Source organism: Cryptomeria japonica, chromosome 10 (assembly GCF_030272615.1).
Source record: "Cryptomeria japonica chromosome 10, Sugi_1.0, whole genome shotgun sequence".
In the NCBI taxonomy this organism is placed as follows: domain Eukaryota; kingdom Viridiplantae; phylum Streptophyta; class Pinopsida; order Cupressales; family Cupressaceae; genus Cryptomeria; species Cryptomeria japonica.
In genome coordinates, this window is record NC_081414.1 from 585,652,459 (window position 1) to 585,724,547 (window position 72,089).

The 72,089-nt window shown below is 36.5% G+C and overlaps 1 protein-coding gene across 1 annotated transcript; it reads left to right on the plus strand.

Annotated features, from left to right (window-relative positions):
- Positions 1 to 1,672: 1,672 nt before the first annotated feature.
- LOC131071892 (aspartate aminotransferase) lies at positions 1,673 to 39,061 on the plus strand. Its single transcript, XM_058007860.2, has 10 exons — positions 1,673 to 2,077; positions 4,304 to 4,541; positions 4,660 to 4,753; positions 4,889 to 4,992; positions 36,649 to 36,897; positions 37,078 to 37,191; positions 37,625 to 37,708; positions 37,937 to 38,107; positions 38,257 to 38,370; positions 38,700 to 39,061. The coding sequence occupies exons 1-10, from the start codon at positions 1,908 to 1,910 to the stop codon at positions 38,847 to 38,849; spliced, it is 1,488 nt and encodes a 495-aa protein (XP_057863843.1). The 5' UTR covers positions 1,673 to 1,907; the 3' UTR covers positions 38,850 to 39,061.
- The last annotated feature ends 33,028 nt before the right edge of the window (positions 39,062 to 72,089 follow it).

Consider the following 72,089-nt stretch of genomic DNA (forward strand, 5'->3'; position numbering starts at 1 on the left):
ATACTTCCTTTGGAATATCCTGCACCATAGCTTCTGGGGCTCAGTGTACATTTTCCATGCCAGTTTTGTGCCCAAGGCTTTATTCTACAGGTCCATTTTCCTTAGTCCAGCACCTCCTTCTTCTTTTACTAAGCACATTGTATCCCAATTTATGAGAGGTGTCTTTTTGGTCTCCTTAGCTCCTTCCCATACAAATTTCCTCAGAATATTGTCTAAGTTTTTTCCAGCAGCATATGGAAGCTTGAAGCAAGACATACTGTAAATTGGGATAGCTGAAAGTACTGATTTTACCATGGTGAGTCTCCCTACCTATGATAGCCATCTATTCTTCCATTGATATGATTTTGCTAAACAAGAATTCTTCACATCATCCCATATTTGTGATTGTCTGCAACCTTTGTCTATTCGAACTCCAAGATATTTGAGGACGAGGTCTGCAATTTCTATCCCCATGAGATTTGCAATTCTTTGCTGAGATTTCTTATTGGTGTTCAAAAATATTACTTGTGATTTCTGCTTTTTCATAATCTGCCCGGACTATTTTGAGTAGTTGTCCAATGTATTCATAATGCATTTTGCTTCCTCAATTGTCGCTTCTCCAAAGATAATGGTGTCGTCGGCAAACTGAGAATGGGTGACAACTCTCATCTGTTCATGCACTTTGATTACTTTCCATGTGTTTTCTGCTTGTTTTTTGAATCAGTTTTCCTAACACTTCAGCCATGAGCACAAAAAGGGCTAGGGACAGAGGGTCACCTTGTCGCAGACCATTGGTGGCACCAAAGAATCCGCATACATTTCCATTTACCAACAGTGAAAAGTTTATCATAGATATGTAAAATTTGATACACTCAATCCATTTTCCAGGGAATCCAAATTTGTTAAGGACACATATTAAGAAATTCCAAACAACACGATCATATGCTTTAGCTACATCAAGTTTGATGATCATACCTTTTTGCTTTTCTTTATGGATAGAGTGAATGATTTCAGAAACCAAGATGATGCTGTCCGCTATTTCCCTTCCTGGAGTGAATTCATTTTGATTTTCCAAGATGAGTTTAGGAAGCAGTTTCTTTAGTCTTTCAGCCAAGGCTTTGGAGTTATTTAAAACCTATAATTATTTTATTAAAATTATTTATTTATCATAATTATATAAAAATTCACACATTTTATTCATTTTGTATTTTTTTATTTTTATATATCACTAACAATTTTTGTCAACATGAAAAAAATAAATATAAAAAATTCACACATTTTATTCGTTTTGTATTTTTTTATTTTTATATATCACTAACAATTTTTGTCAACATGAAAAAAATAAATATAAAAATTTAAATAATTTTCTAATAAATCCTTTGAAAGTAAGAATACTTTTCCCATTTTTTCTCCAAGGATCAGTATTCTTATTCATAAGAATTTGAATAGCATTTCCATAAGCACAAAATTTACATCAAGTATATTTTTAAATTTTTTTTAATCTTTTATTGCATTTTTTCAATATATATAATAAAAAAAAGCATTTTTTAAGTTGTAGAAGGTTGGATCTGTCATGTGTTCTGACTAAACCCCCAAAACAAGTTGATTCCAAGCTACCTAACCTCACCTCCAAATTCATGACGCCCAAAGCGTCGCAACAGCTCTCACCAACTCCCACTCCCGTCACAAGAGCACCATTCAAACCCAAAAACCGTCGGCCCATCACACTCCCACCAAACTCAAGGCAGCTACTATCCAGTCTAAAACAGCGCCCACCCCCTCAAAATGCAAACATATTCCACCAGTTATAAAGATCCACCTAATTGGGGAGGTCAAATCGGGCTTCCACTTATGTGCCATTCTACGTCGGTACTTGTTTGGTAGCTTCTGAGTCTGAAAATCAGTGGCCTCGTAAAAAAATTTAAGCAATGGCATCATTCAAATGCCCAGTTGGGAAAAGCTCTGCATTTGATTCTTTGCACAATAGTATCGATCAGCGCAAGACAACATGTGGGCATTTGGGATCCATTTCGAAGGTTGATATCACACGAAGCTCCTCAAGACATTGGCATCCTAGTGCTCACAGGATATCTTTCAGGTTTCAAACACCCAAATTTATATGAGTCCATTCTGTTTCACAATTTAAGGGAATAAAGTTATAATCGTGCTCTATTTTGGGTGTGTGTTTTATTAGTCTGGATAAGCAACTGTGATCATTTCATCAGATCTCAATCACAATTGCTAGAATTATATATAATGAAATATGAAATAAGTCAGTTTATGCTTGAATCAAAGAAGGCGTTTTCATAAGGTTGTTGGATGTGTGTGACTGGATTGCGCTGTTTAGGTGTTTTGACTTGTGGTAGTTGTTGTAAGGCAAAATAATTTCTTGAGTCCCATTATCTGTGCTTTTTATGGTTGCTTATTCCGAGACACATATTGAAAGCCTTATGATTCATTGGTCAATACTCTTCATTTTCTTTGTTTTCTTTGGTTAAATGCCCATTTCATTGCTTATTTCGTTTGATCAATTAATGACCTTTTTGATGAAAAACAAAATTGGAGGGTGGCCTCTTTAATTTTTTTATTGGTTGATACTTATTCTAGTTTTAATTGTTTAAAACCCATTTCAAATATGTATTGTTTGATTGTTATTGCTTATAAAAAAGTATACTTACATATTTTAGAGTTGTTAGCGCCTTGAAAATGATTAGAACAGTGTAGCTTATGTGATTAGTTGGAAAAAATTGACCACAACTAAATTATTTAAATGAAGCCATCTAGAATTATGAATTTTTTTTATTGAGTAGGAGCTTTCATGGGTAATGCCAATAAATAATTCTTTGCAGCTATTTCAGTATTAGTAAGAGCAGAGCTGATGTCTGATCTGAATGTATGTGCGGTTCAGATTTGGTTAGAGTCCAGTTAGAATAAAAAATCTAATTCCTAGATTTGAATTTGTTAAATCTAATTGTGTTTCATATGGCTTCGTTTGTACATGTCTTTCTTTCTCTAGTTAGTAATAATTTAATAAATGGTTACAACCTACACATTTCTATACCAATTCCTTCATATGATATGCTTGTGAAGTTTGGTCTATACCGCATTTAATTGGCTTGTTAGAATGGAATATTGTTTTGATTCCAGCAATCTGAGTTCAACATGGAATAAATGTAAACGGATATGTATTATTCTACAAAAGCATTTCTTGGGAATGTATAGGATGAACTAGATATTTGTTTTCCTTCTGAAGATTCTCTAGTCGTGGTACTGGACTCTTCTAATACATGTCTGAAGAGATTTTGACAGTAGGAATTTTGAATTCCAAGAGAGGTTTTTTGAAACCTGAAAGACTTTCTTTCATTTGTACATTATTTATATCTGCAAAGCATGTATTGTGGTGTTTACAAATACCTATAAAAAAATGTCAGTCGTGAATACCAAGCTGCTAAAAGCTCAAGTTCTTTTCACCAAGTATATCCACCCATTATAAAAAATGCAGGAAAGCTTTTGGAAGTTAATAATATTCTGAACAGCTTCCTCAAGTTCAGAGGAGTATGAAAGGAACTTCACTGTTTGAAAATTAAAACCAATTTAGTGGACGTGTCTAGCCTTCCCTGTATTGTAGTATGCATTAAAATCACAGGAGAACCATAACAAGGTTAGCCTGTGAGTCAAAAAGATCAATTTGAGATAATGTTGAAAGTTTGCATTTCCAAGTCACTACAAATTACTAAATTTATGATAATTCTTCGGAACAGGGTCAAGATGTACAGCAACCACAAATAATTACGTTCAGTTTTGATTATGGGAGAGATGCTACTGAATGGAAATGAATTAATGGCAACAGATTGACATTTGCTGATTGCCAATTGTTATGCTAATCTTGCTTGATTGCTAATTTGATCTTAGTTTTTAGTTAACTGGGAAAGTGATCAGTATAGTGGGAATGAATATATGGTTACCAATCAGTCTTTGTTTCCCATCACAGTCTTTGTTTCCCATCAATAGCTATTCTAGTCTCATAGGTAATAATGCCAACGTTAATCACAAGAAAAATGTATGACTTACTATGTTCTCTACCTGAGCAGATCTATATTCTAGCATGCTACAACCTTTGACTTTTTACAGCATATTGTCAAACCATGAATTAAATTGTTTAAGTGGGCATGGATTACCTGATTTGCGAGCTTGAATTTTCATAGTCATCAGGCAATCTTGTTTGTTCTTTTATATAGATCTTAGAGCTGAAGGTTTTAACTTTAAGTGTGATTGTAGAATTTTAAATATGTGAACTTATTGTGGATTCTGTGCACATGTCTAGGTCATCTGAAAAAAAAGGGACTCATCATTCGTTCAGCATTAGAGCCATGGCTGAATCAGATAGTGTAAATGGCGTACCACAAATTGATATCTCAATAAATCCAAGGGTGGCATCTCTTAAACCATCAAAAACAATGGCAATATCAGATCATGCAACTGCACTTGTGCAAGCCGGAGTTCCTATTATCAGACTAGCAGCTGGTGAACCTGATTTTAATACACCAGACATAATATCTGAGGTGAAAATGGACAGATAACAAGAAGCTAATGAGTTTATCTAACTTGGAACATGATATAATATAAATAACATGAAAAAGTAGATTGCCTATTTTGATGTTGGTTTGCCCTTCTGTACAGGCAGGTATTAAGGCAATTCAGGAAGGCTATACTCGATATACTCCTAATGCAGGAACCATGGAGATTCGAACTGCTATTTGTAACAAGTTAAAAGGTTAATTTCTCATTCTACTCAATTTTCTCCACCAACATTGTCTCCTTGGACCTTAAACGGAAGCATGCATGCTTTCTAACTTATATACTACCTCTAAAGGGAAAATTAACAAGATGTGACTTGCCTGATATATAGAGGAAAATGGCCTCTCATACACCCCTGACCAGATTGTTGTCAGTAATGGAGCAAAACAATGTATCATGCAAGCTGTTTTAGCAGTTTGTTCTCCGGGTGATGAGGTAAGCATACATCAATTTATGAGTTCTTTCTTTTGTTTTTTAATTGACAAAAAGCAAGTTATATTTAGGTAAGGTACATTGTTTTTTCTATGTTGGAGCCATTAGTGTCTTTATAAGTATCTTTTCTTAATATATGTTGACCTGCAGGAAAATGTTTCAAAGTTAACTATATAGTATATTAAATGATAAATTAATCCTTTTTAGAAAGAAGAAGTAAAGTAAAATGGAAATGTAAAGCCAGCATTCTGATTTACTCGCTACTGGATAGAAATCTGGGGCCTAGGTAGTGGAATTCCAAGGCTGAGAAGCTACAACTTGTAAACCTCTAGCTGAAATAAACACTTCTGAGCATATAATATTATACACACTATATAAATCAATATTCATTACTCATACATAATACAAGTAAAATTCTACTGATAAAAAGAGACTTAGACATGATTCCACTGTAATGCTTCTCCTTGAGAAACAATCCTAAGAGCTCGCTTTGTCACTTCACAGATTTCCCATGGCATACACGCAATTGTCAATGTAAGAACCTCAACTAAATGCACAAATAATAGACACAGAAATACTCCAGCAATAAATATTATTTGAATTTTTATATTTTCTTCAAACAACATGTGCAAATTAAAATTTATCAGTCTGATACAAATTACTATGCACACTCTACATGCAAATCTGATAACACCTCTGATGACTCGTCGAAACACAACTTGTTCCTTGGGAGTTTCCATACCCAAGATAGTCAGATTGTCACTTTTGAAGGTTTCCATCTCCGAATGCCATGAGCAGTACACAGCTGTCACGCTCCTGAGAATAAAATTGTTTCTTTGTTTTTTTGTTTTAAATCTGAGAAATGCCTTATCTTTTCCCCTGGTGCTTCTTATATTATATTCTTTCCTTTTTCCCATTCCTCAATCATAGGCAATCTCAATCAGTTAATGAAAAGTCCAAGACAACTAAATCTGATCCACTCCTCAATTGTAGGTAATCCAGTTAACTGACAAGTCTGAGATAACTAAATCTGACCCAGATAACTGGCAATTCCAGCAAGGAATTCCCAGTCCAGCTCAGCCGCCATATTTCATTAAGAAACTATAACTTATCTATATGTTATTCCTATGCTACCAGCCACTCATGCAATGCTACGGATTAGAGGAGTGGAATCCATGTTCTAATAATATCGGTGTTGATGTGTTTTTAAGGCACAATCAAACACAGAATAGGATACAAAAAGTATCTTATCGTCTCTTGAACAAAATCTTCCTAAATGCTAAACTATGTGATCAATTGGAAGACTCTAAGGTTTCTATTGTCGGGTCACGACTTGTGGATAAGCTCAATTGGTCGTTGTGATTGCTGTTAATCCAAGGGGCCTTACGTACTTCTTAAGGAATGAATGCCTAGGCTTCAAGAAATGCTTTTTGGATGATGTGCAATAAAGCTCTCCTACTTACTACTACTTCTAATTGTTTGATAAAGAAAATGCAAAAGTTGGGAGTTGAGAGATGCTAAACTATGCCTAAGAATGCGAGAATGAAGGATGACTTTTAGTGAAACTCTATTAGTCTTTGTTTTGACATGCAAGAACAACTACGCAAAGGCTAATGCAATCTTCTAGGGGAATTAGATTATTTTCAAATTGTTACCAAACATAGATACTATTAATTAAATCCCAATCAATGATTGGATAACAATTGAACGTAAGCCCATTTAAGGGTTCCAGTTGACCACACAAGGCGAATTTGCAATCAACAAACTGCTAGTGGTATGGATTATGAGTTTCACATAAATCATACATAACATTCCATCATTCAATTTGAATACTTAAACAAAATTCTAAAGCTTAGATTGAGAAGATGAATAACCATGCAAATGCTCCAAAGATAGAATAGAAAACACCACACTTCAATGTCTTTATTAATCCAACAGCAAAATAGCAACAATTGTTCAAGTCTATCTCATATATTACAAAATGAAAATATGGTAGCTTATATAGAGCTCCAAAATGAAAATGGAGGGCCAAGATTGTCTTGAAATGAATGGCTAAGATCAAAACCCTAATTAGGGTTAGTTGTAGCCAACTTACTAATTCCATAATCAACCAATAGGAATAAGGCATGTTTTTGGCATGAACTTTGAGGAAATTTCCTCCAATGAGAAAATAAACATCACATGGGGGTCACAACAAACTCTCTTCTAGAAGTTCATTTCCTTGATCCTTCTCTTTGATAGCAAATGCAACAAATTTGGACATCACTGTGTTGAGCTCTTCCATGGACAAGCTAGGCAATTTATTAAGTTTGAACTCGATCACCTCCAATGTGTCAACACAAGTGGCAAAGACCTTTTGCCATTCCGTTTCTTGTTTTCGGAACATCCCCATGAAGACCATGTATGAACACACTCCATTCAAAACATCATTTGGAAAACTTGTGTTTGGAAAGAAGATAGACTTTATCTTATTATGCAATTTATCAACACTGAAACCATCCTCATCAAGCATGTCCTGGATAAACACTTCCTTGGTTGAGATGATGAATTGTTCTTGAATTCCTTAAGTGTCTCTTCCATCTTGATACAATCATCTCTTGTTTTATCAAGAGTTTCCTTCCTTGCCATCAAAATACAATACCATCTGTTGAAATCATAGGCTACTTTTGCTTCCATCACTCCACCGTCTATTAACACTTGTTTGGGAATTTCTTTCAATGCTTGCAAATGTGGTATGGTGTTATCCCGAATAAACTGAAACTCTTTTGGATCCTGCACAAGAATGTGGTGACTCTGTCACAGGTTTGCATGAATTCATGAGTGAATGTACTAGCTTGTTGAAAAGCATTCTCAATCCATGTTTTAGTGACTTGGGCTATCACTCTTGTTTCTTCTACTCCTTCAACTGCTTTTTTGGAGAGTATCTGAGGTGGGAATGGTGTATCTTCCTCCTGTCGGGATGACATGCGGTGGATGTAGTTTATCAATTGCTTGTTTTCCTCCTTCAGTTGCTTCCTTTTTCTTACCTCAATCCCCAGTTGTTCTTCCATGTTAGAGGCTGATCCTCTAAATTCTTCAACTACCTGAGTGCGAGTGATAGGACGGGGACCAATGTCTACCTCTCTTATATCATAATTTTCTGCCGTAATCTGATCTCTTGGTTTATCAAATTTGGGAATAACCACTTGTACTTTTTGAGAACCAGATGCATCATTCACAATCCTAGAATATTTCTTACACTTCTTTTCTTTATTCTGTTCTACTCTTGCAAGCAAAGTGTCCAAATCTCTTACCTCATCAACTACAGTTACTGTTTTCTTCTTCATTCTTTCTTTCAACCATTCCGACACTTGATCATCCACTTCTTCTAATTCAGATTGTTGCTGATTACCTTCGGGGGCCATGAATGTGTCTTCATAATGTTCTTGATTATGATCATCAACATTCATGCCTTGTTCTTCTCTAATTGTATTGGTTTGTTGATCATAAATAGGTTCTTGATCATGAGGTGGTGAATTAACTTCTTCATCATCATGCTGATTGGTGTCACTGGATTCATTAACACTTCTCCTATCTTGTGTGTTCTAAATGACTCCTTCATCTTCTTGTGAGATGTTCTTTCCTTTTGAAGCTGCATTCATGTCTACAAAAATATTTACTTCCCTGTTAGAAAGAATACTAGTTGTAGATGGAGTATCTGCTGTCTTTTGTTTCTTTTGCTGAGCTGAATTATCAATTACTCCTTTCCTCTTCTTCGCTTGGGCTTGTGAGCTTTCGGGAATGTCTTGTTGACTACTCTTTTCCTGTGTGTTTATTTCATTCCCCATGCTTTCATCCTCGGATTCTTCTGAATTCTCATACTGGTGAGATGATGACTCCTCATTATCCATTTGATCATATGTTGGAGTGATGCCTTCTGCTCTTAACTTATCTGCCTGATATGGTATCCACTTTTTTGTGTTCTCTAGCACTAACTGATTTATTGTTTCTGGTTGGGTGACTTTGGGAGCATATCAATCTATTGCAAAGAGGGGCTTGTCCTTTTCTTTTCTATAATGTGGCAATATCACATCTTCATCTCCTTTGATCTGGTCTGGCACTCGCAACACTCGTGTGTCTGATCAACCTAAGAGATAGTCTTGAGTATGCCCTTTCTCTAATCTCAAAATCATCAGTTGCATTTGACCAATGGTCTTCAACATGCATGAAGTGATGAAATTTCCCCTTATTTATTGTTCCAATGTTGTGATAGGGATCAAAGTTACTCCTTGAGGTATGAGTCTTGAAATTGTAGTGTTGTAGCTCTTCTTCTGATCCTTGTGCTGCTGAAAGAGTGGGACATGTTTCAAGTGATTTTCCTACCATGACTGGGAAGTTAGTTTTAGCTTTCTTCTTCCTCTTCTCAATTTTATCAAATTCTAACAGCTGTCTAGATACCTCCAATAACACCACTCTGTCCATAGAATATCTAGGAAGACAGTAGGCATAAGAAGAGCATCCTTGTATCCTCAAATAGGTGAATTTTGGAAACTGAGTGTACCAACAACCATATTTCTTTACCAACTTCATTGACTCCTTAGATAACCTGATATGAGTGCCTCCTTGCAATGTTCTTACAATGTGCATGGTGAAGGCATCATTCACCCTCCTGTAGTGAGCAATACTATTATTTAATTGTAATTGTGGATATGCATCATATGATAGCATCTGTCCCTCTGCTGGCCCAACAGGTGCTCTACAATTGAATCCCTTGTATTTACCATATCTAGCCAAAATGTATATCAAGTATGAACTCATATAAAAAGTTTTAGTTTGCTCCACATTCATCAATTGCTCATGTAAATTATCACTTACTAATTTTGCCCAATTGATTACGTTAGCTCCTTTAGTCACCTCTTCGATGTAGTACCACATCCAAGGTTCATATGATGCAGCTTGAGGCGATCCCATGACTCTGTTTAGCATCAGCACAAGTTCAGCCAACCCTTCTTTGAAATCTGATTTCAAGAAGTGACTTCTTAGGTACTCTCTTATGACTGCTTCTCGACTCAATGATCCAATTCTTGTTGAGGATGTCATCACATATTTCTGGTTTGCTTAGATATAGGGCTAATGCATCGTCTTTGCTTTTGTAGATCATTTTGTCACATGTAGGTACATTGCATACCTCTTCTATTGATATCTCTGTGAGATAGGCTATCTTGCTGCCATCTGCTGCTACTACAATTCTTCGCTCTGGGTCGTAATGTCTAGCACATTCTAGAACTACTTCGCTGCATTGAACTGCTGGTGGAAAGCTAGCAATATGAGCAATACTGTTTCTTGTCATCTTCTTTGCCATCTTTGAAGTGTTATATTTGCCTCTACCAAACACTCGATCTCGAAAATCTTCCATATCAGTGTGCCGAAAGTTGGTGTCGCTAATCTTTCGCTATTTGGAGGTGAGCTTGGTATCAAAGAGAGTGTCTTTGCTTCAGTCATTAGCCTACAAACAAGACAATTTTGTCACAAAGTAGATGTGGGTTTGTGGTCTTAACGATTAATTGAAAAAAAAAAGAGATTTCTTCTTTGGTGTCATATGGTAGATACGAATATTAGTGATGTTTGGCTCAATCAAGGACCTCTCATACCTTAGCTAGGATAAACAAAACCTTTCTTCAAAGAAAATTGAAAGCTACAGCTCTTTGATATAACAAAATCAGACCTGGAAATGAGAAAAGAAACTCAGATTTTCAAGTTTTTATAGCAAATTGTAAGACTTTTAGGGTTTCCAAAGTAGTTTGTATTTATATGTGGTCTTGCAAATAATAATTTGCCAAATATCAAGATCTGACTCGACTTTATTTCACCTTAGAATGCTGATGCAGGTCTGATGGCATACAGAATCTCACCAAATGTTGTCCAGGCTGTCTTCAATTTGGACTGAAAACCTCTCAAACTAGGATAAAGATTCTTCTAATCAACTTCGCCTCCCTTGAAAGTGTATTTTTGATCAATGAAATGATCAAAATCTATTGTCAAAATCGCTGATCTTGGTGAAATTCACCATTCCTTGTAATCAAAAGTGTTGCTTTGAATGTATTTCGCTGTGTCTTGAGGTAATGATCAGAATTATGTTTTGCTGGATTGCTTTGAAGTGTGCCAAAATGAATTACAAATACCTCCTTATATAGGCGCCAAAGGCTAAGGGTTGTGTCTTTTCGTTTCAACTCTCTTTAGGCCGACTTTGCTTTCTCAAATAAAACGTTTTATCTCCTCCTTTTGGGCACCAATATTACACTTGCCAACTTTGCCTTTTGAATTCACCCTTGGAGGTTTGTGAGGGTCGGCGATTTCATGTTCATTTGTAGTTATGGGCGGTAAAATATTATTCGTTTGCACTTACAACCTTGGAGGGATTTTAATGTTCGTTTGTACTTCACAACCTTGGCAGCATTTTACCTTCGTTTGCACTTGATAATTTTGGCAGAATTTTAACCTTCGTTTATAGTTGATGAACTTTGCGGAAATTTTACCTTCGTTTGTAGTTGATGAACTTGGTGGAAATTTCACCTTCGTTTGTAGTTGATGAACTTGGCAGAAATTTCACCTTCGTTTGTAGTTGATGACCTTGGCAGATTTTAGAGGCTCATTTGTACTTAGAGGCTTGAGCGGTTTTTGAGGCTTCATTTGTAGCAAACAACTTTAGCGGCTTTAAGATGTTCATTTGTAGTTCGACATTTCTTATTCCAATTGCATCTTTGATTTTGGTCTTTTCCCTTTCAATTGTAGTTCGACATCTTGACCTTCATTTGTAGTAAAGTTGTTTGGTGAAAGTTAATTCCTTTTACATGAACAAAAATCTTCTTTGCCAAATTAGCCATTGCACCTTCATTTGCACAAGCAAATCTGGTGTTTGCCTCTTCATTTGTACCTTTCTCTTTTTGCATTATGTTCGTACCTCTTTTCTTCATCAATCTCAAACATGGATGAGCAGAAATTTGACATTCATTCGTACCTTGTTCAAATAGGCATTCGAAGGTTCTTGCTAAGCAAACGTTCATCATGATCAATCTTTTTTAGCAAACTCATGCCTTAGTCTATTTCCATGTCAAAATCTCAATTCGACCTACGCTATGAGATTGCATTGCCTATTTATCCTTGAAAGTGATGTTAATGACTCCTTTTCTCATTCGGACCTAGACCACTTCAACTCTCAATTTCGTACCTTTACAATCCTAAGAAACCCCTAAATCATCATCAAAATTTGAGATATCCTAAGGTAAGGAGAACCTTCAAATTGGAGTCTAACTAAGATTGCTAGCTACTCAATCAATCGGCCTATGTTGCTGGTAGTGGAAAAAAGGGGGGGGGTACCTGTTGTGAGGTATTTACACATCGCCCCATTGCAAATGGGGACCCCCACTATTTCCTGCTTTCTAGGTAGTGTCGAGTCTTAGCTATTAGCCCTTGCATTAGAGAGGTATAAACACTTAAATAGCTAGGAGTCGGGTGGATAGTTTTGCATGTGTGAAGTAAGTAGGTTTGCAAAGTCTAGGTATGATGAGTTCAATCATGAGTGAGGAAGATTTGTTATTTAAGGGTCTATTCAAATGCTACTCTTGGGGAGCAAATTGCACTTCACGAACACTGCTTATGTAAGTAACTAAAATTCATGTCAAACTTCAGCAATTGCAACTTTGGAGCGAGCTTCATGTTGGAGAGATTTGGGGCGAACTTCCTACTCAAGCCTTCATAAGTGGATTTGAAGAGGTGAAGTGATAACATTTACCTTCAAGGGAACAATTCGAAGTGGACTTCACAAGCTCAATGAAGCAAGTCAACTTCATGATTTCATGTTTTGAAGCGAGCTTCATGAACTAACAAATCAGAGTGAACCTCATGCTTGAAGGATTTGGAGCGAACTTCTTCATGATGAAGATGGAAGAATTGATAAATTTGTGAGCACTCACTTCATGTTGGAGAAATTAAGAATCAGCTTCATGGGCTAGAATTTTGGAGCGAACCTCATATCAACTTCATGAATCAACGCAATGGAGCGAGTTTCACACAGAGATGAACTTCATGTCATGAGGCGAACTTCAGGACTTAAGCTTTTAGAGTGAACTTCATCAATGAACACACATGAGCAAGTCCACATGATCGAAGTTGGAATAGAGGGGAGAAGGATGATGAATAACATTTCACCTTGAATGGATTCAACTTGAAGATAAACTTCACGACTTAGCAATTCCAAGTGAACTTCATGAATTACTACCTTGGAGCGAACTTGAACTTCATGATTTCACCCCTTTGAGTGAAGTTGAACTTCATGAGTTGGGGCACTGGAGCGAATTTCACTTTCAAGATTTCATAGGCAAGATTAGCTATAAAGGAATGAAGTGAAGGAGTTGAGAGCACTTACTTCATGAGTTCACCTTCTGGAGCGGATTTCTAACTTCATGAGTTAGTGATCTCAAGCGAACTTCATGACTTGAGCAAGATGAGCGAAATTCTCTACTTCATGATTTGCTAAGTTGGAGCGAAATGTATACTTCATGACTTGAGTAATTGAAGCAAAATTCTAACTTCCTGAGTTGCACTTCTCAAGCAAACTTCACAAATTGCCTTATTGGAGCGAAGTTTGAACTTCATGACTTCATGTAGAGGAGCGAACTTGAACTTCATGACTTCATGTAGAGGAGCAAACTTGAACTTCATGATTTCATGTATTGGAGCGAAGTTGAACTTCATGATCTCACATTTTGGAGCAAACTTCAGGTTTGAAGGGTTTAGAGCGAATTTCACATTTGAAGCAACTTCATGAGTTGCTATTTTGGAGCAATTTTATAACTTCATGAGTTCACCTTTTCGAGTGAACTTCATGAGTTCACCTTTTGAGGCGAACTTCATGACCTTAAGATTTAAGGCAAATTTCATGAGTGACATATTTGAAGTGAATTCCATGATTTCATGAAGATGCAAGGTGATCAAAACAAATTTCATGATTGAAGCCTATGAGAGAATGTCAACTTCATGTTTGAGCAAATTGGATCAAACCACTAAGAATGAACTTCACGAGTTCAAGGAAGAGAGCGAATTATAACTTCATGATCAAGCCTACAAGAGCGAAAATCATCTTCATAAATTGAGGTAGGGGAGCGCTTTTCATGAAGTGAGGTAAAAGAGCGAATTTCATGAATTCACCTAGGACAACGGACTTCAAGATTCATGATATAACAACGAACTTCAAACTTCACCTTCAAGCATATAAGAGCGAATTTCATGTGCAAGAGATCAAGAGCGATTTTTGCTTCGAGCTGATTCAATGCTTGAGAAAAGTGATTTGAGAGTCAAAGTGATAATGAAAAATGAGATTTGGACCAGCTTCATGCACAAGGAAATGAAATGAATTTCATACAAGTGAACTTCATGAATTGAGAAAGACAAGCAAGGAAGGTGATTGAAAGAAGCTTCAAGTGCACGCCATTTAGAGTGATCTTCATGCTCAAGCCCAAATAAGCAAATCTCAACTTCATGAACTGTTAGTAAGTTGGAAGGGGACATTACAGTTGATGTTTAAATCTGGTCAGCTGTTAGTAAGTTTGCCTTATTAAACAATATCAAATTAGATTTCACCTTCCAAATGTGCAAGGTGGATCACCCCTCTGAAACCAAAGACATCATTTGCTAGGGGAACAGGGAATGACCATTACTGAAATAGGATAATACAATAGCTATTCCCTCAACCACAAGTCTGAGGTTATGATAACAAAGATAAATGATAGTTGCCAATTAAGAATTCTATGAATCTATATAGCTTATTACTAGCATTGCTATCAAGCTATCAAGAGGATATATGCTCTTTGAAGGTTTCTAGCTACACTAGAGACTTAGAGAGTATAGTTAATCAAATATTAAAAAGACCAAGTTAGTGGAGCTTCTATCACCAATAGTAAAAAGGCATGTCCTAGATCAATATTTGATTTTATAGTATTCTATCCCCAAAACTATTGGAGTATCCACGGTTTGAAAACAAAATTGCATGTTTGAAACACCTAGGATATATGAAGAGCTGCTGTTTTGTATATGAAGTGATCAAATTGTCGAGCAAACCATTCTATGTCTGTCACAAAACTGATCTAAGGAATGCTTCTGTTCAACATTTGAAAATTTAGTAGCAAAGACAGAAAAATATATTCACAAATTCACAAATATGACTGCTGTTATAACAGCTGATATCTTGCATTTGAATGACTGAAAGTCTGCTGAAACAGTGACAAAAGAACATTATAGTAATTTAAAATGATTTTGGGTTATTCTAAAAAACTTATGTGTTGTTAAGTGAGGATGGTTGGTCATCTCTAGGACAGCCAGGGGATGCCATTGACACCCCATCCATCTCAGGGATGTCCAATTGTCCCTGCAAAGTCCCTGCATTTCTGGGACATTTTCAGGATTGCTAGGACAATTATTTTGGTTTGGGAATGCCAGGGAGATGTTTTGAGTCATCCCATGCCCTAAGAATGAGGCAAAAAATCTCAGGGACATGCCCCCGGAGACTATATGGTAATTGTCAATTAAAAATAGACCTAGAAAGTCATCTAGAAGTAGTTAATATATAAGTAGCTATTTTATGCCAAGTTTCTGGGATAGGGATGGGAGGATGCATTTTTAGGATGGGTTTTAGGAGATGACAAGGGATGGCCATTAAAAAATAGATAAAATTTTAAATATAGGAAATTTCAAATATTCATATGATAACATTGATAAGGCATTCATCATATACATTGTAGAACCTTATTACATAACATTAAATCTAAATTGAGATTTTACATAGGAGTCAACACACAAATAAACCCGTGGCAAAATTTCATTGCTTTCATCATCAATGTATATGTATGCTATATAAGAATTACAACAAAATGCCCAAAAGATGTGGTCATTTTTGTATGTATAAAAACACATTGCTTTTCCATCTATGGCCCAAAATGATTTGTGTAAATTCAATTTTACTAGCATACTATAATAGTATAGTTGAACAAGCAAAATTCAAATTATTTATAAGTTAATGCTACAACCAAGAACAAGAGCTAACTAAACCCTTTGTTACAACCATAAACAAACTAACTATACCATATAGCATCACCAATGCATTTTTTTAATTCAAAGTATAAAAGATGTATTCAAATGAAATGCCTAAATCCATTTGCATGACATACCAATTACAAAGAGAAATCATGGAGTCTCCCAAACTTTGTGACATATTTGTTGATGTGTTTTTTACGCACATGCGAACACAGAATAAAATACCCAAGAGTATCTTATCCTCTCTTGAACAAAATCTCTCAAATGTTGAAGATTAGCTTAAGGATCACTTGAGAAGACTCCAAGGTTCATGAATGTAGGGTCACCACGTGTGGATAAGCTCATTGGTTTGATGTGATTATGCTGGAATCACAAGGGGACTTACGTTCGAATCCTTGAATGCTTGATTTGTTGGAACTCAATCATCTGATGTTGCAATATGGTGATGCTCTTTGTCCTAAACTAGCTTGAATTGAAAAAAAGGGCAAAAGGAAAGGGTTGAGAGAGTCCACTTTAAGACCTAGAATGTAAGAAGATAGTTGAATGATTAACTGGAATCCTACTGGGCGAGGTCTCACCATCAACTTGAACAATTTGACACAAGCTCAGTGCAATCTTCTAAGGACATTCCAAAGATGTTCGAATCAATACCATCAAACATTGATCACCATTCAAGTTAATGCATAAGCAATGAATGTAGAACGATTCGAAGTTAAGCTCATATCATTCCAGTTAACCACACTGGGCATGCTTACAATCAGTAAGAGGCTAGTGGTATGGACTAGGCGGATTCCACATGAATACATTCAACAACTTCTTCCATTCAATCTAATCAACATGAAAATAAATTGAGAAGTAGAAGCATGAGGCTTGTTGAAATAACAAATTTCACCATAACTTCAATGAAAAGAGTATCTCATTTACAAGTCATACCAACATTTCTTCCCTCTCCTAATCTACTTCTATTCTATCCTCTATTCTATTCTTATTCACTAATTATTAGCCACTCACTATTCTATTCAATATTAACCTTTTACAAATGAAGATCTTGAGCTTTATATAGGGAGCTCATTTACAATGAACGACCAGGATTGATTCTGAATCAATGGCTAAGATTTTACAATGAAACCCTAATAAGGTTTGTTACAACAAACTCCCTTAGCCAATGAGAAAATTACATTCAGAGAATGTGGACCAATAGATATTGAGGGTAGTTACATTGGAGTTTGTGCCTTCATATATGAGCTTGAGCTTGATTCATTGAACTTGGACATGTTGAAGTGGAACCTTTCTGATTGGTGGAGGTAGTGATTGGGATGATGACTCCACCTTTATCTTGCACTTTGTAGACTTGATTGGATTCATCGTCATATATCAAGAGATGTCTCTTGATACTCAACATTATCTAGCTTGCTCAAAGTAGTGGTGATGGAAATTATTGATGTAGCTGAGTCCTTCCACCTTTGCTTTCTTACCTTGGAGTGATTGTATGACTTCTCCTTAACACTCCTCTGATCTCTTCATGCCTCCAGGGTGTGGTGAGAATCTTAGAATATCTTGAGATCTTCTCCTTGATGTTTTTGTATTTGCTGATGAAGCTTCTTGAAGGCATCTTCCTCGTATCTTGTTCTTGATGCTGAAATTTTCTCCTTGAGATTATTGTTCCAATCTTCCTTCAACCTGGCCCATTTGATTTCTCTCCTTGCCTCCTGCAAAATAAACAATTAGGCATCAAACATACATGGTATTTAACCCTTACATACTATCATTTGACTTAATTCCTCATTCTGATCTTATGTGATTTTCTCTATATATGATCAAAAGAGTATTGATAATAATCAAGGAACTCATTGTAGCTGAAGGGATTTCGCCTTGTGTAAGATGAATTTGCTGCTCTTTAGATGAATTTGGATTGCTCAATAGTGAAATTCGCTTCCCTTTTGATAAATTCGCTCCTCCTAAACATCAGATCCACATCTTCAATGCTCGAATTTGTCTTTGTTGATCATCAGGTCCGCACCTTCAATGTCTAATTTCACCCTTGTGCTGTAGCAACTCACCTATATTCTGATAAAATTCGCTTATGTGCTGACAAAATTTGAGGTCTAGCTGGAGAAATTCGCTGTCTTTCTGATCAGATTCAGTAGGTCTGCTCTCAAATTCGCACTTAGAGAGAAGAAAATACTTGAATTATGAAAAATAAATTGAATGAATGATTCAATAATCGGATGATTACATTGAACGATATAGACACGTATATATAGAGGTTACAAGACGATGTTCTATAATTACAACATAACGTTAAAGTAAAAGATTAAAGAGCTAAATGCTAAATTAAGCGTGAAAGCTAAATTAAGCTTAAAAGCTAATTAACTAAAAAGAAAAAGCTAAATGCTAAATAAAGCTTAAAAGCTAATTAACTAAAAAGAAAAAGCTAAATGGTAAATAAAGCTTAAAAGCTAATTAACTAAAAAGCTAAATGACCATTAAACAAGGAACTAAATATAGGTGACTAAAATATAATTAAATATTCCAATACCCTCCTTTAATGGTCATGCTATCTATCACACCAAGCTGCCCTTTAAATTTGAGAAACTTTGCCGAGCTCAAGGACTTGGTGAGGATATCTGCAGTCTGATCTTCTGTAGGAATGTACTGCAGTATCATTGTTCATCTTCAACATATTGGCGGATGAAATGACAATGAAGCTCCACATGCTTTGTCCGCTCATGGAAGACTGGATTTTTGGCTAATTTTAGAACCCCTTGATTATCACAAAACAAGGGAGTAGGTCCTGGTTGAGACATTTGCATGTCTGCAAGCATCCTATGTAGCCAAATTGCCTCACATGCTGCCTTAACAGTTCCCCGATCTCTGCTTCGGTTGAGGAAAGAACTATTGCTTGTTGCTTCTTGCTGGTCCATGTGACTGCACCTGTACCCAAGCTGAAAACATACCCAGAAGTTGACTTTCTGTCATCAACACAACCTGCCCAATCTAAGTCTGTGAAACCAACCAGCCTAGGATCTTTGCTTCTGCTGTACAAAATGCCAAAATCAGGAGTGCCCTTTACATATCTAAGCACACGCTTCGCTGCTACCCAATGTTCAACTTTTGGGGCTGACATGAAGCGAGAAATATAGCTCACAGCATAACTGATGTCAGGTCTATTGGCGGTGAGATAGATGAAGCTGCCCATTGTTGCTTGAATGAAGACTCATCCACTACAGGTGAATCTGATTTGGCTGATAATTTGAGCCCTATCTCCATAGGTGTAGATGCAAGTTTACAATCTTGCATTCGAAACTTATCAAAATGGCCATCAGTCTGCCAAACCTCTACACCGAGACAATAATGAAGAAGTCCCAAATCTGTCATATCAAAATGCTGACACAAATTCTGTTTGACTTGCATGATCAGATGTGCTGCATTGCTAGTAACGATGAGATCATCAACATAGACTACTAGAAATAGAATATCATCACTAGTATGTTTGACATACAAATTGGGATCTGAAGGACTCCTCCGAAAGCCTTGATCAATCAAGTACTTATCAATTTTGATGTACCATGCACGTGCTTTGACTAGTTTACATACTTGGTGTTCCTTACTGGCAACCTTGAAACCTGGAGGCTGCGTCATGTAGACTTCTTCTTGCAAATCACCATTGAGAAAGGCACTCTTGACGTCCATTTGATGGACTTTCCATCCAAATTGAGCTGAGAGAGCGAGTACAAGCCTAATGGTACTCATCTTGGCTGTGAGAGCAAATGTCTCCTCATAGTCGATGCCCTCCTTCTATGAAAACCCTTTTGCCACCAATCGAGCCTTGTACTTATCAAAACTTCCATCAGCTTTATACTTGACTTTAAACACCCATTTGTAGCCAATGGGCTTCTTTCCTGGAGGAAGATCGGACAATACCTAAGTGTTGTTTTTCAGAAGACTATGTTGCTCCGCTGCCATAGCCTTTTCCCATTCAGGTACACCTTTAGCCTCTGTATATGTTTGAGGTTCATAAATACTATGAATGTTGGCCATAAGAGAAAAATTAACTGTGTGTTGCTGGCTCTTACCTCTAACGGATCTACCTTCAATGAGCTCATCATCATGAAGATCACCAATGGTCTTGGCCCACCACTTAAGCCAGAGAGTAGAAGTACCGACATCTGCTGCAGGATGAAGAGTGCCTGGAATATCTGGAGCAAGCTCTTTTGGATGTGGATCGAGAAGATCCCGAGGAAAGTCAGGGGGTGCAATGTCATGCCTGGGAGACCCCACAACTTCAGAGTCAACTAAATCCCTCCCATCAGGTGGAGCTAGGGGAAGACGAACACCCATACTTACAGCCTTTGGAGGGTGATCCTCAGTGCTCAAATCAGGAGAGGAAGGCTGAAAAGGCCCTCTTTCTTCGTCAAATACTACATCTCGACTGAATATGAGGTGATTAGTGTCTATATCAACCAACCGATATGCCTTGTGGTTGTCACTGTAGCCGATGAACATCAATTTCTGACTCTTTGGATCCAGTTTGGTGCGCGTGGCATCTGGAATCCAAACATAAATTGTAGAGCCAAAAACTTTCAAATGACTAATTTTGGGCTTCCTGCCAGACCAAGCTTCCTCTGGAGTCATCTTCTTAACGGCCTTTGTGGGAGACCGGTTCAGAAGGTAGATTGCAGTGAAGACTGCTTCCGCCCAAAAGTGTTTTGGAACATTTCTATGCTCCAACATAGACCGAGCCATCTTAGTGACTGTATGGTTCCTGCGCTCAACAACACCGTTCTGCTGTGGGGTGTAAGGTGTGGTAAGCTGATGCTTAATGCCATGTGATGCACAAAAGTTGGTCTACTCTGTAGAACAAAATTCCCCTCCATTGTCGGACCAAAGAGTGACTATCTGACAACTAGACTCTTTTTCCACTAAGGCCTTAAATGTTTGAAACATGGTGAACACCTCTGATTTCTGCTTAAGAAAATAAACCCACACGCGTCTGCTGAAATCATCAACAAATAATAGAAAATACCTGCATCCAGTGACAGATGGAGTGTTCTTGGGACCACAAATGTCTGCATGAACGAGCTACAAGACCCTGGATGCTCTCCAAGCGTCTCCATCTAAAAACGGAGTCCTATGCTGCTTTCCAGCTTGACACGCTCCATAAACTCCATGATTCTGAGTTTGAATCTCAGGTAATCCTACGACTAGATCCTCTCGAACCAACTGAGAGAGATAGTGGACATTGAGATGCCCATATCGTTGATGCCAAAGAGTGCTGATGGAAGTACTCCTAGCTGCCATGGCGAGCTCCTTAGAACCAGTAGAATCAACAAGTCTATAAAGACCACGATCCTCAATACCAACTGCAACTGTAGTGCGAGTCTCCTTGTCAACAATTCTGCACTTGTGCAACCCGAATACGACATCCAGTTGTGGTGAATGCTGCATAATTTGACTGACTGACAATAGATTGAGCTTCATACTAGGTACAAAGTATACATTGAGGAATATTAAATCCCTCCCACCAGTTGAAATCTGAATGTTGCCCTTGCCGTCAATAGTATACTCTTCGCCTCCACCAAAGATCACTGAATCAGTGAAAGGCATGTACTCTGTAAACCAATACTGACGATGTGTGAAATGCTGAGAGGCTCCAGAGTCAATGTACCAGGCTGATGATTGAACATCATCAGAGGAGGTTTGGGCCATGAATCCATAGAAGGCAGATTCCTTCTGATCAGGATGCGTGGCAAAATTGGCTTTCTGCTTGGACCCTCCCTGTTTAGATTGCTAGGATGCTATCAATTTACGACAATCTTTCACCAAATGGCCATATATATGACAGTAGGAACACTGTAAGCTCTTCTTTTTGGAAGACTGCTGAGGTTGATCTTGACCTTGTCCTTTTTGCTGGAAGGACAGAGCTTTACCCTTGTACTTATGCGAAGCTGAGGCTGTGAAAGCCTGTTCAGTGGATGAACTAGCGCTGCTTCCAAATTGCTGCTTCCATCGATCCTGTTGTAGCAGCTTGTTGCAAAGATCAGGAAACTTCAAATCAACACTAGTAGAGGAGATATTGAGCGTATCAATGAAATGCTCGTAGGCTCTTGGAAGGCTTTTTAGCATGATCACTACCATATCCTCTTCCACCATGGTTCAGCCTATACCTTCTAACTGATCATGGATGTCCTTGATCTTCGTAAGATGTGCTTGGATAGATGACTTCTCATCCATCATGATAGAAAACAACATATTCTTCAGAAAGAAAGCTCGGCTCTTGTCGAACGTTTCATGAAGATCCTTCAAAAGATCCTAGATCTCTTTTGCTGTTTTACTTGAAGGCACCTGTGGGAGTTGATCATCTGTGACGGAGAGTTTGATAAGCATAACCACCTCTCGATTCTTCACATCATGTTTGTCTTGATCATCACCTGCTGTTGTAGCACGAGGTTCCTTGCCCAAAACAAGTTGACCAAGGCAACGATACTCAAAGATGGTAAGCATACGTTGTTTCCAGGTGTTGTAGTTGCGGCCGTTGAACTTCTGACTGTGTTCCAACATGATGTTGGTTAATGATGCCATCATGGAAATCGAGGTTGATCGAGGTCAACTAAGTGAAAGCAAGAGACAAAAGAATCTGATTTTAAAAAAAAATCAGAATAGAAGCAGTTGCTGAAAAAACTGAAACTCTATAGGATAATTCTGGCATGAATTCCAACGCACAAATATCGAGGTTTAGAAGAAACCCAAAAATTAAAATTTTCTGCACACTTAAAACAGCATAAATGGTGCCCAAAAAACAACAAAAATCCCAACATCCACAAAAATAGCAGAAATTGTGAACTGTTTTTAAATTCCAAGGCAAATTTGCTGGCACAAAATTCAAGGTGCGAAAAACGAGGCACCTAGAAAGATTTGAGACCAACCCAAAAAAGCTCTCAAAAAACCCATCAAGAATCTGAAAACAAAATGCAAATCCGATGGCTCAAAAATTGAGGCATAGAAAACGATGCACCCAGAAAAATCTGATGATGACCCAGTTGAGGTCTCAAAAAACCCACCAAGAATCTGCAACCAGAATAAAATTTGGACTTGAACTAAAGGGTCAAAACCCTATTCGAAAATTGCAGAAACCCTAGGAAAATTTTCAACTTGCGAAAAAAAATCTGCCTAGGAAGAGAAAAAATCTGCTCTTTTTTAAAAAAAAAGAACAGTTAAAAAAAAATCTCTTCAATAAAAACTTTGAAAATTTTAATAACAAAAAATTTCGAAATTTTTAATTTCCATGCTCTGATACCGTGAAAAATAAATTGAATGAATGATTCAATAATCGGATGATTACATTGAACGATATACACACGTATATATAGAGGTTACAAGACGATGTTCTATAATTAGAACATAATGTTAAAGTAAAAGATTAAAGAGCTAAACGCTAAATTAAGCGTGAAAGCTAAATTAAGCTTAAAAGCTAATTAACTAAAAAGAAAAAGCTAAATGCTAAATAAAGCTTAAAAGCTAAATGACCATTAAACAAGGAACTAAATATGGGTGACCAAAATATAATTAAATATTCTAATAAATTAATGGTTGAGATGAATGTTTAACTTCTCCTTTATAGGCGCTTAGGGTAAAGATCATGTCTTTTGGGTATAAGGCCGACTTGCTAAAACAATAAATTGCCTTCCTCATGCTGGCCGACTCAACACAAACTCTCTTCATCTCCTTTGCAATTCAAATTTTGAATGAGTTTAGGCATCAAAAAATGTTTGTCTTATTGAATTGTACATACAATTCGCTCAAGGACCTTAAGGAGGACAAGGCCGAGGTGATAATTTCGCTCTCTGTCCTTTCCAAGGACAAAAATTCACTTGATGACCTTTGGGAGGTACGCCATCTTCACATTAGTTCGCTTTATGTCCTTTGTAAGGACAAGTTCAAGGTAGGCATTTCGCTCCATGTTCTTTCCAAGGACAAACCCTATATGTCAATTTCGCTCTATGACCTTAAGAAGGACAAGACTCAAAATGAGGTTCGCTCTTGGACCACGGCAAGGACAAGGCATGTTTCTAAACAAAGTTCACCTTAAGACTTCTCCAAGATACATGGTTAAGTGAAAAAGTTCGCTCAATGTCCTTGATAAGAATTTCGCTCCAAGACCTTGGTAAGGACAAGACTCAAAATGTAATTTGCTCACTGTCCTTTGGAAGGACAAGGTCAAGTAAGAATTTCGCTCTATGTCCTTTGTAAGGACATGGCCTTGAAGATAAAAATTGCTCTTGGACCTTGGCAAGGACAAGACTTGGAGGTTTCGCTCTAGGACCTCAGGAAGGACACGAATCAAGTTTGCTCTAGGACCTTAGGAAGGACAAGGCTCTCCAAATTCGCTCGACCCTTGGCAAGGTACAAGAGCTAAAAGTAAAATTTCGCCCCAAGTCCTTAGAGAGGTACATGATCTCAAACAACCTTAAACTCAATCCTTCACTTTCCTTCACTCTACTAGATTATATCCCAAATCTTCACAAAATGTGTTAACTTTTACCCTTCAAGAACGCTCAAGGAAGGAATTCACTCTAATCTTGAGGCAAAGGACGGGTCTAAGGCAAGTTTGCTCCAGCAAGGGACATGACCCTACGTAGACACTTCGTTCAATCTCTCCCCTTGTCTATACTTTATTCATCCAAACTTCCAATTCTTAAGTCACTTCAATGTCCATGTCAAATTAATCTTCAAAAGTGACCCTGGGGAAGACTCCTTATTCAATCCCTTTCCACCTAAATTGATGAATTCTCTGGCTACTCAAGAAATTCTATCCCTTCAACGAAAAGATTAATAGCAAGGATTCTAAGACAACTGTTGATGTGTCTTTTGTACACGACCAAACACAGAATAAAATACCTAAAGGTACCTTATCCTCTCTTGAACAAAGTTTCCCAACTGCTGAAGATCTCGCCAAAGGATCAGTCGGAGTAACTCCAAGGTTCTGATATGTAGGTTCTCTACGTGTGGAAAAGCTCTTTGCGGTATGATGTGATTTTGCTGGAATCACAAGGGGACTTACATCTGACTGCCTGAACGTTTGATTTGCTTTGGATATTGCTGGAACATGAGATTTTACTGGTCCTAGATTTTGAAAAAAAGGAAAAAGGAGAAGGGTTGAAACGGGATCTATTTCTAATACTAAGAATGTAAGAGCAATGAATGGCCTTTGATGAAATTTTAACTAAGTCTTGCTTTGACATCCCAGGACCATCTCCACAAGGTTAGTGCGATCTTCTAAGGAAATTTTTATGATTTTCAGATCACTGCTACAAGCATGGACACCATCAGGCTGATGCATATCAATGAAGAAGCGGCAATTGAAGTTAAGCTTAAGCTGAATGATTCCAGTTGACTACAGAAGGCAAGTTTGCAATCAACAAACTGCTAGTAGTATGGATATACAAATTTCACCATCGATCATACACATTTCTTCCACTCATCTAATAACATGAAATCAAATTTGAGAAGTATAGAGACCATGCAAATTGTTGAAGCGACCCATAGAATTCACCATTTCTTCAATGAAGTTTACAAGTCCTTTACAACAACATCTTGGCAACAATCTTTGCCTTCTCTTTCTATTCTACTCTAACTATTTCCTACTCTCTGACTACTCACTATTATCTATTCTCTATTAACCGACTATTAACCTTTACAAATGAGGAGCCAGGGCTTATATAGAGAAACCCCCTTACAAATAGACTGCTTTGATTGACTTAGAATCAAAGGCTAGGATTACAAGATAGAAACCCTAATTAGGGTTTGTTACAACAAACTTTCTTAGCCAATTAGAAAATTACATTCCAGGAGTGAGGACCAATAGGAAGCAGGGGTAGGTGCCTCGAAGTTTGTGCCGCCTTCGGTAAATTAGGTATATTGAATCTGGTCACGTTGAGGTGGACCAATCCGACTGGAGGAGTGATGACTGGGATGCCACCATGTCTGACACTTGTAACTTGGTTGATGTTCAATTTGAGAAGCTAACTTTAATTAACTCTTTTGAAACTATCTGCTTCTTCAACGGACCCTTGCTTTGACCTCCTTTGTCTTTGTTGTGCTGTATGGATGGTGTACCTTTCCTTGAAATGCTAGCATCGCCTTTCTTTGTCATCTTGTGGTTTCTTAGTGTGGCGAAGTGAAGGTTCTGGAGGTAGCTGGCAATTCCTTGAACACATTGAGTCTTCCAACGCTTCAAAGCGCTTTGAGTCTTCCCTTTTGCCTGTGGAACGTCCTTGATGATGATGGATTGGAAGAGGTCGTCTTTGTCCTGGCCTGGTCTTCTTTCGTCTGCAAAAACAAACCAAAAGATGATTAAGGACACATGACATATTCATTTCAGGATAGCATTTTCCACCTCAAATCATTAACGAGAAGACATCAAAATGGAATTTCGTTCAAGATTTTCCCTAGGGACAGGCCTTATAAGAATTTCGCCTTGGACCCTTTGGAAGGGTCAGGAGCGAAATTTGCATTCCTAGCCAATTTAGACCTCATTTCATCATAATCTCATAGCTAGCCCCTTTGCCTAGCTCAAACAGGGTGAAAAATAGGAGTTTCAAAGGATCTCGCTCTGGACCCTTTGGAAGGGTCAGGAGCGAAATTCTTTACTAAGCTCAAATTCCATCATTCTCCACTCCAAAATGCCTCCCAAGACAAGCACATGCTAGCCTTCTCTCCTCTAAAGCTTAGGAATCCACAACATGACCTTCTTCATGAGCAAATTAGGTGAAATTGAGGATTTCGCCCTCGACCATTTGGAAGGGTCAGGAGCGAATTTCTTGATCTTGGACAAAACACTCACTTCTTTCACTCACAACGCCCTCTAAGGCATGCTTGAGGCAATCTTTTAAGCCTAGTCACCCTCACCAATGATTTGACCTATCACAATTTTGAAGGAAAAAAGAGATTTTGTGAATTTCGCCCTGGACCCTTTGGAAGGGTCAAGAGCGAAATTCAAGTTTTAGGCTTGATCTTACACTTCCTTTACCTCAATTCACTTTACAAGGCAAGAATACCTCACTCCACCTTCAACCATGCCATAAGCATTAAAGTCTTAGCTTCACTCAAGGAGGAAAAGGGTGGTTTGAAGAATTTCGCTCTGGACCCTTTGGAAGGGTTAGGAGCGAAATTCATGATTTGCTTGTTTTCCTTCACCAAGGTCTATCTTTTTCACTTTCTATACTTGGACTCTCATCCTTGGATCCCTCTCCCATGCTTGCAACATTTTGCCTGACCTCAAAATGACTAGAAAAGAGAATTTCGCTAGAAATCATGGCCAAGGACGGGACCCATAATGGATTTCGCCCTGGATCCTTTGGAAGGGTCAGGAGCGAAAATCTTCCTCTAGCCCAAAATCATCATTTTTGGAGACAACAATCCATTCAAGGGCAATCTCAAGGGCTTCTATCATCTTTGTCTAGGCCTGGTTTGGCACAAATATGAAAGGAATAGGTGGATTTTAGAATTTCGCTCTAGACCCTTTGGAAGGGTCAGGAGCGAAATTCATGATTTGAGCTTATTTTCTCATTCTCTCAACTCTAATCCACCCCCAAGACCAAGGATACATCGCCTCACTCCTATCTAGGCCATAAAAGCCTAAAACTTAACTTGATTTGCAAGGAAAATAGGTGATCCTAGGAATTTCGCTCTGGACCCTCTGGAAGGGTCAGGAGCAAAATTCTTGGTTTGGTTCAATTACTTCAAATTTGATAATCACTAGCAAGTCAAGGTCACACCTAAGGACACTTCCAATCCTAATTCACCTTAAACCGCCCTAGACTTGGCATAAAATTGAGGGAAAAAAGTGGTTTTGGGGAATTTCGCTCTGGACCCTTTGGAAGGGTCAGGAGCGAAATTCACACTCTAGGCTTGATATTTCATTTCTTGAACTCCAATCTACATTGCCAAGCAAAAATACATCACTCCACTTCCATATACGCCAAAGTTTTGACCTCATCCAAGGAGAAAATAGGTGCTTTGAAGAATTTCGCTCTAGACCCTTTGGAAGGGTCAGGAGCGAAATTCACAATCTAGGACAAAATCCTTCACATTCAATGCTTTCATTCACTTCTCAAGGCAAGAACACATCAATCCACCTTCCAACATGCCTTAGAGACCAACACTTAGCCAATATTAGGAAGGAAATGAGGGTTATGAAGATTTTCGCTCTGGACCCTCTGAAAGGGTTAGGAGCGAAAATCTTGATTTATCCAATTCTCTCTCAAACTTGATCAATCTCAAAGTCCTTTCAAACTCTATTCATCATTTTAGGCAAGATAGAAGGTCAGATGGAAGATTTCGCTCTGGACCCTTTGGAAGGGTCAAGAGCGAAATTTCCATTCTAGGTTGATTTTCACCATTTCATCGCCTCAAACTTCTTTCAAAGGCTAGAACACCTCAAGGTCACTGCAACCATGCCTTAGAAGTCCAAAACTTGGCCATAACAAGGAAGAAAATGGGTGTTTTCAAGAATTTCGCTCTGGACCCTTTGGAAGGGTCAGGAGCGAAATTCCTTCTTTAGGCTAATTTCCATCATTTTGTAGTCTTAAACCCCCTCTCCAAGGCAAACATGCATCCAAGTCTCCTCAACTACGCCTCAAAAATCCAAAACTTGGCCATATGAAAGAGCAAAATAGAGGAAAAGGTGAATTTGCTCTAGACCCTTTGGAAGGGTCAGGAGCAAAATTCATGCTTTGGACAAAATGCACACTCTCCAACTCCTTCAATCACTCCCTAGGGCTAGAACATATCAAATTGCCTTTACCATGCCCAAGGAACAAGGTTTTTCAGTGCAAACAAGGGGAAAAAGGTGACTTCTAAGAATTTCGCTCTGGACCCTTTGGAAGGGTCAGGAGCAAAATTCACCTTTTGAGCTAATTTCTCACTTACTTTCTCCTCTTCATGCCTTGGACAAACTTTGCTAGGCTTCCTTCCATCATGATCACATGAATTTGCTCTTCAAGTTGACATCTAGCCCAAGAATTTGTGAAAAATAGGGTCTTATATGAATTTCAATCTGGACCCTTTGGAAGGGTTAGGAGCGAAATTCCTCCTTGAGCTCAAGTCCTGGCTTCGTTTTCACTTTTCTTCATTTACACAAGTGCTTTTACCTTCATTCAAACCTAGGAATGGATTAGCTCAGAGATTGGGTCGTGGTGGAGTGTCTTGTGGAGAAATTCGCTCTGGACCCTTTAGAAGGGTTAGGAGCGAAATCCTCATTTTGGGCTTAATTCACCTCCTTTTCCACTTGATGTTGCCTTAGTCTTGATCTTTGATTCATTTCCTTCCATGTCCTAGCCAAATTTGTCCAACTTAGACCTTCAAAGATGATATTCACTCACCAAGCAAGACACAATTAGCAACAAGAGCAAAACCAGGCCCTAAAGAAGACTTTCAAAGAAACCTTAACTTGGAGCATCCACTGACTCATCCTAGCTCAAGCAGAGCCTGCTATCCAGCGATCCCCTGACAACACTCATCATGCAAAGGCTAACAGACAAAACCCTAAAAGACCAAGAAAGCAAACCCTAGAAAGCAAAAAGTGGGGGGTCCCCATTTGCAATGGGGCGATGTGTGAATATTGTTGGTGTAAATAATTATTCATCATGGAGATTATTACACTTTACTTAAGTTTACTTAGGAAATGCATTTCATAGTAGTTTGGGTATGAGACACTTGGGTGTTTGTGCCACATTGGGATACTGTGTGTAGGATAATTTCCACCTTTTATGGTGTTGATCTTATCTTCTTGTTACATTTCACCTCATGTGGAATATTATATTGTTTCTCCTACCTACCCACACCCATTTCCTACCTACCCTTGTTTCTTATTGAGCCACATGTCATGTTTGTATGCTCACATATCCCTAGCCTTGCCTATATAAGCATGCTCATCTACATTGTTTGTACGGGCAATCATTGAACATCTTGTAATGATCCAGTTGATCATATTTTGCATCTTGATAGAATACAGTTTATTTCTATCATATATTTTGTCTCTCTTATTTGTGCTTTCCATTGCCTCTAGATCTTGGCAAAATCTCACATGGTATCAGAGCCATTAGAGTGCCATTGGTCTTGCCAATTGAGAGAATTTTGGGGTTTGCATTTTGGAGTTTTCTATTGCAGGTTATTATTGGAGGTTGTTGGGTCAAATATGAGGTCACCATTGGATTGAGGAGGTTCGAGCAATTAAGAATCGCTTTTTATTTCGTCCAAATCCGACATCCGAGGCCAAATCTAGAGCCGTTTGAAGGTGGAGGGTGGTGACTTGTCTCGGCACCGATCTGCAATTTTGGAGCATTTTTGGCCAAATCCGTCATTGCCATTGCGCTTAGAAGGCCCAAAAACCCCAAGATCGACTGTCAATTCGTCGAAATCGGCCTCCGTTACCCCGAGTTGGAAAAATCTCTCCTCCTAGACTGTAATACGGACTTGTAGGTACAGGTCTGAGATTTTTTTTTAATTTTTTCCGTTTTTAATTATTTTCGGAAAATCAAAAAAATCAATTTTTTTTTTTAAAAAAACTTTATTGAGGGGGGTGATTTGTTTTGTTTTTTACATAAAAAAAAATCTTTTAATTTGGGGGGGGGGGTCCCTTTTGTACCGTAGGGTACTTGCGGCCTCGCGGTGTACCTGCGGGCCCCTCCCCGTGTGGGCGGGTAAAATAATTTTAAATTTTTTTTTTTTTAATAAATCAAAAAAATTCAATTTTTCATATTTTTTTTAAATAAGTTTTTTAATAAAAAAAAAAAACTTTTACAATTTTTTTTGTCTTTAATAAATTTTTATTAAAGTTCTTTTTTCATTTCATTTTTTTTTTCAAAATTTCATTTTTTTTCTTTATTTTTTAATAAAGTTTTTTAATGCGCTTTAATAAATTGTTTTATTTAGATTTTTAAAAATCTTTTAAAACACAAACATCATTTAATAAGTCAAATTGGGAACACTTTTTTTCTTGTCACTTCACACCTGTCTTGCAGTGCTTCCAATCGGCAGTCAAGGGGGGGGTTTGATTTGCTCCTTTATATCTCTTGACCACATCCCAATTAGAGGCGTCTTTTTCTGCAACATTCTATAGGGCTTCTTTGTTGGTGGCATCATTTTCATGATTCCACATTTGAATATTTTATCATGATGTATGCTCTTGCTTGAGCAATGTTGTACTCGCACTATCATAAAGTGCCACACTTCTTTGTATCTTGTCATTGTTGACATATTTGATGTAATCCTCTTGTACACAGATTAGGAATATCTTGTGAGACTTGGTGCATGGCTCCAGTTGAGACTTGGATTGTACACATTTGTGCATGGCTCCCATGAGACTTGGATTGTACCAGTATTTCTGCTATTTCTGAGTATCCAGATGATGCTCACAGCAGGTTGTTTCCATGCCTGATCCTCATTTTTGTGTAGTGAATGATTCATCGTTATCGACTTGGTACTTGGTTTTGTCATACTTTGACATTATTGGTGCAACATTGGCTCTCTTTCTTCCTTATGGGGAGGTATTTTTCGTCATCATCATTGGACCATCTTTGCAAGAGATTCAACATTGAGGGGGGGCTTCATGGTCTTTCTTCTCTCTTATGGGGGGGACAGATTTTGTTCTTCTCATTCATCATTGACAACATTGTGTGTTTTCATCATCTCTCTTTTGGGGGAGGGTTTTTTCCCATTGGGTTTTTCTCTCTTTCCTCGTTTATGGGAGATTGCATTTGCATTTGTACATGGGTACCTAACATGGCCTAGTAGCCGAGACCCATCTTGCATTGCTTAGTTGCATTGTAGACTTGACTGCATTCCCCTAAGTTGCACTTAAGGGGGGGTGTTGGTGTAAATAATTATTCATCATGGATATTATTACACTTTACTTAAGTTTACTTAGGAAATGCATTTCATAGTAGTTTGGGTATGAGACACTTGGGTGTTAGTGCCACATTGGGATAGTGTGTGTAGGATAATTTCCATCTTTTATGGTGTTGATCTTATCTTGTTGTTACATTCCATCTCATGTGGAATATTATATTGTTTCTCCTACCCACCCACACCTATTTCCTACCTACCTTTGTTTCTTATTGAGCCACATGTCATGTTTGTGTGCTCACATATCCCTAGCCTTGCCTATATAAGCAAGCTTATCTGCATTGTTTGTACGGGCAATCATTGAACATCTTGTAATGATCCAGTTGATCATATTTTGCATCTTGATAGAATACAGTTTATTCCTATCATATATTTTGTCTCTCTTATTTGTGCTTTCCATTGCCTCTAGATCTTGGTAAAATCTCACAAATACCAATATCCTTTATAAAATCTCATGGAAAAATAGAGATGTGCATCTCACTTATAAGACTCTAAGAGAGTATCAAAGTTGACATCCATCTAGAATTTAAGTTTAAAAGCCAACCCATAGTATATAAAAACCCTTGAATATCAATCTTTAACCATTGATTTGAATTCCTAGGTTTTGATTCTTTCTTTTTTATATATTTGTTCTTAGGGATTTTTGCAATTTTCATTTTAGTTTGTGATTGTTTGTAAGTAGGGACGACAAAATTCTGCAACATTTCGAGGACCTTTCTGAGTGCAGTTGAGGATTAGGGATGGCAAGGGGATGTTTCCAAGGTGTCCTTGCATGCCCAAAGCATCCTTGGTATGGGTTTGCTTGCAAAAGAGTAGGGGACACATCCCCATGTATCATAGTAATGCATATCTGTTCTAAAAATAGATTTATTAGAATATGATTATCTTCTTTGAAAACAGTAGTCTTCAAACCTTGAAGAACAAACTTAGTACCTTGGAAATTTGTGCAATTTGGTGTTTTGTACTTAAATATTGTCTATAATGAAGAAAAGTAATGACCCTTGAGCAACTTTGATGAGGCTTGTTGTCATTTTATGGCATCCTTGGTCCATCAGTGAGAATCGATCAGAGGTACGTTCCATGGACCAATACTGCCCCAGTTGATCAAGCGCGAAGATAGGGAATCATGAAAATGCTCAAGTGTTCTTTCATCATGAGGCGGGCTTCGAGCCTTCTCCTTTCACCTTGCATCTTGCCTTCATGCCTTGGAGTCCTTTGGTCATTTCCTTCCGGATCCTTCCCTTTTGGGAAGAGGTATACTGTCTTCCCATACTCCGTAACCTGGACTTCCCTTTCCTTCCGGATTATGGAATGCGGGGAACCAGTCTACCCCTTCCCTTTTGGGAAGAGGTATACTGTCTCCCCGAACCTCGAAATTCGGGGTCCTCCTATCTCCTCCCTTGCCTTCCTTCGGACTCCGAGGTTCCCGCCTCCTCTCCCTTGTAGCGTTTTCCTAAAGGCTCGATGTTTGACCTTTGGTGACATCAACACTTCTAGATGGCGTGATCAACACTCAAGGTCCTTAATGCTCCACCAACTCTTGCTACTTGTCTACTTTCATTCATGGAGGTACATGGGTGCATTTAATGTTCTTACAAGATTGCCATCAAGTGAAGTCCAAGGCCATGCTTATTTATGGTTACTTGATGGCCTTCATGTCAGGTCTATATGCTCTGACTTTGGAATGTCAGGCAATCTACCTTCTAGAAGTACTTTGCTTCTTGGGAGTGCCTTGTCAGGGTATGGATGGGTTTCTTGCATGAACAACCATGTCAGTTCCATGCACTTCCCTACCTTCCCGAACTGACATTCCTCTCCATACGCTAGGGTCAAGGCTTCCCCTCTTTGACCATTGGTCTCTTCTCTGTGACTAGTTTGCTATATATAGGCTGTTAAGCCTCATTATAAAGGGTATGGATGGGTTTCTTGCACGAACAACCATGTCAGATCTGTGCACTTCCCTACCTTCCCGGACTGACATTCCTCTCCATACGCTAGGGTCAAGGCTTCCCCTCTTTGACCATTGGTCTCTTCTCTGTGACTAGTTTGCTATATATAGGCTGTTAAGCCTCATTGTAGAAGTACTTTGCTTCTTGGGATTGCCTTGTTAGGGTATGGATGGGTTTCTTGCACGAACAACCATGTCAGATCGGTGCACTTCCCTACCTTCTCGGACTGACATTCCTCTCCATACGCTAGGGTCAAGGCTTCCCCTCTTTGACCATTGGTCTCTTCTCTGTGACTAGTTTGCTATATATAGGCTGTTAAGCCTCATTGTAAAGGGTTCTCTCTCTGCTGGCTTCAGTACTTATGCTCTTTCACTTCTCTTGAAGATTTGTAGATTTTCTTGCATTTCTGCAAATGTAAGTTTGGCCATTGGCTTGAGAATGAATTGAAATTATCATTCTTGCCTCTCTTCAACTTATGCATTTTTTATTATAATTCTTAAAAGAGTCAAATAGTGCATTTTTTATTATAATTCTTCACTAACATTGAAAAAGTGCCTTTTGTTCTAATATGGTGTTGAGTTTTGTCATTTGTTAGTGTAGGTTTTTTATTTTCTTAGTGGGATATTTATTTTCCCTTAGTCCTAGGTTTTTCCTACTCTATTATTAAGCTCAATCAGGTTAATAAAGTGAGGTTAACTAATTAATAACTAGTGCATAAGTTGTTGAGTTGTCACAATCCTAGAAGGGAGGAGCATTTACTTTTTTTAGATCACTTGGTGGTCACTCCCTATTGGTTGGATTTGCCACCTCTACCCTCTCCCTAGTTTTGTATAAATTCTCTGCCTAGTTTGCATTTTCATACTTTTGCATATGTTGGCATTCATGTATATTGATTTGAGTTACCGGGTTCGACACTATTGTACCTTGTGCTCGGATCGGGTCTGCCCAAGTTCAGGTTCGCACCTGGGTCCGAATCAGGTTCGCCGTTTGCCAAATATAATGAATACAAAATTATGTATAGATTCGGTGAAATTTTTCGGTTTAATTTTTTTTAATATTAATATATAATATAATTTAATAGATATTATACACACACACACACACGGACAAACCCAACCCACGAACCCAAAAGCGTAAATTTTTTTTTGCCCAAACCCACAACCGGGTTTGCATCCTTGAACTTGAGCCCGAACCTAAACCGGAAACTTAGATATTGATGCATCTAGTTATTATCATGCAGTTTCTCTTTGAGCTCCTAATACAATATTGTCATCTGACATTTGCACGTATCTTGGAATCTCGAGCCTGTAATTGTGTTATTTCATTTACAGTTTTATAGGTTATCTCTCTTAAAAAGGTCCTTGGTTATGCATTTGTTTCAGATTTCCAAGACCATTTAAGTGAAAAAGTGAAGCTTTGTTCTAATTCTTAATTGACATTTACCACTTAAGTGAAAAGTGCAAAGTAATGTATTTTTTCATTAACATTGAAAAGTGCAAGCACTTTATGACTAAAACACCCCCTTGAAATGTGCCCAAGCTTATTGGAGACATTTTTTAGTGATTTTGGCCCTTCGATGTGATTTTCTCTTCATTTGGTGTGTCCTAGACTACATGCATGTCTTGTTATGACTTAAACTTGTTGTTAGGTACTTCTGCTTTATCAACATGCATCAAAAGCTCTTTTGTTCATTTGCTTGTCTCTACACTTAATTGCCTCTCCCTATATCTCAGCTGACATCGCTCCATATGATGAGCTTGAAAAACTGTTTCTCTTAAGCCCTGCCAAAATGTTAGCTTTAATTGACAATAACAACATTAACAACTAGTGGTGACACAAAGGATTTAGAACTGGCTCATAGGGGACAATCGATAATTTATGTGCCTGTAATATAACTCATGAATGAGAAAAGACAGACTTGTGGCTTACAACTTGACACTGAAAAAAAATTGTATAAGAACATTGTATGATAATCAGCAAATTAAAAAATAAAGACAAAACAGGGACACCAATTAGCACTTGAGTTATTATATTAAACATACACATTAACCGAAATATTCATGGCTGGTTGTTAGCAATGCATTGGAGTAATTGAGGACCTAGGTGACAATTTAGCAATGGACGGGTGGAAAGGGTGGATAGAAGATTCTATGATCCTTGGGAGGAAATTCATGCTGAAGACTATTTGCAAACAATGTGATACAATCATATTATACATTACATTTAAATTTTTTAAATACATAATTTTAACATGAAGTTATACAATGTTGATGAACCGAATTCTTTATATATTAACTTCAAATGTTATAATATCTATTTTTACTAGTTGCATTCCCAAATTTCAACAAAGGGAATATCTCTTAAGTTCTTGGGGAAAGTCAGGTAGAACACATTCACTTACTGCGGCACTTGAACCTGATTGATAGCAATCTCAACTTACATAGATGTTAAAATACTTGTGAATATGCTTGCTTTAACTGTTAATGATGTCTCTACTCATTTCTAGTCTTCGGGAGGGGCAATTGGTATGACTTTTTGAAGCAACCTTCTTTTATTATGTGAACCTTGTGTATTCTTTTTTGAATTTATGTCTTATCTCCATGCTTGATGCTTTGTGTTAAGATTTATGACTAAATAGAAGCTTGTTTGATCAGGAATCAGGAGAAAATGCTTTATTTTATATACTCTCCCTTTGATTGATGTACTCAGAGTGACTCCCTATTTTACTTTGTTCCAGGTTATCATCCCAGCTCCATTTTGGGTGAGCTATCCCGAAATGGCTCGATTAGCAGATGCAACTCCAGTTATAATACCAACATCATTATCAGATGATTTCCTGCTGAATCCAGAGGTTTTGTCTTCAAAACTGAATGAAAGGTCAAGGTTATTGATTTTATGTAGCCCTTCCAATCCTACCGGATCTGTTTATCGTCGAGAAGTGCTTGAAGAAATAGCGAAAATTGTTGCAAAGCATCCTAGGCTGCTCGTAAGTAATAAGCTATAACAAAGTTGTTGGGAGCATGCTTTCATCTTATGCCTCATTGGCTTAATCTTCATTCTAGAGAGTTTATTCCAAGTCTGATTAATTGCTGGTCTTACTAGAAAGCTGAAGTTGTTAACTGATGGACCTATTTGACATTCAATCCATATAAATGTGATAAATCAGGTTTTATCAGATGAGATCTATGAGCACATTATATATCAACCAGCAAAACACACAAGCTTTGCTTCTTTGCCAGGCATGTGGGAACGAACATTAACTGTCAATGGATTCTCTAAGGTGAATTATTTGTCATCAGTATTGTTAAATTGATTTTTTCAAGCACTAGATTTAATATGGCCAATCCTTGGCACTTTATTTATCGTTTTTTTTTGCAAAACATGCATCTTATATTATGGTAGAAGACAGTATGAATACATCATACAGTGCAACAATTGGCCGGGCATGATTCCTGTATCATTTATCTCTCAGCATTAGAAATTTAACATGTCCAAGACAAACGCTCAAACTATGGGGCCTTTATACTTACAACATAACACAAGAGAATCAATCTTAGAATTTAATAAAAATAATTCTGTCAACCATAACACTTTTCTCATAAATCACATAGTAATACTGTACTTGTGCCAAGCAATAATATCTTAACACATGTCATAGTTGTTGAGGATGTCAATTTATTGCTAACAAAATCTTAATATATCACTTTACCCAGGCTTTTGCAATGACTGGTTGGCGACTGGGGTACTTGGCTGGACCAAAGCATTTTGTTACAGCTTGCGGCAGAATCCAGAGCCAGGTTTGTTACTTATCAAAAAAGAGACTTTCAGCCGAAATATGTGTGAAGTAAATGCAATACAACACTTGGATTCCTCTGATGACAATTTAGTTAACCCTCTCTTGTTTCCTTGTGGATTCCCTAGATGGCACCGCATTTATTATAAAAAGGTTGATATCATATCATCAATCTGTTTGGGCACCACGTAACTAACTGCAGTTTTTTGTTGGGATGAATACTTGCTTTTAGTCCACATCAGGGGCTAGCAGTATCTCGCAGAAGGCAGGAGTCGCTGCTTTAGGTTTGGGATATGCTGGTGGTGAAGTAGTTTCTACCATGGTCAAAGCATTCAAGGAGCGAAGGGACTTTTTAGTTAAAAGATTGCAAGCACTGGAGGGTGTGAAGTTATCAGTGCCTCAGGTACGTCTTCATTGTTACAGAAGTCATTCTTTTCTGCTTAATTAAAAAAATCTTTTCTTACAATTTAAAAAATTTCCTTCAAAAAATTCTTTTCTTATGATTTGAAAGATTTCCTTCAAATATTTCACTTTCTTTCTTCTTGTTTGAAGGGTGCCTTTTATTTATTTCCCGATTTTAGTTCATACTATGGAACTGAAGTGGAAGGCTTTGGTATTATTGAGGGCTCCGAAGCTCTCTGCCGTTTTTTCCTTGAGAAGGCACAGGTGCTTGTTTATTATTTTCATCGTATCTTGATTCTTAATAAAAAAGATAATATATTGAGATAATACAGTTCTAAGGATATTATTATTTATGTTTCAACAGGGCTAAAATTTTGATAAAAAAAATGTAATGTTTGAAGCTTCTGTGTGCATATTTATCGTCTCAGGTTTTTCTGGGTTCCCTTCATACAAATGAACCTTGAAGCTCCTGAGACAAAAAAAATATTGTTTGAAAATGATAAACTTACAATTTCAAAACCCTTAGTGCTACCTTTAGTGTTTGCTATTATCTATTGCTTGTATGATGTGCTGAAGCTTGGCCTCAAATGCAGGTCGCCGTTGTCCCAGGAGATGCCTTCGGAGAAAATAAGTGCATTCGTATCTCATATGCAGCATCTCTTGACACACTTAAAGCAGCCATAGACAATATCGAGAAGTCTCTTACTCTTTTGCAGCCTGCTGCTCCAGCTAAGCATAGCTAACTACTATGTATTAGTTGGTGAATTTGATGAACAACTGTGTTTTACACACTTGGAATTGTTATGTTCTGCTTGCTTAATACTGGATAGAAAAATGTCAGGGAAGGAGTTTATCGAAGTTGAGTTGAATTTTTTATCTTTCCACTGGTATCAAAAACTTTGTTTCTTGGTGCGCATTTTATCATAATGATAGAACAAGCAAGTTTTCAGATTTATTACGAACAATTCCAGATAGGTTCCTAACTTCTAATTTACTGTTGGATGTTTGCAAGCAAATCTGTATATAACTATTTTTTGGTGCTTAGCTTTCCAGTGGTACCAAAACTTTATTTCCATAAATGCATTTTATTATAATGATAGAAAAACCAAGTTTCCAAATTTAATCAGAATAATTCCAGATAGAGTTCTGACTTATAATTTAACGTTAGATGTCTGTAAGAAAATATGTATTTAATCATTTTTTAGTGCAATACAAATTTGCCTATGCAACATAAATTTGCATTGATTCATGTTTACTTCGTTCTTTTCGACAGGATAAAAATAACATTAACTTCAGCTGATACAAAAAAGACGTACAAAAATTAATTATAATATTTTCATTCTTTCCCATATTAGCTGACTAATATATATACCTGGCATTATGATTAGTACGTTGAAGCAGAATGTTATGAATAAACACTTGACTGCAGAATGTTATGAATAGATAAGGCCATTTTAAAATGGAACACCTCAATTGTAAGTATAGTCCTCTATCTTTACTTTGGGATACAAATCAATGGTATTGCAGCAGATAATCTCTTGCGCATACATTGTCTAACAAGATCAAGTTAATAGAGATTCAGAGCACAGACACATAACCCTTGAACTATCTTTCATGTTGTTTCAAATAGTCTTGTGTGGTGGACATTAATTTTAATGAAGAGAAAGAACATTTATGGTTTTACTCCTAAACGTCTCTCTCCATTTCAAAATTTGTCACCTTATTCTCTTTGGTGTAAAGAAAAAGAAATTGAATCAGGAGCCTTGGTTGCTCTTTATTGGCACTTTGAAGATGAATTGTGATGGGAATGCTTATAAAGACTGCTACACTAAATACCAAAAACTACACGAAAGACATGATCAATCTTAAAAGATTACGCAAATTCATCCACACTTCATCTGCAAAATTGAGTGGTTTAGTTAAAGGGGATTTATATTTTGGAATTCAATTCAATCTTATGAGATTGTCATTATACAAATGCATGCTCCACCCCTAACACCATACAGACCTGGGTGATTTAGTTCAAGGGGATTTATATCTCCTTACAACATCAACTTTAATGTGGCAATCAATCTTATCTTTGAAAAAGGAGTAATTTACAACATGGCACCATTGTTTGCTTGCAACATTCTTATTAGATATATTTTCATGTGTAAACACCATAGTGTTAACTTTATATATCACAACCAAGAAAAAGGTAGTTGGAGAATCCGATTAGATTCCTTATGTAATTGAGTAAACAAATATTTTTTCATCTTGTCTAAGGAGTTATCATATATAAAAATTCATAATAACATAAATTTGTTGCAAATCTCTCTCTCTCTCTCTGAATTGATTGATACGTTTTCTCTTCTCTACTCTATTTATAAACTGCTTCTGTCATACGTTTTCTCTTCTCTACTCTATTTATAAACTGCTTCTGAACTGACTCATAACACATAAAATTCTCCATTTTGGGGCATTTTATCATGAACAACTCTCAAAATTTGTATCATTATTATATTAATCAATGTATGGAACAAGCTTATATTCAAAATGCTTCTGCACTGCCTCCTGATCTCCCACAGGTAGCCAACTCTGATGATAGCCTCTTCTTGTTTCTGCAAAATATCCCTTACCTGGCACATGAGGACTTTACTACCCTTTTCTGTGAACTTGGTTAAGCTTTACAAGTCTACATTTCTAAAGGTCAAGAGACTTTCCATCTGTGGAGGAGGCGAAGAGGGCCATAGACCATCTCAATTTCAATCTGTGTGAGGAGGCGAATAGGTGGTCTCAACAATGTACAATGGAAGAAAGGAAATTATCTGCACTTCATAAAACATTGGTGTAATTGCATTAAATATTTAAGTATTTACATGCATTTGAGAGGCATGTCAAATTTCATAAGCTTTGGGAAAGCAATATTTGGTGACATGAGCAAATATGCAGAGCAATTTATAAATGCGAAATATTACTTAAAAATACATGGCAATAGGTAAGGAATAGGATCTGCATCAGAACAAAAGATTTGCAAGGTACACCATGATTCATATCGCTATCTTCTCCACTCATCTTCAAATTTTTGGATATAATTTTGTGGGCTCTTCCTTTTTTGCTCAAGGAAAATACCTGCTCCTCGGTACAAGCCCTAGTGACTGAACAACATATGCTGTACCCGTTGCAGTAGCTTCTGTATCTATAGGTCATGGCATATGGCTTCCCAACAGATTAACTTATGTAAAAGAGCCTAATACCAACAAATAGTATTTATCTTGACGGGCAACACATGTAATTTACAAGAGATCCAATTTTTTGTGCTTAACTAGAATGTTCTTTCAAATGGAAAACTTCTACAACCAAACTTGATGAAAGTGGACTTGAATGCAGTTTTATTTGAGAGTGTGGGAGGGTAGTATATAACTTGTATGTACATTACAAGGTTATTAACTGATGCTCACCCATCAACTCACAAAGAAACTCTAAATTCTCATTTGTCCTCTTTTCTTCCTTGGCATCTCTACTGATAGTATTTAATACATTTTTTACTCGAAAGCACATACTTTTGAGCTTGAGTTATGTGGGCTTTTGTTGTCAATCTAGTAATTCCTTACTCTACTCCTTTGGCATCATCTTTCCACTGTAGAGCAAACAAACCATGGAAAGCAAGAACAAAACACATACTTACAGTATTCTCCACTATTCTTGCAAAATCTTCAATTTTATTGGAACTTTGATTATACGCAAGCTATCTCACAACCATTGCACAATAGCTCCTTCCAAGGCATAATTTGTAGGTGCACTTGGACCTAGTTTGAAAGCTACTGTACTCAATAACCCATTTTTAGATGTAATGAAGTTTTTGCTTGTGTTCAAAAGAATGAAACATCGCATGACATGAGTGCTCTTTGCTTCACCTTTTCTACAAGATCGACAAGACCCATCATATCAAAACTGCTTGAAAGATAAAACAACCTCCAATTTTTTTTAAAAAAACTCCAATTTGGTGCATGAGACAACATTGGAAGTAGCATATTTATTTGGCCAATATGCATTTTTATATATTTTATGTTAAAGTGATATTTAAACAGTCAGAGAAAAACTTTAGAGACAAACATGCTCTCCAAATTGTCAAGGTGGACTTTAAAATTAGGCAACTATTACCCGTTGGCACAAATTTTAAGTTTAAGCAAAAGGAGGGTATGTTTTAGAAGAGAGCAAAGGAGACATTTCTAATATAGGATAGAGAGCAGCAACCAAGTTAACAAACCAGAAGTTTCTAAGACACTCGTGACAAATGATATAGTAGGACAGGTCTTATAGGATTTAAAACAAGAGTTAATTGCTCTTACTAACAATAACAACAAAATGTCTGCAAATAATGCAAATATTTATTACTCTAATATCAATATGTTTTATTAGAATGTAGAACCAAAGGCCATAATGGAAGTGAATGCCCTCCAGAGCCATTGCCACCAAATTCATTATCTGTGGAATTGGAGTTTTACAAACCGCAGTGTAACAACACTTTCAAATGACTGTAAAAGAATGGTTTGAGGAAAGAGCTTAAATATTCTGTATTAGCAATTAGCTTGTCATGCCCCTGCCGTGAAGGGAATATTGATGCCTTAAGAAAAACTGTCTTACCTTGAGACTTCACGATTTTTCTAAAGAGCAATCAGTTTACATGATAACAAGATCAGTGATTGGTAGAAATAAACGTACATTAGACAACAGTCATCATAGTAATAGCAGCGATTTTGATAAAGGATTAATCATAGGAGAAAGAGAGAGAAAGTAATGATTATTGTAGGAACAACAATCTCTCATTGACAGCAATTAAAAATCCCAAGTAGCGATAATTAATTCAAGCATTAGGAGGTGCGGTTAAGGGAATCATTGATGGTAACTACTAATTATGAAAACCATCAGTAAAACTGTAAAAGTCAATTCTAAGGAGACACGATCCCTTATGAAAGTGTAATTATTTCCAAAGGATGCCTACTTTCATGGAATGTTAAGATATATATGGGAGAAGACTATGATGGGAAAGATCGTCAAAGGAAAAGATTAAAAACAAGTATCTGTATAAATAGAAGCGGTTCATCTCTTAATATATCTGTGACCAGGCATCTAAAACAGACCAGAAATCCTTAATATAGCAGGCAGTGGCATTGTTACTTAATATATGAAGCCAGATAATCTTTTTATGCAGAATCTTCACATATTAATATAGGCTGTAATATGTATGACTATGTATGATGACCTATTTGGTCTCTTATATATGGAATATATACAATAATGTGTAGTCCCTCATATGTCTGTTTAAATGCTGCAAACAACCATGATAGGGATAGTGAGGGAGTACAAGGAGGAGAAACGGTTATGAGGTCTTCTTCTAAGCACACCACCTCATGGTGGTGACTGATAGTCCCATGAGGCCAAGAGTGTGCAAGGAGTGCCCCACCCTTGGGCTTAGAAGGGAAGGATGTTCCGGACATCCTATTGTAGTTTCCCCAAAACCTCTACCATGATTGACTGTTGGATTAAGGAACCCCAATCTTAGTGAGGAGAATACGGTTGTGTTGACGTATATTTTGTACACTATCAAACACAGAATAAAATACCTAAGGGTACCTTATCCTCTCTTGAATAAAGCCTCTGATTGTTGAAGATATCACAAAAAAGGATCAATTAGGATGACTCCAAGGTTCTTCGTTGTAGGATCTCTACGTGTGGATAAGTTCTCTGCGGTATGATGTGATTTGCTGGAATCACAAGGGGACTTACATTTGATGATTGAACGTCTGATCTTCTTTGAATATTGTTGGAACACATGATCTTACTAGCTTTGATTTGAAAAAAAAGGAAAAAAGAGGAGGGTGAGGAAAGGATCTAATTCTAATACTAAGAATGTAAGAGCAATGAATGATCTTTGATGAAATTCTAACTAAGTCTTGTTTTGACATCCCAGGACCATCTCCACAAGGTTAGTGCGATCTTCGAAGGAAAGCTTTATGATGTTCAAATCATCACTGCAGGCATAGACACCATCAGGTTGATGCATATCAATGAAGAAGCGACAATTGAAGTTAAGCTTAAGCTGAATGATTCCAATTGACTACACAAGGCAAGTCTGCAATCAACAAACTGCTAGTAGTATGGATATACGAATTCATCATCAATCAAACACATTTCTTCCACTCATCTAATAACACGAAATCAAATACGAGAAGTATAAAGACCATGCAAATTGTCGAATCGACCCATAAATTTCACCATTTCTTCAATGAAGTTACAAGTCTTTTACAACAACATCTTGGCAACAATCTTTGCCTTCTCTCTCTACTCTAATTGCTATTCTATTAACTAGCTAATCACCTTCTAACTAATCTCTATTCACTAACTCTATTCTATTTTCTAATTGCTTCCAACTATTCCCTTTACAAATGAAAAGCCGGGGCTTATATAGTGCCCACAATACAATTCGATGGCTAAGATCAATTTGAGATCAATGGCCAAGATTCAATAATGAAAACCCTAATTAGGGTTTGTTACAACCATTACATAACATTTAATGCTCGACCAATGAAATAATTGTATTGCTTGGACACATGTCCTCTCTAGAAAATTCGACCAATGGATAGTTGGGGTAGGTACATTGAAGTTTGTGCTACCTTCTATGAGTTAGGTACATTGAATCTGGACATGCTGAGGTGGACCAATCCGACTGGAGAAGTGATGACTAGGATGCCACCTCGTCTGACACTTGTAACTTGGTAGATATTCAACTTGATGTTGTTGAGAAGCTAGCTTTAATTAATTCATTTGGAACTATCTGCTTCTTCAACGAACCCTTTGCTCTGACTTCTTTTGTCTTTGATTTGCAGGATGTTGATGTACCTCGTCTTGGAATGCTGGATTGGAAGAGGTCGCCCTTGATGATGTGAGTCCGAAGAAAGCCATCCTTGTCGATGCTGGATCGAAGAAGGTCATCCTTGTCGATGCTAGACTGGAGGAGGTCGCCCTTGATGATGTTAGTCCTTGCTTGATCTTCTTGGAGGAGACCGTCCTTGATCTGGCTTGATTTTCCTTAAGGAGAGTCTTCCGACTTGTAGATCTTTCGAGCTTGGGAGTCGCCATCTTGATACCTACACAACATTTCACAATTAATAATATATCTTGAAGTGTAGAAATTAGGATTCAAAGGGAAGATTTAAGATTTTAATTAGGAAACTTCATGATAAATCTTGAGTTATCATTTCCTAATAACTACGCAATTTTCAAAAACTTGAAGTTCGAAATTCACAATTTCAACATTGGGACTAGGATGATCTCGCCATACCTCCACTTGAGAATTAATTCTAAAAAATGATGCAAAAATAAGGTGAATTTTGGCTAGGCGAAATGTAGATTGAAGTCCTTCCTTTAGCAAAATGCGCCTCCTTTAATCTTCTCAAGCATCAACTCCACCACCTTAAGCCTTTAACACTTAGGATAATTTGCTCCAACTAGACCAGATTTCGCACCTCCTTCCTTGCTCCTCAAATCACACTTGAAATAATGAATGAATGATGATTAAAATTGTTCAAAATACCCCCCATTATATAGGGCGCTCACCATTTCATCTCCCCATAGGCCGACTTGGCAAAATAGGCCAAAAAATAAATAAATTTGCAAAAAAAAACAAGAGGCCGACCTAATAAAATGGATAAAAATAATACTTCAAGCACTCCTTTTTCAATTTTAATTTAATAAAAATTAATTTTAAATGCCTTTATAATTAAAATTTTGATTTTCTAAGGCTCAAAATTAATTTATTAAATGCCATGCGCCTTTATTAAATGCCAATTTAATTTAAATTTTTCATATATTTCGAAGTTAATGATTTTGGCATTTCATGCGATTTGGAGGATGTCAACGTTGGGATATGGCAAAAATAAAGAATGCACATGTTAAGCGCTCTGGTCCCTTGGAGAGGGACATGAGCACTTTTTCATTTTTAGGCTAGGATTCTCAATTTTTGAAGTCAAACCTTCGTTCACCATGCTTTAGAAGTTCTTTCCTATCTCACACAACTTTGCCTTAGCATAATCTCGGAGGGAATTAGTTGTTTTCATAAAAAGTGCTCTGGTCCTTCAGTGAGGGACGGGAGCACTTTTGAGTCCATTGCATGAATTCTTGATCACATTAATCTTCAATTTACCCTCAAGGCGTAGAATATCATATTTCACTCCATCTTGAGCCTTGGTAATAAAAATATCCTTTCAAAATGCAAGGTAAATGGTCATGTTTGAAAAAAGCGCTCTGGTCCCTTGCAGAGGGACGGGAGCACTTTTGCAAGTTGTCATTAAAATTTGCAACTCTCGCATCTCAATTCCACTTCAAGGCATTTTAAACACTTTTTCAAACTTGCGCCTTGGCCTCAATTTGTCCAAAATTGGCGAGAAAGGCGAGATAACATGTTAAGTGCTTTGGTCCTTCAGTGAGGGACGGGAGCACTTTGCCTTGGTCCCTTGGTGAGGGACGGGAGCACTTTTTCAATTGCAAGCTTATCCGTCCTTTGCTAGCTTCCCAAATTATCTTCAATGGGCAAATCATGTCCTCTTCCATTCATTTCAATCACAAACTTGCCTTGGCCTTGCAGGAAATTGACACCTTTTGGAAAATCGCTCTGGTCCCTTGGAGAGGGATGGGAGCACTTTTTGTAAAATCGCTTTGGTCCCTTGGAGAGGGACGAGAGCACTTTTTGCATCTTGGTGTATTTCTTTGTTCTTTTAAAAGTTCAATTGCGTCCAAGGCATAAAACATCCTTCGTCCTTCCCATCCAAGTCAAGTTTTGCCATAAAATACCAAACAAAGAAGAGAAACTTGAAAAAGTAGCATGGTCCTTCAGTGAGGGACGGGAGCACTTTCTGTCATTTGGGTTGATTTACTCCTTTGTGAACCGCTTAAATTATATTCAATGGACAAAACATGCCTCCCTTAATCTCTTCAAATCATAAAATCACCTTAACCTTGCAAAGATAGTGCGAATTTGAAATTCAGTGCTCCGGTCCTTCAGTGAGGGACGAGAGCACTTTTTGCCCTCTAAGCCAAATTGTCTCACTTTTCACCTCGAAATTCCTTTGCTAGAGAAGATTTCATCTTACTTCATGCTATGAATAAAAGTTAATGTCCAAAAGAGGTCTAAAATTGTGCATATAAAGAAAAGTGCTCTGGTCCTTCAGTGAGGGACGGGAGCACTTTTTACCTTCTAGGCAAAAACTTCATCATTTCATTGTTTTCAATCAAGTCTGGATGCTCTATCATGTTCATTTCGTCCTTCATCATGCCTTTGATGTCTCAATTTAACCAAACAAGGCCAGGAATGGCTCAAATAAGCCATTTCGCCTTTGTCCTTCAGTGAGGGATGGGAGCACTTAGCCTTGGTCCCTTGGAGAGGGACGGGACTACTTTTTCCTTCAACCTTCAAAATTCACCATTTTTGTGCCTTCAAAATCTTCAAAAGTATCAAGTCATGTTCCAATTATCATTCCGGAAGACCCTGCACAAAACAAAATAGAAAAGTTAGTGACAAATATGCATAAAATAACATTTGTGCTCTGGTCCCTTGGTGAGGGACGGGAGCACATTCGTCCTTTCTGGCTAAAATATTCAAAATTTAGGTCTCCAATCATTTCACAAGGCAGAGTTAGGTCATCTTCAAGGCTAGGAATCAGTTAGCAAGCTCTCGCAAAACAAGAAATTGCACTTAGAATGAAATTCGCCCTGGGCCTCCAATGAAGGACATGAGCACTTTCTCTATTTCAGGCATCATCTTGCCTCCGAAATTTGATCAAAATTTACCTAGGCAAGAATACACAATTTCATCTTCAAAATGCTAACACTTAGACAAAATTTGAATTTTACCCCCAAAAAATTCCCGAATCTAGACCTAACCTGGGACATATTTGACTTCCTGACAGACTCACCTTATCGACTCAATCTCAATCCTCGGGAGGACGCTTAATAACTTTCAAAATTTGATTGACTCAGCTTGAAAAATATCCAAAAGAAACCCCTAAGGTTTAGCCCTAGCCCAGACAGACAACTCACTCATTCAAAACCCTAAAAGCAGAGAGAAGAACAGGGAAAACAAAAGTGAAAAGAGGGGGTCCCCATTTTAAATGGGGCGATGTGTGAAAACGTCACAACAGGTTGGCATGATGAGGGAATGGCTGTGGATGCCTCACTGGGTACACCACCTCATATGAGATGGCGAAAGGCCACATGAAGCCAAGAGGGATGTGATATCCGCTCTTGGGCCTAGGGTAGAGGATCGCTTTAGGCACTCTATCATGCCTCCTTATCCTAACTCTCCTATGATTGAATTCGTTAATGAATTAGATATATCTTATGATTAAATTAATGTTCCTAGATCTATGCTTTTGGTTCAAAACAATGTTTCTAGTAGGGAAGATCTATTTTATGGATTATGTTTCAATGATTATGTAACATGTTTGTGGGATCTCAACTAGGTAAATGATATCACTAACTCTATATTGTTTCTTGTTTTACTTGGAATTGTGATGTAATGAAAAAAGTAGGGCATTTATAAAATGGGACATTACAATTGGTATTAGAGCATTGATCCTGCCAGCTTGCAGGTAAAGATAAATCAATGGATGCATTCTAGTCAGTAAGAAGGGATCTATTAATACTTGTATTTGCGTGTATATTTTGTGTCTGCATATATTCGTGTGTATGCTTTGTGGTTTTATGTGTATGCTGTGTTTGGTTCATACCCGATGTGTTTTCAACATGTCTACTCTATGAGTATCTATGATTACTATAAACATACTCCTATCATCATGAGATTTCTATTTTTGGTTGATCTAGAATATGAGAATAGCTAGAGTGAGCCAAAAGAGATATGAATTTATTTAGGAAAGAACATTGCATTCAAGGTCATATATGTGTGTCATGCTTCTAATCCTCTTCTCAATAAATGGAAGTTCGCCCTTGCTAGGTCTCAAAGAGATATCCATAAGACCAACCAAAACAGTTCTAAAGTTTACAATTAATGAGAGAAAACTTGTCTTAAAATTACAAACTTTGCAAACTTCTAATCATTGGTTGAGATAACTCACATTGAATTAAAGATAGAGATATATGCCTTGGGATAATATCAGAGTTGCACAACAAAAGCTAAATATATCACGAGGAGATCAAAGGATTAGTTTAGGGATCCTCACATTGAAAAAGATTTGGTAAAAACTATCATTGCTCGAGGATGAGCAATCTTGCGAAGAGTGGACTGTCATGACGCCGCCATAAAGGGAATATCAATGCCTTAAGACTCCACGATTTTTCTAAAGAGTGATAAAAAACATGATAAGACAACAATCATCATAGTAATAGCAGCGATTTTGATAAAGGATTAATTGCAGGAATAAAAGAGGGAAACTAACGATTATTGAAGGAACAAGGATCTGTCATTGACAGTGATTAAACATTCCAAGCAGCGATAATTAATTCAAGCATTAGGAGGTGCAATTAAGGGAATCATTGATGGTAACTAATAATTATGAAAAGACATCACTAAAAGTCAGTTCTAAGGAGACACGGCCCCTTAAGAAAGGGTAATTATATGAAAAGGATGCCTACCTTCATGAAAGTGTTAAGATATATATGGGAGAAAACCGCGATGGGAAAGATCATCAAAGGAAAAGAATAAAAACAAGTATCTGTGTAAACAGGAACAGTTCATCTCTTAATATATCTGCGATCAGGCATCTAAAATAGACCAGAAATCCTTAATATTGCAGGAAGTGGCATTGTTATGCAGAATCTTCACATATTGATAACCTATTTGATCTCTTATATATGGAATATAGACAATAATGTGTAATCCCTCATATTTCTGTTTAAATGCTACAAACAACCATGATAGGGATAGCGAGGGAATACAAGGAGGGGAAACAGTTATGAGGTCCTCTTGTAAGCACACCACCTCATGGTGGTGACTGATAGTCCCATGAGGCCAAGGGGGTGCAAGGAGTGCCCTGCCCTTGGGCTTAGAAGGGAAGGATGTTCTGGACACCCTATTGTAGTTTCCCCCAAACCTCTACCATGGTTGACTATTCTAATCCTAGTAGGAAAGATCTATGCTTTTGTTTCAAAATATTGTTTCCAGTAGGGAAGATCTATTTTATGGATTATGTTTCAATGACTACCTAAAATGTTTGCGGGATCTCAACCAGGTAAATGATATCGCTAACTTTATACCATTTCTTGTTTTACTTGGAATTGTGCTTTAGGGCAAAAACTAGGGCATTTATAAAAGGGGACATTACATAGCTACATACAGGTTGCCCGCACAGGAAAGTTAATAATAAATTTGGCACATATTTGTAAGAATTTAGATATTTTATGAAAATTTTAAAAAGTAAAGTGCAGGTTTATACTTGAAGCTCTTCAAGGTCTTCATTCAGCTGGTCGGAAAGCTTTTCGAACTTTCGATTTGCTTCTACTGCATGTTGCATGGAAGACTGTGTTTGATGCTGCAGAAACATTCTTATAAACTCTAAATTCGTCTGAAAATTCCTCATTTTGAAATTCTTCATGAGGGCTTGAACAAGCCAAAATCAATGAAAGTGAAGAAAATCAAAGGCAAAAACATTCTCATCGTTTCAAAAAATTAATTGAATATTTTATTCTATACTCACTATTTAACCTGTTGAGAAGTTTTTGCAGAAGCCAACAAAATCAAAGGTGAAGCATTCCTAAATCATGAATTTATCTACATTTTTACTCAATAACACTTCGAGTGAAGCCACAGGTTGCACAGATGTTGCATTTGTTACCCCAATAAACATGACAGGAAAATGTGAAACTGAGAGCGTTCAGCAAATCTGTTAATTGCATCTGCATCATATAACCATGTATAGGGTAATTGGGCTTTGGCCTATCAATTAAAATTTATACGAGGATTACACTTACAGTCTATGACAAAAAAGTTAAAAAACTCTTACCATAACATGAAGAGAAAAATGTAGGCATATCACAAAATAAGCTCATAAAAACAAATCAAGATCTCTAATAAAAGCAATTCAAGCTAAGATCGCAAAAAATAAAGCCAAACAACAACGAGGTGTAATCTTTAAAGGAAAAGTTGTAATGCCCTCGACTAAGGTACTTGAAAATTTAAAATTGCACCCATTGATTTCTGCAGACCTGGAAGAATTGTTCACTGCTGATCGTAAAATGCAAGATGATAGGTGGCAGCAGGCACAGACCATTTTAACAAGCTGCCAATCCTCTAATAATGCCGAACATTTAGTCTTAACATCCGTGATTTCCCTCCAACAAAGACAAATTGATAGTTAACTAAAAGTCACAAGGTATATGAGGGGTCATAACCATTGGAGATATATGGGTATATAAAAAAAGGGAATCAAAGGGAAAGGATCATCAATTGATGAAGAAATATTATATATTTTCCTTGTGAATTATTCAGCCACTAAGGATGAAACTTTCAAAGATCAGAGTTTCTGGAACGAAAAATTAATTTATTTTGTCAAGTTAGTGGACGAAAACCCCTAACTTTAGACAGAAATTTAGTTTATACTAGTGAGGAAGTTGCAATTGGAAGAAAGATTATAGCAGGATACAAGTTTAATATTTTCAAAATTGAAACTCTATAATTATCAACATAATAAGTTTAAAAATTAAATTAATATTTTAAGGGTATATAGGCTCTTTCAAAATCCTTGCATACCTAAAGAAAAACATTAGAAGTTAGTATTTATAATTAACAATGCAAATGTATTGTGAGTGTGGAATATTTATTTCAAGCAAAAATAAGAATTTTTTAGAATGAGACATTACAATTGGTTTTAGAGCCACAATCTTGGCATCTTTAAATTCAGTTTATGCAATGGAGTCAAAGAGTCAAAGGGATTTTAAGAGAGAAAAGAGAAAACTAGAGACAACATTACAAGAGGTTAGCCACTAAATTAATGGTAGAGGAAAGAATAAGATGTGAGATCGAGAGAATGAATAAAAGGCTTATATGTAATGACAAGAGCAAACAACATAATTGCTTCTTCAAACACTTCAAAAAATGAATAATACAATTAGTTCGCTTAGGCCTACACAAACTAATAGAAGAGATGATAGTAATTCAAATATTTCAAAAAATAACAATAGAACTCCATTTGGAGCACTACCTAGAATAACACAACCCACATTCTTACTTAGAGATGAGTAGTCATAAGAAGAAAAAATCCTAACAATAAATGAATTTGATGTGTATAAATATCATTTCCCCACTATGATACGTCTACAACATCTAAAAAGACTTGTAAAACTCAAATTTCGTTCTAATCCTTGTCCAATGCTGGTTGATATGATAGTTAATTGTGATTATTAGTTATTGGCCAACTCCTTGTTGTATTACAAAATATACACTGAAATGAATTATAAATCTTAGGCTAAGCCGACCCACTATCATTTCCCTCCACATAAAATACACTAATCACAATATTAAGGACGAAAAATAATAAAAGGAGAGGCTACGATTACATGGCAGCGATCATTATGTCATTTACTAAAAATAACGATTAATTAAGAATGAGGCAATAGCCAGCTGCAAGGGACACTACTAATTGGAGGAGATGTGGCCACGAGAAAAGACATGACCCTCCATAGCCAAGTGAAGGACGGGGGATAGGGTATTTAATATTGAAGGGTAGTCTAAGGGAAATAATCATCGAAGGAGATCAGATAATACATTCAATCAGTAGCAATATATTTAAGTTTAGAAATTGCAGATAGCAGACTTATAACTTGACATGTAATTGGTATGGTGTATCTTACTTGGATCACATGCTTGTTTAAAATTGTGTTATGTTATGTCTGCATCCTATTAGGAATAATGAGCCAATATAAATAAAATAAGTTATTATATTTATTCTGGTATCAATACATATAAAGGAGTATTGCTAATAAAATTTGTAGTTGATAATAATAGGGAGTTGCCAATAAGATTTGCAGTTGATAATAATAGGGAGATCAGATTTATACTTAATTTTATTTATGTACATATGCATTCATAATACATGAAATATTATTATATTAATGGTCTAGTATTTAATCATTTGCTATTGCTTTCAAGAGGATAGGTTGGTGTGTAGGGAGAGGCAGAGTAATTCCTCACAAGATAGGTAAGCCCAAGATGGGGTATGGACGAAGTTCTGAAACCATGGGGGAACTACTTGTAGATTGGTTTCCAAGCACCCTATGACAGTAAATCCCCATCCTCTGTTAGAGTTAGGAAATAAGTAAGGATGGGGCCTAAATATAATAATTATTGATTTCATTAAGAATAATTAATTGATCTCTAGTTTCAGTAATCTCATTGAAGGCATGATAAGTGATGATGATCTATGTTTAATAATGGGAAACAAACTTACTCCTAGTAGGGGACATTACAATTAGTATCAGAGACTTGATCTTGGCATCATGTAGGGTGTTGAGATGTTTTTTATGCACCTCAAACATATAATAAAATACCAAGGTATCTTATCCTCTCTTGAACAAAGACCTGAAATGCTAAGCTATGTGATCATACGAGGTGACTCCAAGGTTCTTAATGTAAGGTCTTGATGTGTGGATAAGCTCAATGGTTTGATGTGATATTGTTGGAATCACAAGGGGACTTACGTTTTGCTTGAACTCTACTGGAACATGGACCCTAATTGACTTGAAAAAAAGCAAAAAGATAAAGGGTTTAGAAAGACTACATTGATCTAAGAATGTAAGAAATGATTATTGATTGGGTGCAACCAAACCAAGCTTTGTTTTGCCATGCGAGAACAACTACACAAAGAAGGTGCAATCTCCTAAGGACAAATGAATGATTTTCATATCAACCATACGCACCAACATTATGAACAATGAGCATACAATGATTGAAGTTAAGCTTTTAATCAAGATCATTTAAACCACACATTGCAATTTGCAATCAACAAACTCCAAGTGGTGTGAACATAGGTTCATCATTCATCAACAACAATGTCTTCCATTCTTCTAACAAACATCCATACTATAAGAAGTAGAGACCGTGCAACAAGTTGAAATAGCCAACCAAATTCACCATAATTTCAATGAAGAAAGTGTGTTTATTACAACAAGTCTTGACAACAATCTTCTTCTCTTACTCTACTGCTACTTTTTATTCACTAACTACTAACTATCAACTCTTAACTAGTGATCAACTATTAACCTTTACAAATGAGAGCTTTGAACTTTATATAGACTTCTCTTCACATTTCAATGGCTTAGATTGATTCTCAAATCAATGGCCAATATTTTACAATAAAACCCTAATTAGGGCTTTTTACAACAAACTCCCTTCTGGCCAATGAGTGATGAGGTTAGGTACATGAAACAATATTTAATGCGGTGCCATGTGTCACTTGCTCTTTCCTTGGATGGGTTAGGTTCAATGTATATGGACGTGCTAGCTTGGAAGAACTTGATTGGTTGGTGATGAATAGGATGCCACATCAGCGACATCATCACTAAGTGTTTGAGATTAAGCAATATCTCTTGATACTTAACATTATCCGACTTTCTCAACATGATGAAGGTAATGGGACATTTCCAAACCGTATCATCTTTGGGTGATCAAGTTTTCTAACTTTGCTTAATTTATCATTTTTCCTTGATCACACTTGCATTTAACTTATCAACTATGAAAATTCCTTATGAAATATTGCATTGATTTTGGACATCTCGATTCCTCCCTTGGATATTCCTCGTGATGGTTTGCATTTCATCCTCATGTTAGAGAATTCACCTTGTTCTCTCCTTGATGATATTTGATCTTGAAATGCCTTGGCTTTGACTTGAATTCCTTCGTGTAGTTGTGAAATCCTTTGTTGTACCGACCTTGATTCTAGGATTTTTGAAGGAAATTCAAGATTGTTATAGCCTCTTCCATTTGCAATCATAGTTCCTGATCTTGCATTCGCATCGTGAAGTTCACTTCTTGTTTCAACTAGACTTTGATCTTAAGCATCTTTGCAAATGTTGAATCTTTCACCCTCACGAATTTGAACCTTGATTCTTTGATTTCCTTGGCATAGAGAAATCTCCTTAAATTTCCATCCTCCCTCTTGAGCATAGATTCCTCTTGTTATATTTTGAAACTTCTTGCATCCTCCTTGAATGTCTTGAATTTGTCTTCCTTGAAGTTATGATGATGTTGACTCTCCTTCAAATGTAGAAAAATTCCTTGTCTTGAGTGTGTGGAACATGTCTTTGTTGTTTCTCCTTCATCCTTACACTCCATGCACTTCAAAACTGAAAAAGAAAAAGAAAACATTTAAATCTTGATTGTGAATGAATCCTTAAGCTAGCAAAATGCAAGATAATTCACAAAACTCGCTTCATGAAACCCTTCAAAAATTTGGAAATTGTCCTTCACATTAAAATTTCAAGGAAAATTGATGAAAATCTACGAATTTGACCTCAAATTTGATTGCTAAGACCTAAAAGGATGTTTTGAAGACCCTTATTTACAAGTGATGAGGGCTTTGATCTGTGATGAACCCTTCTCCTTCTTAATTTTTTTGCGATTTTGAAGGTCTAATTCCCTTTGGTAAATTTGTTGATCTGCCTATTCGCTCTACCAGAGATTGAATTGTGACTTGAATGTTTGAATTTCCTCTTTCCCATGCCTCCTTATATGTTTGTCAAGCATTCCCAATAGGGTCGATTGGGGTGTCTTTTCAATTCAAACCCCTTGATCTTTCCCCTTTAGCCAACTTGTAAACAAAACTTACAAATGTGATTTGAATTCATTTAAGTGTTTGGGAAATATGAGGGTATCAATTCACACCTCATAGGGAAAAGTTTGTCCCAAATTTTCATTGATACACACATGGGTTCAGATCCCTTGGAGATAGGTTGGATTTCATAGGGATATTTTTTGTTTTAACTAGATAACACCTTGGTGGAAGATCGATATGTATAAGGACAATTCCGTCCTTATGAAATCCATTTAGATTTTGGTTTTCTTCACCATACCAAAATGGAAACTTGATCCTTAGAGGGATTAATTAGTCCTTAAGAATTCCACATTACCTTTGCACATTTATTTCCAACCAAAATTTCAACCTGAGTAAGGACAAATTTAATCCTTATTAAATTCATCTTACCTTAGCAGCTTAAATACCTTGGTGGAGATTCGATTGGAGTAAGGACACCATTAGTGGATAAAATCAATCCTTATGGAATTCATTATTCCTTTGCCATTTTACTATCTTGGGGCAAAATCGATAGGTATAGGGATAATTCAGTCCCTACTTTTTGCTCAATGCTTGCTAGTGATGGGGTTCACCTAGCTTGCTCACACTTCACCTAGTTGGTGTTGCTCAATTCCACCAATTCTCCAGGTCTAGCTATGCTCTAAGACCTCCAAGTCCTTCTCAATCTCTTCTAGGGCTTGCTTCTTGTCAATCTCAAAGTGTTTGCATCAAGTGTTTAACTAGGAACCCTACCATTTCAAGGTGTTTCCCACATGCTCATCATTGTTGTCTTGACCTCGATTTGTCAATTTTACCTCCTACTGTTGTGAGTTATTGCAGAGGTGTGGAGGTGGATTCTAACATGATTTGAATACCATTTGGGTCCATTTGAGGTTTGCATCCAATAGCTTTCTTACCGATTTCACCATTTTGCCTAGAAAAGGGCTACAAGGAATGAGCCCCTATTAGGCCTCCAAAATCCGGTTTTTGTGGGTTTAGTGGAAAATGGTCCAAAAGACCCTACAACAAGGTTTGATATTCTTCAATGATACACCTATCTCCAAGTGATTTTAGTGGTTTTGGTTTCCCAACTCACTGTACAATGCCCTAACCCAAAAATGAGGGTTTGCTAGGGTTTTTAGGCCTCTAAACCGGTAGTGATTGGTCAAGTTTGTGAAATGGGAATCAAGAGGTCTTGTCAAGGATTCTCCTTGTTATGGAAACTCTGTATGAACTTCATGGACCCCTCCAAAAGGTTTGGTTGTGGTTTTGTATTCACCCCTACACTTTACACTCCAATTTCTCCATGTCTTCTCTAGCCGGGTTGCTCCTGGACTCGCCTAGAACAAGGTGAATGTCATATCAATCTTCATCTCCAGAACTTCTCCTTGCATATGTACACTGTAAAAGTGGTTTTCTTCCATGTCCCAACAGGCCGTGATGGTAGCACAGAAGGATTTCATGGGGCAACCATTTTACACAAAATTGCTATGTACAAGCCAAAACTGGCCGATTGCAAACAAAACTATGAAAACATTTTCACACACTAACTACAAAGATTGAAAATGAAACAAATAACTCTGACACACACCAAAGAAACTCAATCCATTACTGGATCAATGGATTCAATCCATTTGTATTCACATTATGAGCAAAACAAGCCAAAATAGTGACAAACAGTTCGAAAATGAGTAGTTTCAGATTGCTGATCATACAAACAAAAAATACAACCTTGGTAATCGTGCAAGAGGAGGTTTTTATAGTCTTCCCCACGTTTGGAGGAATTCTAGGGCGTTGTGCTATCCCTAACTCCATCGCTAAGCATTTTAGGACAAAAATTGTCATGACAACTTTCAAAAGTTGTCATGACAACTTTCAAAAGTTGTCATGACAACTTTCAAAAGTTGTCATGACAACTTTTGCAATTTTGCACTTTTTTCTTTTCTAACCTATGGAAACCATTCTAAGTCATTACTCATGAATTTTTAAAGCATTCATAAGACTATGCTAAACCTCTCTAATGCTCATCCCAAGTTTTGCCACTTTTGACCATCAAGAAGGTCAACTTCCTACTCAAACCACTACTTATGCACAAAATGCAAACCTAAGAAGAAACTAACTCAATCTAGGCCTACATTTGACTCATCAGACTCACTCTTGGACCCTCTTGGAGTCCTTATTAGGTACTTGACTTTGCTAAGGTCAGTACAAGCCAAAATTGAGAAAAGACTATAAACCTAAGTCCTAGGTGCTCTTGCACCAGCTAGGTACTTTGTCTAGTGGAGATTCGACCTCTATAGGAAAAAAATAGTCCCTACTTTTGTCCTTACTTTTAATGTAACCCCCCTTAGGTAAGTTGATCTTTATGCTTCGAGTGGGAAATCAAACCTCATAGGGACTTTTTGTTCCTTACTTTTGTCCCAACTTTTGATTTAATGTCCCTTAGGAAAGTTAATTTTTGTGGGGAGGGTGAAAAATCGATCTTGATAGGGACAAAATGATCCCTATTTTGCTTTCGAACTTGGTTCTAAATCCTTTCATTTGCCATCTTGAAGTGGAAATTCAATTTCCTTAAGGACAAAATGGATTTTCATCACCATTCTTTTACTTCAAATCTCAATAGTGGAAATTTGATCCCCATACAGACTAATTACCTGTCATCACAAAAATATTCATTAACTTGCAACAAACTTTGTCATTTTTGCTTGAAATTTGAGGGAAATTCAATCCTCATGAAGGCAAATGATCCTCAAGGTAAAACTTTTCCTAATCATTTTGAGCGACAATATTGCAGTTTTGACAACTTTTCACATCCTTTGACAACATTTCTTGTTTCATGACAATCTTTTGACAATATTAGCTAATTGACAACTTTGATCTTGATACGACACCCTCTCATAAGCAAAGGTTGAAACTAGGAAATTATTTCTAATCCAAGACATCTAAGCAAAACATCTACCTAAAATAAAAAAAGTGGGGGTCCCCATTTGTGATGGGGGAATGTGTGAAAACATCATAACACAGGGTAAGGCTAAAATAATGAATACATTCTAGTGAATAAGAAGATTTAATAATACTTGTATTTTTGTGTATACTCCATGACTGCATATATTCATATGTATGCTCCATGTTTGGCATATCTACTCCATGAATATTTATGATTATTGTTCCTATCATCATGAGATTTCTATGTTTGGTTGATCTAGAATATGGGAATAACAAGAGTAAACAAAAAATATATGAACTTATTTAGAAAAGAACATTGCATTTAAAGGTCATGGATGTGTGGCATGCTTCTAACCTCAAGTTAATATATGGTAAGTTATTGTGTTAACACAAAGAGGTATCCAATATATGTTGAGTGATGAGAAAAGGAAGATGAGAGAAAACTTGTCTTAAAATTTCAACACCTTAGTTAGTTGTTCAAATTAGAAATTTGTGATAATCAAAATAGCGCAATGAAGACCAATAAAAAACTAGGCTCCATGATCATTCCACTATTGCTTGAGGACAAGCAATTCTGGGAAGGGCGAACTGTCATGTCCCCACCATGATACGTCTACCACGTCTAAACAGACTTGTAAAACTCAAACTTCATTCTACTCCGTGTCCAATGTTGGTTGACATGGTCGTTAACCATGATCATTAGTTATTGGCCAACTCCTTATTGTATTACAAAATATACAATGAAATGACTTATAAATCCTAGGCTAAGATGACCCACCATCATTTCCCTAGATAAAAGCACATAAAATATACTAATCGTAATATTGACCTGAAAAATAATAAAAGTAGAGAGATTGTGATTACAGGGCAGCAATCATATTTTTTTATAGTAAAAATAATGATTAATTAAGAATGAGGTAACAATCAACTACAAGGGACACCACTAATTGGAGGAGATGTGGCCATGAGAATAAGACATGAACCTCCACAACCAAGTGAAGGAGAGGGGATAGGGTATTTAATACTAAATGATAGTCTTAGAGAAATCATCATTAAAGGAGATCAAGGAGGACATTTGATTAGTAACAAAAGATTTAAATTTAGAAACTCTAGATAGCAGACTTATAACTTGACACCTAATTATGTAAGATTTGGCTATGAAGGTAGCCACCCAAGATCTAGAGACCAAATGGAAAGCACATAAACAAGAAAAAAAGAATGCGACAAAAATAGACTGTATTCCTATCAATGATGCAATACAATATGATAAATTGGATTAGAAAATGAATGATTATTACGTAGGAGACCCCTTGGCTATATAGCCAAGGTGAGAACATTGGATTGCATAATATTATGACAAGTGTCATAATCTTATGATATGAGATTAAAATTAACAACCTATCATTCCACATAAATTGGAAAATCGATCAAATGATAACACCACTAAAGGTGGATCACCCACCAAAGGTGGAAAAGTGCAACCATGAAAGGTGGATATGATAATGTGATAAAAACACTAAAGGTGGAGACACCACATAAAGTGGAAATTCTCCAATGACTTCTATGTAGTTCCCTAAGTAAGGTCAAGCGACGTGTAATTAAGACCTGGGTGAGAAATAACCAAGGCAAAATACCTTAATTACAACAATAAATTGGTATGTTGTATCTTGGATCATATGAATGTTTACATTTATGTTATGTTATGTCTGCATCCTATTAGGAATATATATATATATATATATATATATATATATATATATATATATATATATATATATATATATATATTCTGGCATCAATAGATATAAAGGAGTATTGCCAATAAGATTGCAATTGATAAGAATAGGGAGATTAGATTTATACTCAATTTCATTTATGCACATATACAATAATACATGAAAGATTATTATATTAATGTCCTAGTCTTTAATCATTCACTATTGCCTTCAAGAGAATAGGTTGGTGTGTGTAGGGAAAGGTGGAGTTATTCCTCACAAGATAGGTAAGCCCAAGATGGGGTATGGATGGTGTTGATGTGTTTTTATGCACTTCATACACAATATAAAATACCAAGGTATCTTATCCTCTCTTGAACAAAATCTCCTCAAATCATAAACTAAGTGATCACTTGAGGTGACTCTAAGGTTCCAAATGTCAAGTCTTGATGTGAGGATAAGCCCAATGGTTGATGTGATCGCTGGTAATACAAGGGGACTTACGTAGTTGTTCTTAGGAGATGAATCTTTCAAACATAAGGAATGCTCTATGAATCTAATTTATTATTTCAACTCATATGGAATGAGGCTCTTAGATTACTACTACTAACAGATGATTGATAAAAAAGTGCAAAATAATTAAAGGTTAAGGAATGCTAAACTAAACCTAGGAATGTAGGGACAATGAGTGATTTTTTTGTGAAACTCAAAGAGGCTTTGCTTTGGCATGCAAGGAACAACTCCACAAAGCTAGTGCGATCTTCTAAGGTAAGCTAAGGATGTTCAAATAACCAACAACATAGACGCCATTAATGTGATGCATATCAATGGGTGAGTAGTAATAGAAGTTGAATTTGAATAAAGAGTTCAGTTGACCATACAAAGTATTTGACAATCAACAAAATACAAGTAGTATGAACATATGAATTTCACCATTAATCATCAACAATGATCTTTCGTTCATCTAAAACACTTGAAACAAATCTATTCTATCTTTTTTTTTCTTATTTGAAAGGATGAAGAAACATGCAAATACTCCAAACACAATAAGTCACCAACATTTCAATGATTTTATTATCTCTGACAACATCAAAGCAACAATTCTCCAAAATCTCTCTCTTATGCTAATCTTATGAAGTACAAATGAAATGAGTCGAGCTTATATAGATATCTCAATACATGTAAAGACGTAAAACATTCTAAATTCTATAATAAAATGAAATCCCTTTATTCTTAAATAAACTCATAATTCCTTTAATAAGTCTATTTACTTCCACTATTATGTCCTTAAGTCTAAATGATCAGTCCAATGATATCACAATAAACAAGAGATTTCTTTAGAGATAAAGATTATTTATTCAATAAGAATATGCAAGTAGTATCTCAATCATATCTACATACAACACTTAGGCCTTTCAAATGCCTTAAATTCATATAACAAGATAAATATAAAGCGAAGGATGAGATGTGTCCTTTGATTTGCAATCCAAGCTATATTCAATGCAATCTTTAGAATGAAGACGAGAACAAGATTCAGGTGCTTTTTCCACCCAAACTTGAAGCTTACACTTCCCCAGAATTCTTTGTCAATCAAGAATACCCAACCCTACACGAATTGCTTAGCAAAAAGAATTCGATAGACAAGATGAAATCTGGTGCGTGCCTAGAGTGATACATGCATTTTCAATTTTCTAATTCCATTAATAAACAAGCAAGATCAATCAAGGACATGGTAGAGAGCATAAATAAATCTATCTATTTCAATGGTAAATAAGTTACTTGACCGAGTATAATTCCATGCATAGCAATAAAAGATAGTTTGGAAAAGCAAACTATTCTCTCTATGATTTCACATTCGACACCCATTCCAGAAGGTTACTTTCCCACAAACACAAGCATATCTAGCTTTTCTAATGTTCATATGAAACTTATAATAAATATATAGAAGACAATCTTTCATTTTTCAATTCTAGCTTCCTATTTCTCGCATGATAAAAATACAACATTAAAGAAGACAATCTTTCGTTAAATAGAAATAGAAGGAAAAAATCTTTCGTTTACAACCAATTATATCTTGCAAAAAAACAGTGTTTCATGGACAAACAAATATATATCTGAAAAGAGAACATTCTTTTACTTCTATCTTTTCAAGTAAATCAAAGACAAGAATTTAAAATAAGAAGGTGTAACACATGTATGCATATTTAGCATATAGATAAAAGTAAAATACATAAATTGAAATTATGACTACACATTCTTTTATCTTTTCTCATAAAATCCAATAGCATAATCATGCATCTTGAGGTTTCAAATTTCTAAGTTTAGAGTTCATAAGTTCTCTATCTTTCCATATGTTCTTGACTATCTACTTCTTTTCTCGAATTTGATACTAACATATGTTTTTCATGATCTAAAATGATAATTCTGATTGCACATATCTATATGACCTTTTCAAACAAAATTTCATATAATCATTGTGACTTCTAAAACAATAAATTATTTAGAAATAGAACTCTTTACTTCACTAAAGATCTAAAACAATCAAATCTCTAGATAATTCTATTCTTATTCTCTAATAATATAACAAACTATTGCTTGTTTAAGAGCCTACCTTTCAAATTCGACCCAAGTTTGATATGATCAATGATGATCTTCTCCAATTCTGTCTGCAATAAGTCTAGATTTCCAAACCTCTATGCTATTTAATACCTTGAGTTTTCTCTTCTCTATTCTTTCACCTCTCTTCTCTATTCACTACTCTATATTCCATTCTCTATTCTTTGTTCTATCTTTATTATACTCTGCATATTTCTCTCTGTTTCCAATACCATCCTCCCTCCTCTCTAAGTTTTACCAAAATAAAGGTCTATATATACTGATCTAATCTATATTTCTTCCTATTTTCGAGCCAATCTCTCCGAGTGGTGGACTGTTATGCAAGTTTATATTCAACACCTCTAATTGTTATAGTTATGATAATAGTCCTATTAGAATTCAAACTATGTTATATTGTGTGCATGTGGCATACTATTTGAGTTCATTATTATCGTGTGGACTGGTCATCCACGTAACTGTTTGTTCATGCTACGTTTATGGCAATTTTAATGCATATGAAAGTGGAGGTTTGAGTGGGTAGTCGGTAGTAATATTGACTTCCTTCCATTCAACGTTCTAATTACTACCCTGTTGGCACGTGGAATAGTTAACATGGCTGACAACGTTTACTCCAACGATTTTCACCATGTCTAATAGTCCCTGATCAGCCTGCAGTCCATTTTCTATCTCCAAACCATGTTTGAATTCAATACAAACACTTAAGTGCTTGTTCCGTGGCATGGTCGATGTTAATATCTTTTTACCTTTGCAAACGGTTTTTCTAAGTCTCTTTTCCAAGTCAATTAGTATCGACTCCCTAAAAAACTCACTATTTACTACTAGTTGCCATTAATAGAGTCGATACACTATCGACTTCCTTCTGCTACAAATAAGGTTACGTGGGGTAGTTGGTGTTTGTAATCGACTCCCACTCCTTTGCCAATTAGAATGCTATGTGGAATAGTCGGTTATATCATCGACTCCCACTATGCGATGTGCTTTGCTATATAATAAGTTTGCCACCCTAATATATATATATATATATATATATATATATATATATATATATATATATATATATATAAGTTGCATGGTCGATATTCTTATCGACTCCCCCTTGCAAATCGTTTCTTAGTCTAAGCGGCATTTAAGTCCATGCCAAGTCAACTTCACTAATATCGACTTCTCCCTATAAACATGCAATATGCTTGTTAAATATGACATAAGTCTGCCAATATCATATCAGTTATTATATTTTTTAATAAATCACTATCATATATATATATATAAACAATGAATTTACATAAAACAAAACAATATAATTTCATAAATATATAATAATTACATATGTATATATATACATGGTCGAATTATTATTCGAACTCATATATATATTACATATGACTATATATATAAAAATATAACTATAGTAATAAATCAATCCAAATTTAATTATCTTTTCTTTTTCAAGACATCATATAATTCATATACGTATATATATGTGTATATACTTGTATAGGTATATGCTTATATACACATATACCTATATATATGTTTATATATATCATTATCTAAAAATCATGAAGTGGAAAAATAAGCACAATATTTAATCTGTTTCACATGATGCACATACAACATTAAAATACATGTATAATCATTTAACAAACATTTAAATCAATCTTTCTTTATATTTAAAGTAAAGTCAATTAAAACTGCTTATTCCAAATTCATCATCCCCACTTAAACAAACACTCAAATAAAGTCATTTAAATCATCTATCTTTGCAAGATGCAGATTATAATTTCTAATGTCGTGTGTGAGATTCCCATCTATTCTAGTGAAGCTTAAGAGCTAAAACAAGTCTACAACCATGTTCTTGCCTTCATTCGCGTTCACCTGTTCCTGCATTCACTTGCACTCAATTTCTCATTAGTAATGACGATCCCAATTTCATAATAAAAATAATACTGATCATTCAATTGCATGTATATCATTTTATTGCATTTTAACTCTTATTTCATTATCATCTATTTCACTAAAAATTTCATTTCCATTTCATTTCAATTCCTTAAATGAAAAATAAGCATTATTTTCCTAATAAATAATTATAAATAAATATGGTTCATGACAATACAAATGAATGACCAAGATCAGTCTAAAATCAAGGGGCAAGATTATGCCACCTAAACCCTAATCAAGGTTTGTTACAACAAAATACTTAATTATTGCATATCCTTAAATATTAGCTAATGTGAAAGTAACAACTTTCTGGGACAACCTACGCGAAAGAATCCTCCAATGAGAAAAATCAATGCCACATCGGATCATAACAAACTTTTATCTAGAAGTTTTTTTCCCTTATCTTTTTCTCTACAAGAAAATTCAATGAATTTGGACATGATGCAATCAAGCTCATCCATTAGGACACTTGGCATGATCTTCAATTGATTCTCCATGTACTCTAACTCAACTGAGGATGAAATGAAAATCTTCTCCCATTTAGGCCTCAAGTCACTAATTTTGCCCACAAGTGTCATGAATGACTGAATACCCTCCAACTGCTTCTCTGAAAGTTATCCAATTGTCCCAAAGAAGATGCATCTTACTTTTTCTGTCAACTTGTCAACAACTATGCCTACTTCTTCCTTCATCTCTATCCCAAGTATTGTTTCAGCTGCTGCTATGACCTTGTCATTTATTACCTTGGTCATCTCTTCAACTCGGATGTAGCCACTATTGATATCTTCAAACATGGCCCTCCTCATCCTAAGTGTTCAATACCATCTGCAGAAGTCATATGTCTTTCCATCCTTCACTACTCCAACATTCACCAAGGTTTTTCAGGGGATATCTATCAATATTTGCAACCTCAGAATGGTTAACTCCCCAGTGAAAGTAAAGAAATCATAGGAAGTAGTGAGAATCCAAGTCTTGTCAAGGATAGATGAAAATCTCTCAAATATGTGTACTAACTCTCCCATGAACTCAATTGCCTTGGTGAAGGCATTATAAATTCAACCCTTCACCATGTAAGAGGTAGTCCTCATCTCTTCCAAATCATCAACTAAATAAGGTGGAAGTAATGGTGGAGAAATGCATCAAGGGTCAACTTATCTTATTGGATTCCTAAGTTACCAAACATAATTCCTTAAGGCATTCGATTCCCTTTCTAGCTTCTTTTCTTCTTGCACAAGCTTCAATCTATCCTAGACTATCCTCACCAAATCATTCAACTCTTCCATCTCCTGTTCAACAATAGCAGGACCCAATTCATTTGTTGTCATGTCATAGTCATTAGCAGTGATCTCATCTTCCGACTTATCCACTCTTGGAGTAGCTATCTGTATAATTTGGGGCCTTGTATTATCTATTGTAATCTTAGAGATCTTAGTTAGTAGCTTTCTTCTTAACTGTCTTACCAATTCTATCCAAATTATTTGTTGCTTCTTCTTTTACTACTATCACTTCCTTAGTCATTTTTTCCTTGAGCTAGGCCAGAATAGTAGATCGTTCCTTTCCTACTTGTAATTTCTTGAATTGTTGATTTACCTGGGGTGGAGAAGTTGTTTCCTCATAATAATCTTCATCCATTATCTCCACATATTCATCCTTCGTGGCCTTCTTGTTTATAGCTTGTTATTGCATTGCTGGAGGATCTTGTATTTGAGGCTACTTTCCCTTATCTACCCTATCACCTCAATTGTCTTGTATTATAGATTCCAAGGACTCATTCATACCCTGATCCATGCGTCTCTTGGGTGATTTCCCTTCATTGATGGTTACTCTATTCATTATGACCTCGTGTATGGATGAGGTGCTAGTAGAAGGACGATCTAAATTTGTCTTGTGCTTCTTTTGTCTTGATCCTTCTTTGTGACTTCCTTTCCTCTTAGAACTCTTAGGTTGAGATGATTCAGTAGCATTATCACTCATGCTTATGCCCTCCATTTCTTCATTTGATGAATCCAGATCTCCCATCATATAATATATCAATTGTACATTTTGATTCTTCAATTTGTTCATTTGGACATCTACCCATCTTCGCGTGTTGGCCATGACACGCCTTATTAGCACTTCTAACTAGATGATCTCAATGTCAACCCAATCAACTTCTATCTCGTTGTCCTTTTCTTTCTCATAAGCTTGTTGGAGGTGCCTTCCATCATCTTGCACTTGATTGGGGATGGGGAATATTCTACACACCTTGATGATCTCTCTCGATAGCCTAGAGAACATCTTTCTTCTAATATCAAACTCATCCTTGGCGTTCATCTAGTAATCTTCTATATGTATCATGTGCTTGTGCTTGCTTCCATTGATCCTGCTTATGTTACCATATGGATCAAAGTTGGTTCGTGAAGGATATTCAACAAGAGCATAGAATTTCATTTCCTCTTCTAACTTCTCGACCACTTGTATGGAAGGGCATACTTCCACTGACTGTCCAACTAAGATAGGAAACAAAATTACAATTTTATGCCTATTCTTCTAAATATTATCATAGGTGATTGTCTGCCTCAAGAAATCCAATAAGACCATATTATCCATAGGATAACATGGAAGCATGTATGGTGGAGATGAGCATCCTTGAACTCTTATGTAGGTGAACTTGGGGTATTGAATGAACCAAGTGCCATACTTATTCACTAATTCCTTTGCTTGAGGGGATAGCCTCTGATGAATGCCACCTTGCAATGTTCTTGTTATGTACATGCAAAAGGCACCATCCACCCTCCTGAAGTGTGCCTTGTTGTGGAAGTGCAACTATGTGTAGCACTCACACACTCTTATCTCTCCTTAATTTCCAACTTGTCCTCTATACATCATTCCTTTATATTCTTAAGCTCTTGCTAGTGAGTAGATAATGTAGAAAATCACGTAGAACTGTTTAGCGCACTAAAGTCTTCTCAACTGTAGATCAATGCTATTACTTATGATCCTCAACCAATTGACCTTCTCTCCACTTGCTGTCACTACCTCCATGTAGTAAAACATCCAATTCTCAAATTAAAAGGCTTGAGGACTTCCCATGATCCGATTGAGCAAGGTGATCAAGTCACTATACTCCATGAAATCGATTCAGTGAAACTTGTTAAGTAGTTTGGAGAGGCAAGGCCTAGGCTTTGACGTCCAATACTTATTAATGATGCGCAAGAATTTATTAGGGTCATCATTAAAGATTGCCTGTGCTCGCTCCTTATTCTTATATATCATATCCTTGTGATCAGGTATGTTGAATGCTTCATTGATGGTAGCTTCTGATAGGAATTATAGGACCTTGCCATCAGGTGACACTATTTGTCCTGTGTTGGGATTGTAGTGATTGGCACATTCAACCATTAGCTCATTGCATTGAATAGATAGAGAAAAGCTAGATTCTTGTGCAATTCCACTCTCAATCATCTTCTTTGATATTCCAGAAGGTTTTCTCTTGTAGAGCGGTCCTTGGAACTTCCTCATTTTTGTCTTGCCTATGTTGGTATCTCCAACGTTAGCCCATAGTGATGTGATCCTCGAATTAGGTAGCACTCCTTTTTAATCCTCTTTGATGCGAGCCTTACTTGAAACTCCTTTGGCCTTTAGGATTGACATCTTTCACCTATGAGAATTGTCTAAGTTAGGGTTTTGAAAGGCTTTAAAGTATATAGTATTGAAAATCAGTAATAAGGATGTAAATTCAACCTTAGAAAACTTGAAAATCAATGAAAACTCTAATGAATTGCTATAACTCTAGCTTCAACTCAAACCCTAACCCCTTACTAACTCAAAATTTTCTTGAAAATGCAATGATATTTGATTAAGAACAAAAATCAGTGTTTTCTGATTTGAAAATAAATGGTATTGAAAGAATTATATAATCAAAACCCCATGTAACTCTAATCTAAGCATGCGCCTGCTTAAAATCAGACCAAATTCAAATAAAATGTTTCAAATATTGCAAAATTTAGACTTCATATAAGCATAAATTGATGTATAAATGATGTCGATGGTTAGAAAATTGTCCCTACAATGCTAATGAAATTCACTCTAATGTTGATTACTGGGGTAAAATCTACTAAATTGTTCCTTGTGTTTGTTGGAACCTGCTTCAATGATGATCAAATTCATTGCTTAATCAAGAAGAAATCATCTTGAGTGCTGAAGGAAATCATTGTTTCTTGAAGTCTTCCTTATGTTGATAAAGATCGCTGCTCGAAGAAGGAAATTCACTTCTCAATGGAAGGAAATCGTTGAGTTCATGATCAAATGAAATGACCATCAACTCCCTTTTATACTTGCTACACCCTAGAGGTGTGTCTTTTGGCATTTCAATTTCCAATGTAGGCCAACCTTTCATATTCAATACATTAAAACTTTTCATTTTTCAAGGTAAAAGCCGACTTGTTTTTCCTTTTAAATTTCAAAATAAAACATTTATTTCCAAATGCCAACTTGCGTTAGCACCAAAACATGCTACCTAATTACCTTATCCGTGGATTTGGGGACGAGGAGGAAGAATTTGATCATTGCTGCAAATTTTAGGAGGTGAAGGGAGGATGCAAGGATGATTGCAAATTTTGGGTAGTGGGGGATGGAAATGAGGATGGCCATGGATTTGAGCCAAGCAAGGAAGAAAATGAGAATGGTCATGGATTTTAACCAATGAAGGAAGAATGCCTATGAATTCTCCAAGTTTTTGATTGCATTAATCACCTTCATTCCTCATTAAATTTAGCCATTTGATTGATCAAATATCTTGATGATCTTTGTTTTTAACTTTAAGGATGTGAATGACTTCAATGTTTCTTCCTTTCTTCATTGATCAACCTTGCTACCTTCACGCTTAAAGCATGGATTTTGGCCACTCAAGGAAAAAATGCATCCTAGGCTGGGGATTTGGGGGAGTCAAGGAAAAATTTCACTTTGCTTCAACTCCGGGTTGACCACTTCATTGCATTCCCAAGTTGATCACTTCAACGCTTTCACCAAGTGTAGAATGATTTTCTCATAAGATTGACTTGGTGTTTTATTTCCTTTCATCATCACTTTGGCCTAGGTTGATCCTCATCAAACACCTTATCTCAGTTGGTTGATCACCTCTCCTTGATCATTACTTGCTTCTATATTCTAACCTAAATATATCCACTTGCTTGACCAATCATCACACTTAAGACTCATATGTTGACTTGACATGAAGGCCACCCTGTGAAGCATTACTTAATGATCATCTAGACCTCTATTCATTACTTAAACATTTGAGAACTAAATGACTTCAATCTACCCTAAAGAGTGTCTTGACTGCTACTAAACCACTTGAGACCTAAAACTATCGATAAAAAGAGGAGGTCCCCATTTGCAATGGGGTGATGTGTGAAAAGGTCACAATAGATGGTCTTGAAACCTTGAGGGATCCTACTTGTAGATTGGTTTCCAAGTGCCCTATGACAGTAAATCCCCATCCTCCATTAGGGCTAGGAAAAAAGTAAGGATGGAGCCTAAATGTAATAATTATTGAAACCATTATGAATAATTAATTCTTCTCTAATTGAAGGCATGATAAGTGATGATGATGTATGTTTAATTATGGGAAACATGCTTACTCCTAGTAGGGGACATTGCAATAAATGTATATCTAAGACTTGCTCCAAATCTCTAAAAAAATATTTCATTTATACAATTTCATAATGCAAGATCAAGAAATATTTCAAGAGGAGAAAAAAGACAATCCAACAAAGTTCTCTAGAAAAGGTTAAGTAAGCTAACCTTCCTAAATTTTGATGGTTCAAGGAAGGTCACTACATGAGCATGTGTTCAAAAATAAAATACCCATCTTTCTCTTAGCCCCATGATAGGTGATGAAATCGTTAAGTTTGTCATCCTTCACTTTGAGGAGACAACACATACGTGAATGGTGATATCATGGGCTAATCACACAAGGGCATCATCAAATCATGACATACATTTAATTCACACAAAGGCTCATAGACATGTTTAATAGAAAAGATCCAAAGATACATTTTAAGAAGTTGACATGAGTAAGGAAACAAGGTACAATAGAAAAAAATGAAGAAAACTTTCATAAGATTTCAGCCACAGTATTGAATATTACAAACAAGAGAGTTAAGTTTTTATTTATTAAAGGGGTTTTAGAGTCACTTAGAGGGATAATCCAAGATTTTGAGTCATTATCTCTGCAAGGCACTATTTAAAGGGCCTTAAATTGGAAGACACCATATCTAAGAACATGACCTATTCCAAGAATGTACCATCAAGGTCATATAAGCAACCATTTTCACAAAGATTTTTTACAACCAAAAGTATTACTTTTTTAATTCCACCTTGAAGAGAGATGTGGGAGCTCAAGGATAAATGCTCAAAAAAAGGGCATGTTTGTTACATAGAGGTAGTCGCAAAAGAGGGGTTAAAAAATAGAAGAGTTTGAGCTCAAGGATGTTTTGGAGGAGGATGAGCATGAGAATCAAGAAATAGAGAAGCTTTCAAGAGGTACACTTGACACACTTTCAAGAGAACCTAATATCACCTCTTTCAAGTGTGTGGAGCATTTTAGAGACATAAATTAACAGTCTTAATTAATAGTTGGGCTACCCATAATTTTGTTAATGGGGAGTTAGTGACTAGGTCAAAATTAAAGATGAATAACTTTGGAGGTTTCCAACATGGTTGTGGCCAATGGACTTCAGTGATATCCCTCCAAGGCTACCTCCTAATAAGGGTTTGAATGTGTAATTGAGTTAGAGGAAGGTTATAAGCCAATCATCACTACACCTTACCTTCATCTAATAATTTATAATGAAGAAATTGAGAAGATGATCAAAGAACTACTCGATATGGGCCATATACTACCAAGCTCTAGCCCTTTTGCTTCTTCTATGGTATTGGTAAAGAAGAAGGATGGTTATATAAGGATTATGTCAATTATAGGGCACTCAATAAAAATAATATCAACAAC

What these genes read in the sequence shown, in the direction of transcription:
- LOC131071892 (XM_058007860.2), top strand. Translation starts at nt 1,908, where the DNA reads ATGGCATCATTCAAATGCCCAGTTGGGAAAAGCTCTGCATTTGATTCT. An exon ending in GCGGCAGAATCCAGAGCCAG is followed by an intron (nt 37,709 to 37,936) that starts GTTTGTTACTTA and finishes ACTTGCTTTTAG; the next exon opens with TCCACATCAGGGGCTAGCAG. An exon ending in TTTTCCTTGAGAAGGCACAG is followed by an intron (nt 38,371 to 38,699) that starts GTGCTTGTTTAT and finishes CCTCAAATGCAG; the next exon opens with GTCGCCGTTGTCCCAGGAGA.